Source organism: Lytechinus variegatus, chromosome 8, assembly GCF_018143015.1.
Source record: "Lytechinus variegatus isolate NC3 chromosome 8, Lvar_3.0, whole genome shotgun sequence".
Taxonomy (NCBI): domain Eukaryota; kingdom Metazoa; phylum Echinodermata; class Echinoidea; order Temnopleuroida; family Toxopneustidae; genus Lytechinus; species Lytechinus variegatus.
Window position 1 is genome coordinate 28,038,609 of NC_054747.1, and position 60,948 is coordinate 28,099,556.

At 35.9% G+C, this 60,948-nt stretch overlaps 1 protein-coding gene across 2 annotated transcripts; it reads left to right on the top strand.

Moving 5' to 3' along the window:
* Positions 1 to 23,085: 23,085 nt before the first annotated feature.
* Positions 23,086 to 60,401, top strand: LOC121420282 (short transient receptor potential channel 4-like). Of its 2 annotated transcripts, none has more exons than XM_041614859.1 (18): positions 23,086 to 23,165; positions 40,774 to 40,994; positions 42,748 to 42,866; positions 43,929 to 44,036; positions 44,517 to 44,673; positions 45,589 to 45,728; positions 45,922 to 46,029; positions 46,596 to 46,783; positions 47,510 to 47,667; positions 48,144 to 48,283; positions 50,594 to 50,801; positions 51,739 to 51,881; positions 52,371 to 52,573; positions 53,203 to 53,404; positions 53,791 to 53,961; positions 55,098 to 55,139; positions 57,222 to 57,343; positions 58,351 to 60,401. In XM_041614859.1, the coding sequence occupies exons 2-18, from the start codon at positions 40,826 to 40,828 to the stop codon at positions 58,748 to 58,750; spliced, it is 2,778 nt and encodes a 925-aa protein (XP_041470793.1). In that variant the 5' UTR covers positions 23,086 to 23,165; positions 40,774 to 40,825; the 3' UTR covers positions 58,751 to 60,401. The 2 variants fall into 2 exon arrangements, with proteins under 2 accessions (XP_041470793.1, XP_041470792.1); XM_041614858.1 differs by lacking the exon at positions 23,086 to 23,165 and adding an exon at positions 34,961 to 35,379.
* Positions 60,402 to 60,948: the final 547 nt, after the last annotated feature.

A 60,948-nucleotide genomic window follows, 5' to 3' on the forward strand; every position in this document is an offset into this window, starting at 1 on the left:
ATCATGGGGACATTGAGGAGGGCGATAAATCACCCCTATTATTACATTCCTACTGTGTTTATTTTTTAACCTCTATAAAAAGTGATTCAAGACTGTCATTCATGTCATGCATGTGGGTAAGATTTTTTAAACAAGAGTAATCTAGTCGGTTCGGTATATACATACCAACACCGCCTCCTGGTCTATTATGTCTGTTGTTTGTGAGTAAATAATAATCATCAATATTCAAAAGAGAGTTACTAGAGTGTTGGAGCCACGTTTCAGTCAGACCAATAATAGGGCTATTATGTGAATTAAAATGTTCTAGAAGTAGATCAAGCTGATCAAAATTCTTGTTCAGGCGAAATTGAATCTTTGTAGCAGGTGCATTCTGATGAAAACACCGACCAGGAACCAATCAGAATGATTCTTTGATATTTGCACGCCATGGAAAACCTGTGATTTAAGGGTCATTCTGGCGTCAGATGGAAGCGGATGGAAGGGGGGGGGGTGTTAAAGTTTCTAGACCCCCCCCCTCCTCACTATTTCGTTGCCCCTACCTCCATCTGATAAATCCTGGATCCGCCCTCTGGCATGTCTGGGATTATTTGTGGGATATGTACTGCTCTGTTGATAAATGTTTTGGAAAAGAGTGTCGAAATTAGATGTAAGGGCATGGCAAGGGAGGAGGAGATGGTATTCTCTTCCTGGGGCAGCTGCAAAAAAATCGAAATTGAATTTCGAATTTCAAGGTCGAACCTAATCTTAGATGATGCGAATCTCATTCTCGAGAAAAAGAGTCTCAGTTTGAAAAAAAGAACCCAAATTGGTGCGAATCTCTTTCTCGAAAAAAGGAGAAATTACGGTTTACATGCTGTCGACAGACTACACGCACTCTGTCTTCTGACCTTTCGGTCTTAACCCACATGGTCTAATCATTGGTTGTCCACAAGTTTTTTAATACGAATCATTTGGTCCAATTGCCATTTTGGCGCCATTTAACATCTGGGCCTATTATCCACTTGGTCTAACATTTCATGATCACCATGGTGTGATCAAACTTTTTCTAAACAGAGCTTTCACTTGAAAATTAAGTGCAAAATAAAAGGGGGAAGAAGTAAATAATAGACTATTCGGGCATTAGACCTGATATTATTCAGACCAAGTGAATATTAGACCAAATGGTAATTGGACCAAATGGTGATTAGACCAAAATGGTTGGAGATCACGTGGGTTTAGCCATGAGAGTGATAGGTGATATGGGGATTAGACCATCTGCCAATAGACCAAGTGGCTATACAAAAAAAAGAGACTGGCCTCATAATCAAACACAAACCAAATGAAAAAAAAATGGCGGTACAATCCTACCATTCATTATGCAACAATTTCGATTATGGAGTCACTTTCTTGGTATAGGACATAGTGCATGTAATTGGGAAAGAGAAAACGAAGAGTGGCCTAAAGATAACACAAAGAAATCAAAAGGAAGGTATAATCACACCTGTGATTATGCAACGATCGCGTCCATTTCATTTGTACACAGCAAAAAATGCGGTGTTTACCGGTGTACATAGAGGACCACACCAGTTATTTTACACCGGTGTTAAATTGGTAGTGTTAGTTTTACCCCTGTAGGTGTTATTACAACACCGTTTGTATATACATTTACACTCTTTGGTGTTACGTTTAATCTCTAGGGTGTAATTTTAACACCTCAGGTTGTGGTCCTCTATTAACACCACACTCTAAAAAATGGAATGTTAAATCAACATTTTGAAAGGTTGGAGGAGTGACAACATTTTCTAAATGTTGCATTTACCACTTTAAATGGTTCCACCCAACACTTAAAATGTTGGATTTAGCTTTATACACAGTTGGATGTAACATTTGGAAAAGGTTGTCACTCCTCCAACCTTTCAAATGTTGATTTAACATTCCATTTTTTAGAGTGCAACTGGTGTCAGTTTTAACACCGCAGTTTCTACAGTGTAAGAAGATTAATAGTGAGGGTGAAAACAAAAACGGACATCACATTTTATGACTGCTCAGTCGCTAAACGATCACAAATATATTTTATTTCATTGTATTTGGCAGGGGACAAGGGAGACGGGATGCTAATTACAGACACCAAAGCCTATATGCAGGGTCGCCATATAGTACTACCATGCTGCCCACGATATTTCCATTTCCATTGCATTGACATACCTAATAGTGACGGTTTTTTTCATTTTTTCATGTGCAATTTGAGCTGAAGCATGGTGGAATATTTCGATACTATCCTGACTATCACTATAGTCGCGTAAACAATGTTGCTTCATCAATTTGAATTATTAGATTTTTGTTTCGTTTTATATAATTTCATAAGAAGAATGCAACAATAATAATACATCGTAATTACAGTCAAATGAAATGTAACATGATACAATCAGTCAAGTAAAGTTTATTTACGTCAACGAAGTATGATGGGACCTGCATAAAAGCAAGCTTGTAAACTGAACCGTGGGCCCGATTATTTAAGTTGCAATAAAAGGTGGAAAAACGTTATATGGTCTTGTATAACCATTTGATCATGGTGATTATGATTGATTGATTGTATATTTCAATGTAAGAACTAAAGTAAGTACAAATACAAAAATCAGACACTGCCTCATGAAGGAGTCGTGTATAGTGAAGAAAAAACAAGTATATGTACTAGTTTTTACTACATGACTTGAATGTAGTATATATATATATATATATATATATATATATATATATATATATATATATTGATATATTGGTGTGTAGAAATTCTTCTATTAAGTTTGTGATAATTGTATAATACTGTTCACGTCAAAGATAATTACCCCGGTCATCGAATTCGATCCGACGTTCCCGCACACAATGTATGCACATTCTCCACTCCGTGGGCAATATTCCATTCAGTCGTCGGTGAGGTGTATACAGTACTAGTTAAGCTACAATGACTTTCACATCCCACAGTTTCCATTTATCACCTGGGTCGAGAGTGGCATAGTTTGGATCAATGCATTGCCAAATGACGCGAGGTCATGGTGGGATTCGAACACACGACACGACAAGAGAAATAAATCGGAATAAACCTTCTTTGCCACAATAAAAACTGTTAATTGATCTTTCTCCGAAGATAAAAGTCCAATAAGCATGAAGTTAGAATAATTGTGATTTGTTAAAGAGACAGAGAGAGAGGGGGGGGGGGGGGGGGGGGGGGGTAAAGAGAAAATAACCGATAGATTTTACTCTTCACTTTAGAGAAAAAAATAGCCATTCAAACGTCTGCGATTTTTTGTATGGGGTCACCAAGCCATGACGTTGAGCTCACGAAGTAAAATGGATGTGAGGAATTTTCCAAAATACGCCTTTTTTACACCAGTCTACTTAACACGGTAGAATGAACATGTATGCGCATGTATTCATGGCCATGATATTACTGCGATACACTGCGCCCCGTTCGCAATGGATATAGTTAGTCACCTTAATATATTGCTTTTAAATGTATTCGCTCTATCCTAGATGCGGATCGGGATGGGTTGATGAGCAGCATTCTGAGTTGGTTATAGGATTGGCAAGGAAACGTATCAATTAAATTCAGCTACTGAGGACTTATTCAACAAATTGTGAAAACAGGGACAATTTTTTCCGAGGAATATAGTTTTGCTGTTTACTACGCTGGGAGGAGGCGCCAACGCGGAAACGTTTTGTCGCACACCGGGTCCGCTTCGGGAGGACAACTTCCGTATCTCGGACCGATTTTAGCACGATTGTTTACAAAAAGGTGAGTTGATTTGCCTAATAATGAATTTATAGGAAGACTCATTTTTGTGACTTTGCTGATTGTAACGTTTGAAATAGCAGCGACATGTGAAAGTCGTGTTAATGAGCTATAAGTATATTCGATTTTGAATGATAAATCAATCACAGAGCATTGGGTACTGGATAGCACTGGATGTAAAATAAAAGAAAGAGAGAGAAAGGCACTATAGAGCACTGACTTACAGATGGGGGCTATATGAATCCCCCGAAGTTTTCACGGCCAAAAATGAAGAGGAATGGAATGGAAAGGAGAAGGAAGGAGAGGAGAGTAGTGGAAAAGAGATGAAATTAAGAGAGAGGGAGGAGAGGAGGGAGAGAAGAGGAGAAGAAGAAAAGGAAAGGAAAGGTAAAGTAGGTAAAGGAAAGTGGTCAAACATTCTCGGAATGTTATATAAAAAATCTAGCATAAAACTTGTGTTTTGCTATTTAAAAAATCAATCAATCTGTTCGCTCATTTGAATCTTATTTAACTTTCGCTTTTTGAAATATGGCGCTTACCATTCAGCTGTGAATATTTGCGCCTACATAAATTATGCGGCAATTTTGAGATATTAGTGTGAATTGTGTTTATCATATCAATTATAGTGATATACACTAAGAAATTCTTAACACTTGTACCTTTCGGGGTGTTATCTTGCACGCTAAATGCAAATTTCTTTTCATTATTACTTGTACCAAGAAATTCTCTGAAAAGTGCAAATTTGAACTCTTTAAGGTGCATAATACTTCACACTAAAAAAAATTAAAATGTGAACCTTGACTACATGGTTAATTAAGGCCCTATCTCACCAACGGAGACGTCGCCGCGACAGTCTCCAACTTATCAGTCGCTGCAGTCGCGGAGACGTCTCGGAGACAAAAATGGCTTGCGCTCTCACCAAGGAGACGTCTCGATGGAACGTTTGAAAGATCATACACCTGACTTGGAGCAGGAGGAGGGATATCAGCACGCGTTCAGTCACGTGGTTTCTGAAGTGGGTCAAACAGTGTGAAGAAGTGTCGCGGAGACGTCTCCGCAATGTATTATATATTTTTTTTGGTCTCCAGCAGGTCTTCGCGATGTCTCTGAGACATCGCGGTGACATCGCGGCGACGTCTCAGCAGTCGCGGATATCATTAGTCTCCGAGACGTCGCAGCAACTGATGGAGACTTCTCGGAGACTAGAAACAGTCTCCAAAAATATTAAACATGTTTAATCTTCTTGCGACTCCTCGGAGACTCTGTAATTTTCATGAGACGTCTCAGAGATGTCGCGGAGACGTCTCTGCAACTAGCAAAATTTGTAGTCGCGAACTAGTCGCGAACTAGTTTCAAGCCCAGTGAGATACCCCCTATAGGGCCTTAACAGCCAAACCCCACATTTTTTTCCTTTTGAAAACCCTTTACAAGAAACCCTTTTACGTAACAAGTACTTATTGGTTTATGGCGAATGCGAGCATTGCATGGAAGTTTAAATTCCAATAGATTTCACTCATATAGGACTGTATTATAGGTTCCACGGGTCGATTAACAAAGGGAAGACAATAAGTATTCATTCGAGCCAACCTATTTTAATTTTTTTTTTTGATGTGGCTGATTGACAAGCTGTATGAATATGATTGCCCATCTAACACTGATTCTATTTTGGGGTAATTTACCTAACTTCCTTTTTCCAAATTGGGAAGAAATATCACCAACTGTGGACATATTTTGACTGGCGAAAGGTTCATGAGATTCCTTTATAAATGCCTTTTTTTCAAAATGAGGCTGTCGAGTGAACTTTTTCTGGTCAGATATGGATTGTCAGATATATATCCTATCCACTGGAAGTAATTATTTGACCCCCGATTTTTTTTCCTTTTAATTTTTTTTAAGTGCCATTTTAACACACGAGTTTATGGGAAATCTTTAGGCCTGTGATACCTATACAACCATGAACATAAGAACAACCACCTGCAATACCCTTAAAAATCGCGACGTGATTTCAAGGGGGTAGGTCAAGGGATATTCTATTGTCCTAGAATTAATGTTAAAGATGGCTAAATTAGTTCTAATTCAAGTGTTTGTCCATGTTTGTTCTTACGATAAAACTGAAAGAGAAAAATTATATTCTTATTCTTCTTTATTCAAATTGATTCCGTGTAGATTCATATAGAGGAAGTCATTCTCTTCAGAAAACGATACATTATTCGTTTAAATGCAAAATATGAGACTAGATAAGAACATTATGCAGTTAAAAAATCCGAATTAAGATTCAATGTATATTGATACATGCAATGTCATCCAATATACGGGTAATTTCACATCTGGATCAATCTAATTGTCTGAGTTACACTTCGTAATTCCGAAACACGTAAATTGCCTTGGTGTAGTAGTTCTGACTCTGGCCTTATAAACAGAGGGTCGTGTGTTCGAATCCCACCGCGGTCTAGCGTCCTTTGGCAAGGCGTTAATCCACACTTTGCCACTCTCGACCCAGGTGCTAAATGGGTACCCGGTAGGATGCGAAAGATATAGTATGTTTGATTTTGCCAGCGCCATAATGAGGCTGCGATGAATGCAAGGAATGCTCCCCAGGGAGTGGAAATTGTGCACTTTCGTGCGGGATTGAAATGAATCCAATGACCGGGCCTTTGAGCCATTCTGGGAAAAGCGCTTTATAAAAATTGGGTATTATTATTATTATACCTCGATGTTCGTTAATCCGAAAACGTAAAAGGGTTCGTTAATCCGAACATTTGTGGCGTTATTCCAAAGGTTCGATATTCCGAAAACGAAATAAGGTTCGATGTTCCGAAGGCTCGTTAGACCGAAAGCGAAATAAGATTCGTTAATCATTTAGATTTCGAACTAACGAACCTTCGGAATTACGAACCTCATCTCGTTTTTGGATTAACGAACCCTTGGAATAACGAAACTTCGGAATTACGAATGTATGCGGTCTGAGTTAATGTGAGAATCACTGGTGAAAGAATCATCTACTTGTGCATCCATATCAAAGTATCATCGTTTTATTTCAGACCAGTTCAGAAAGAGGTAACTTCAAATTAGTGTAATCTTTAGGAGATTCAGGTTACAAAATAGTCAGTGACGATTTATTAGAAACAAGGCAGATATTCACAAGATCCAAATTTACATTAATCATGTGGATTAATGATTGATAACAAATTTTCCATAAGAAACAATGAAATGTTATCTCAAAATGTTGACGAATTAAAGAAAATCGGAAGTTTGTGTCTATATTAGTAATATAAATTACAAATAAGAGTGGGCCGAGAATACTCCCATGTGAAACGCCGGATGAAACTTGTTCAATTCTAAGATCAAGGGTATTGAAATGCGTTGGCAGAATAGTCTTTGAAAGCCGAGGTGTCTTTTTTTCTAATGAGCTGGCTGTCAATACGAACTTCACATGAATATCAATTTTGCATCTTCTAATTTTTTTCTTGTTGAAACCTGAATAGAAAATGAAATTTGGAGATTGAAATGATCAAATTGGGATAGAGTGCTTTCAGAATCTACAGTGTGAGTAAACAAAGAAAACATGACATTTCATAAATACCCAATTTAATGAAAAAACATGTCATGAACACAATAATTATACCGAGCTTTTATATTTCAGACAGCCCCCAAAAGATGTGTAGTATCTTTAGTTCAATAATAATCCACACCTTTTCAATAATGTACATTATATTTGTTTAATAAACACTTTATTTGTTTAATAAACACTTTTAGTATCAAAACTCAATTTAATTTCATTAAAAAGGGATTTGCAAATATGTTTACAAACGGAGTATATTTAATTGGCTTCAAGATTCATTCATTGCAGTCATGCATTACTTTGGCGCAAATCAAAATTTGCATCTTGCAAAGAATACCTCCTGGGGGTGTTTCACAAAGATTTAAGTATGACTTAGAGTCGCACTTAAATACCGAGTTGCGTACGGTATGAAAGGCTTGACCGCATTGGTCAGATCGTGTCATGAGGACGCGCACTAATGCGTATCTATCAATTAGATCGCGCGTTGCATATCATGTACTCGTCGGCATTTAAGTGCGACTTAAGTCATGCTTAAATCTTTGTGAAACACCCCCTGGGGAGCGTTTCATGAAAGGACTTGTCAGACATTTTATCTGACAAGTCCCATTTTATCCGACAGTTACCATAGTAACAGTGCTTCTCAGCCAATCAAAATCCAGAAAAGTTGTCAGATCTGACAACTTGTCGGACAAAAATATTGATGAAACGCCCCCCTGATCATACATGCGTGATTTGGGAGAAGATACTCTTTCCACTAATTTGAGACCGTGCACGGAGAAGCCAGTTAGTTTTTGTTTCTTTTGATAATTCAAACATTTCGGTCATCAATTTGTCAATGCTGTTATCATTTTATTTTTATGAAATTTTAATAAACATAAATGATTCTTATTAACGACTTTGTCTAGGGGAGCGTTCACGACAATTTTTGTCAGTGATTCTTACTACGTTGCTCTTAGCCAATCGAATGCAAGGATTTACAGTAGCGTCTTCCAAAAGTTGTTTCGTGAAACCTTCCCATGCCCTAGTCATTTCTTCTTATACAATTTTACACAAATACCTCACCATACCTCACCACAAAGGTGTCATTTCATTTCCTTTATTAAACAGGGGCTCGTTGCAGAAAGAGTTGCATTTCAACGCAAGCCAAAAAATCAATTGCAAGTCCCAAATGCGCGCTGTTGATTGGTTGAAAATCAAGTTGCGCATGATTTTTAGAGTTGCGATTGATTGCAACTCTTTCTGCAACGGGTCCCAGGTCATCCAAATATTTACCCTGCTATATTATTACAATCGTCTGCCGGAAACACATAACTTTACAAATGCATTCGCGAGTACTCCGGCACATTTGCGGCAATATCATATTTTGAATTAATGAATTGCAAAGATTGCATTGACTACTAGTTATCCCACGACTAATATGCACACCATTTACCAATCGGTCAGTGTCACACTACGATTGTGTTAATTTTCGATTTAAGGTTAATGGGCAAAGTAGCGTCACTAAATACACTCTAAAAATATTGGGTAAAAGTGCTTTATTTGGGTTATGTTGTGTCCAACCAATATTAGGCATTTCTTTTGGGCAGTTTTATTTATCCAGTGTGATTAAATTTTTGCCCATTCTAAAGTAATTGCTGCTTATCCACATTGTCATCACAATGCGATTACTAACACTGTCGTATGCACGGTGGTAAATTATCTCCGCATTGCTAAATTTGAGATTTTCTGCAGTGTGAATGCGCCATCTTCCTTACCAATGCGCAGTGAGCGCCGATCACCCCATTTGAATATTTTAAACAGCAAAGATCATAATTTCAACCAGTCCATTATGTGTACACATTGTGAACACTCAAACTTTCGATGTGTGTACAGTAAGAAATGTTGAATTTGACATTTTCTACATTGTGAATCAATGCGCTATCTTCCTCATTCATGCGCAGTAAAGACTGATCCCCCCACCCCTTCTCTCATCACAAGATTCTGCGACGTGGATGAGAACCCTAAAGTTCCATATTAAAGGAATATACAACATATAGGCCCATTCACAAAGGTGGTTTTGAAAACCAACGGTTCAGTCCATGGCTTATGCTAAATTGTTATCCACGCTATTTTATTCATGAGTCCACTCTTCAAACATTGGACTTATGAATAAAATAGCGTATCTAACCATGGTAACAGGCATCAATTTGGCACACTGTGACAAAAGCGCGCATCAGCATTGGACATTTTTGACACACGCGCCCGATACGCGCTAAATTAAGCGTAATTTATACAGGAAATCTGCATAAACAATGGATTCAACCGTGGGTTTTCGGGCCAGACTCTGAACTGTCAAATCCATCCCAGGAGGGTACAGTGAGGGTAAAGGCATGTAATTATATTACGTAATTACGTAATGATTACAAGACATTATGTTCATGATTGCATCACATGCCTGCATATTCCATATATATATTTCATAAGTACGACCTCCTTTCCATGTAATATTTTCATAAAGAGAGAGAGAAAAAAAGGATTTACATATGATCAGATACATGAATAGAAAGAGTTGACAAAAAATTGGGATACAAGGGTTTTCAAAAATGACAAATAGAGAGAGAGAGAGATGGTTACACTTCCTATTTTCGAAGGTTCGTAATTGCGAAGATTCTTTATTTCGAAGGTTCGTATATATTTCCGAAACACTTAAATTGTCTATACCTCGATGTTCGTTAATCCGAAAACGTAAAAGGGTTCGTTAATCCGAACATTTGTGGCGTTATTCCGAAGGTTCGTAAGTCCGAAAACGAAATAAGGTTCGTTGTTCCGAAGGTTCGTTAGTCCGAAAACGAAATAAGGTTCGTTAATCATTACGTATTCGGACTAACGAACCTTCGGAAAACGAACCTAATTTCGTTTTCGGATTTCCGAACCTTCAGAATAACGAAGCTTCGGAATTACGAATATATGCGGAGGGAGATGACCCTTTAGATGAGCTAGAAATACAGCGTCTTACAATTTCATATTGTGTTCGAAGTGTGTTCACATTGTATTCACAGAGTGGATAATAAAATATGAAGATGTCATTAATCTGTTAAAAAATGCTTCAATTTAAGAGTGTGAACATGATTTAGCACTGCGTCAGCTCCACAGTGTGAGTGTTTGTAGTGTGTTCACAAAGTGGGCTATGTCAAGATGTAACTCACACTGTTAAAATATTCAAGTTTAGCTGTGTGATATTTTCACACTGTAGATTCCTCTCCACTGCATCTGCTCACATCGTGCACATACAGGGGTGTGAGAGTGTAGATTTTTTTATGGTTTTCAGCTTAATTCCAGCTTATTTGTAGCTTTTCTTTGTACAAACAGTATGGGAGCTCTTTCTATTTCAGACTTTTTCAACACTCTTCAGATCTTTTCAGATCTATTTATTTGTGAGCACTCACACCCCTGGCACATAGTGAATTTTGCCAAGATTATTTTGAAAAGGTGATTTCACACTGTGTTATACACTGTGAATACGCTGTGGAATACACAATGGGACGCTATGCTCCGTCCAGCAGTAGAGACCGAATGAGAGAATTCGAAGTGACCATGGTCGCTCGGATTGTTTCGCTACGTTCTCATTATTGTCTTTTTCCAATTTTAGTTTTTCTTTGTAAAATGGCACAAGGGAACTAAAGAAAAATGTTGGCAAAACTGTATTTGTAATGATAATTGTAATGTAGACCATTCATATAACGTAGCTTCTATGTTAATATACCCTACTGTGCTTTATATTTAGTATCATAATAACTTTACGCAGGCTGTAGTCGAGCTATCATAAAGGCGCTCAAGCATTCGAGGAATTTCTTCCTACCGTGTACCCATCTACTTCACCTGGGTTGAGTGCAGCTCAATGAAGGTAAATTTCTTGCTGGAGGAAAACACACACGGGCTGGGAATTGAACCTACATCCCTCAGATTGAAAGACGAGAGTCGTAACCACTAGGGGGTGCTCAAGCATGCAAACGGAATTTATTTATGTATATTTATTTTATTGATACATTCATATTACATGTATGCATTACTTTGATGTATTTATAGTTTGTGATTGATTATTTTTTGTTTCAATGCACTTTTTATTAATATTTTTTTTTAATAATAAGAGTCTCAGGACAATTTTTGTGTTTTAATTGAACATGACAATAAAATAATTGAATTGAATTGAATAGACCACGATGCCCCAATCAATATATAAAAAAACAACCATTACGTTCAAAAAATTTATTTGATAAGAAGCGAAACCTTGACTTTTTAAATTCATTTTTATAAATCTTATTTGAATTCCTCACCCTGACCGAAAAATGTGTATACAAAAATGTATGTTTTACTAGTTTGAAGACAAATATATTTTTATTTTATGTAGCGTTGTGGCCCAGTGGATTAGTCTTCTGACTTTGAAACAGAGGCTGTAATCTTAGTAATCATGGTAATTACGGCTGCCAACCTACAGCTGGGGTAATAATATCCAAGTCCTTTGGAAGCCTGTATAGAGACATTATTCATAATGTGATATGCGCTATACAAGAACTGTATATTATTATTATTATCAATACAGTTAAGCTGTGTGATCATAGATTAGACACCTTCTTTACCTTATTTTGAGATGAAATGTGGAGGAAAACAGGTCGTGTCGTTGACCGGCCAATGGAAGAATGAGCGACCTCCATTTCACATCAAAATGTAAAAGGTGGCTTTTGTCCAAAGCTGATTTATAATGCATATCATAACACTAATTAGTTTTCTATTCGGTCCTATCCGCTGTGAACCGCATCAGGATAATATTCATCAGGGGTCCGTTGCAGAAAGAGTTGCGTTTAAACGCAAGTCAAGAAATCAATCGCAAGTCCAAAATGCGCGCTGTTGATTGGTTGAAAATCAAGTTGTGCGTGATTTTTAGAGTTGCGTTTGATTGCAACTCTTTCTGCAACGGGCCCCAGTTCGTGTTATCATACCCAGGCTATTGCAGGGGCGCCATGTGTATATAATCGTCTAAAGTATGCAATATGCAGTGCAATAATGCATTAGCAAAATGACGCATCAATTGTGGTTATACATATACGATGGGAAAACACTTTGGCCCGTATTCTGAAGTCGGGTTTAACTTAGACTCGGGTTTAAAGTTGTGGTTTAAGTATGGACAGCCAATTGTTACATAAATCACTACCGGTAGATATATCATATTTCAACTCATTTGGCTCTCGAATCATTCATAATTGTCTAGGTAGTATAACTAGATGATTGTCTTCACCATCGATAAATCAGGAAAGAGCACAAAAAACATACGAAACATACAACTTAAGAATTTTGACACTTTTGGCTTCCCATAATCTTAGCACTGAGTTAGACCATGGTCTAATTTAAACCTGACTTCAGAATACGGGCCTTTTAGGCCTATACTGGAGCATGCACATCTAAAATGGTATGCATCATTACATATTCGCCATATCCAGAATATAGAAATCCCTGGACTAGAATCCCGAAACCTAACCCACATTATATAGGCCTACATTTAACCCATTAATTTCATATTATAACCCGGCTAGAAAGAGTACATCATAGTCCGTACAGCTTATTTTTACATTGCTTATGGCACAGTCACATTTCCCCTACAGCGGACGTACGGCGAGTCCAAAACAGCCGTTTAAAAATGAACCAGCTATATAATTAGGGCCCTATGTATACATGTGGGCACTTGTGGATCCAAGGGGCGGGGGGGGGGGGCACAGCCGGCCAATACTCCCCCTTTGAGATGCATGATTACAATTTGTAATGTAAAAATGCCGCCTTTTAAAAGTGAAGATTTTTTTTCCTGGGGGGGGGGGGGCTTGTCGAACGAAATGTCCTTATTTTGTGGCTGAAAACCTTGTTATCTTCTTTTTTATTTTGCTTGTCAAATTTTTCCTCGGGAAATGCGCGCCCCCCTCCTGGAAAATCACTGATTGACCCCGTGTGGGTAGTATGAATAAAATAGATAAGCGGCTGTTTTCGACTCGCCGTACCGCCGCTGTATAGGGAAAATGTGACTGGCGCATAAAACGCTGCTATTCTGCGTAAGAAGATAATTATTACGGTGTGTTCATTTAGTTGTTCACAAGTGAACTGTGTAGATGTGACTCAGAATGTAAAAGCGTTCGTATATAACAGTGTAGCAATTATTGCAAAATTTCAATGGTCATTCCTTTTAGAAACAAGTAAATTAAACTTTACTTCGAGTTGAAGCTTCGGAAATTGACTAATGATATTCGGAATGATGTGTTTAGCACAATTGCCAGTTTGATATAACAGCACTAATTCATCTCGATAACTACGAAATAAAAGAGTATTTCGTGGAAAATTCATTTAGAAAATAACAAAGCAATACAAAAAACGAGCTAACTTTGATTCCACTAAGAAAATCATTGAAGGATAACATGGAAGAGAAGCGTTTGAATTTGATTTACTAAATAAAAACGAAATTTCGAGATACATCAAACACTGATTTTTTATCATTCAGAGCAGTGAGAACGTAAAATTGGCAAGTTAAATGAAGTAACCAAGTGGAATGTAAACAAGCAAGTTTTTATAAGAAAGGTAGGCATAGGTGGGATGAAAAAGACGAAAAAGGAAAACAAAATCAATGCTCGAGTGGTTTTCTCTTACAAAATATTTCTTCCAGTCACCCCATCCCTTAAGATTGCCTTTATTATCTCTTTACGATGCTATATCGTCACACTAGCGAAATCATTCAAGACCGATCAAAGCTATCACGTTATTTCGAATGGCTTATCCACGCTCGGTTTGGAATCGTTTGCGAAGGTGTGACTGGGTCAATGTCTTTTCTACTTTATTTGGTTCGAATCCACTTATATGATTGCGGGCTCTTCCAACAAATTTGCTCTCAATCAGAAATTCCTTATCCTACTGTACGCTCTTGATTTAAAAGGTTTAAAATGAATTCACGCATATCGGCTGTGGATAGTGACCCGTTGAATATTGGATTTATTTCTAATGTTAAAGATTGGCTTTTCAATCTAAAAAGATTAAGATTCAATTCTTTTAGCTTTATATCCAAATCCACAAGGTTTAAATCTAAATTTCATATTCGGCTGGTCACTATTTACAGCTGATCTGGATTCATTTTTAAATCCTTGGAGTTAAGAGTGTAGTATATTTCTGTCTTTTGGAGACAACCGACTATTTCCGGAGGTATACCCTTTCAATAGGCATTCCATCAGTCTATGAGCTAATGCTCTTTTGTTTGGTTTTCCAATTCATACACATGGCAAATCTAGTTATATATATTAACAATAGCCCGAAGGTCCCTTCTTACATCTTGGAAAACTGGTTCACAGTACGGGGCCTCTTGCTCCCTTTCCACGATCCATATCGGAACACCATCAGCCTGGGGGGGGGGGGGGGGTCAAATATATTGTTGTACGCACGCGTGACCAAGGAATTTTCAAACACCCCCTAAACGAGTTTTTCTCTGTGTGCAAAATAACCCTCTAAACAAGTTTTTCTCGGGCTTTATTTACACATTTTGGCCCCTAAACAAGTTGTCGCCAAAATATGACCTCGGGGGAAAAAACATACTCTAAACACGTTTGACGAGTCTTAAAAAAAGGGTTTTGGGGAAAAAAACATACCCTAAACATGCTTAATACGTTTGACCCACCCTTTTTCTTGAAAATCGGTGTTTTGATAGCCCTAACGAGTCCACACGCGGACCGCGTCCAAAACTGAAAAAACACCCGTTTAAATGCGTTTTTCTTTTTGGCCACACGTGTGTACAGCAATATATTTCACTACCCCCCCCCCCCCCCCGACCATCAGTTAACAAATTGCTGGATTCGAACGCCGTTCACCGCCGGTTGTCCCTGAAACCGGCTGCAATCAGCTGATAGTTTTCTTTGTGTTACAACAAGGCGAGTATTGCTTTGTTAGGCAAGCACATTCAAAATAAATTGAGAAACGTTGTCAGCACCTAAAAGCGAATCGACCAAAAATTTAATCTAAACTCTGGTTGCATCCATGGCGGGCGACAAACGCCACGAACCGCCATTTGAATGTGTGATCGCTCCTGTAAGATGGAGAATTCTGTCCATTCGTGCAGGGGAGGTTTCTAACTCACACCTCCCTCATCCGTGAGACTCCTTGAATCTATATGTCTGGAGAATTACTTTTACCTCAGTCCTCAGTTATAATTCAGATTTTTGGTTTATGCTTTATTAGATAAAACAGAGCATTCCATAATATGGAAAATCTCCCGACCTCTTTAATCCATTATTATGCTTGTTATTATAGACCCCCCCCTAAAATAGAGGTCAACTCAACAGAGCATCCATTTATTTAAATCGTTTTACGTCCCTGATCCAATGTTTGTATTCTTTGTCATTATCATTAATGACCGTACATTATTTCTGCACATATTTTAATTGGGATTTTTATTCTATGTGTTATGTCACACTGCAGAGTAAAACAGCCTCAATGCCGATTATTTTCATTCTATTTGAATATATTTTAAAACAAAAGAAAATGAATGAATAAATTAAATCCTTGATTCAATCATGTTTACAATCATGTCAAAGTGGCATGATCACGTGGTAATTAATATTGCTCATTGGGCCTAAACGAAAGCCCATGCTTTCAACGAATCTCGCGATTCGCGAGAATTGTAGTCTGCAATACTTGAATGAGAATACAATATTCATTGCTGTTTCATATGTGTGTATCATATGATCAACCAAGACCAATGAAAAATATATTCGATTTGTAAAAATACACTTCCAAATTTCTATTTTGCATTTGACATGTTGGGTATCAAGGTCAATGCTCGCGACAATGGCGTCGTTGATTAAACAGATTGTTTATTTTTTGTCAATGTCACAATTGCTGTAAAATTTGATGAGCAGCCTCTTGAAAACAAAAATAGATAATGCTAAAACGTGCAAACATGAGCAAAAGTAGGCCGAAACTGCTTATGATAATCATTCTACATAATGTGAATATTATATAATTTGACAGTAGACATGGTTGATAAATTTTGTTTGGCGTAGGCCCTAATATTTTCTCGACACAATAATTCTGTTCTGATATGGCAAATATATATTATGGTATATTATTGTATTGTATTATGTTTTACTTCATTGTATATTATATTATGGTAGCTCGAGCTAAAGCCGGGGTAATAATAGAGGCGCTTGTGTATACTCAGGCAAACGGCGCTTTATAAATCCAGCTATTATAATGGTATGAATGGTATAAATGCAGAGGAAAGCAAAGTCAAATCAAATATGCATCAATATTTCAAATTGATGAAATATCCTTTTTAGGTTTCAATCTAATCTCTGAAATAATCCCTTCTGGTTCGCTCCTAGGTCTGTAAAATATATCGTATTTAGTTAGTGCATGAAGTTTAAATCATTTTTAGCTAATTACATTGCATATACAAGATGCTATGAAGATATTGTCCCATGTGAGTTTGTTGGGAAAAGTCCTCCAGGGAAACATTTATGAGTCTAGAAAATTGAAATGACAATATCAATGGATACTTCTACCAACATACAGTCATGTAAAATATGACCAAATTGCCTTTTATTTTGCTTCAAGTTTCACCTTACCGCATTACACTGGGAGTTTGCAAATGAACAAACGATGATGTCGCAATCTCTACTACTACTACTACTACTACTACTACTACTACTACTACTACTACTACTACTACTACTAATTACTACTACTACTACTACTACTACTACTACTATTACTTCTACTACTACTACTACTACACCTACTTCTACTACTTACTACTACTACTAATAATAATAATAATGATAATAATAATAATGATAATAATAATTATGATAATAACAGTAATAAAAAAACCAATAATAACTCTTATTTACCCAAGGTAACCACTTCAGCCGTAAGCTGTTTTCCCCCAGCAGTTCCTACCTAAAACATTATTATGTTATCAAAGTCATAATTCATTATTAGTTTCTGAATAGGGATTTTGAAGTTTGAAGTTTCATTTATTTCTCTTTAAGAGATCAGATAAAAATATTTAAAATCGAAAAAGCATAACAATGTATAGATAACAATGTACATCAAAGAAATTATTTGAAAAATGTTGAAAGAAATGGCCAAAAAAGTAGATACCTTGTATTAGGCCAAACATAAAATACCATAAAATCAAAATCACAGGCCTCTCCCACACACACACCATAAAAATACCTAGACATAGGAATACTATCTTAAATCATAATGATTTTAGATGAAAAATGAACACACATAACCACTCCTTTATTGTTACCCGGTTAAGGCGATAAATATTGCGATTAATAACGGGTTTCGAACAATAAAAGTAATGACAATAGAAGCTTCGGTAATCCAGCGACCTGCCAGCATTTGTTGGAAATGACAGCTTTTGTTACGTCACTTATTTATTGGTGTTATGAAATAAAACCACAAGCCATCATCGGTGAAGTATGAAATTTGCAAATTCTTCTTTGAAATCCCCGTTCGTATTTTGACAGTGCATATATCGGGAATATATGCTGATAGTTTTAATCGCCCAATTTGGTTTTAATTGTCCACTTTGGTTTTAATTTAATTTTCATTCGGGATATTTTGAACCTTGTTGAAGAAAAGAGCCATTTAGGTAATGGCCCTGAAATGAGTTATACCCAGATCCCATTTTTCATCGTGACAATTAGCACTAGATCGTGTTGATTGAGTCATTAAAGGTATATATCATCTTTACTCGAGATTCTGGATTTTTGAGCTGGGTCCTAGGCTCCTAACAGCCAGGCTTCCATTTTATTTGGCCGTTTTATTATGTTTTTCGGGGGAAAAATCATACAAGGGTGACGCAGAATAGTCAAAGTATATTTCCTTTTACAGGAACAACTTGCAAAAATAGTTGATTTAAAAAGGGTCTTGAAAATTGGAAACTAATTTCGACAAAAGATGAGAAAGGATTGAGGGTACTGATTGGTGATAGCAAGTCTAAAAAAGTAACACATATGATACGCTAAACTCTCGTTTCAATAAAATCAAGCACATTGCTCCTTAAATTTTTAAAACTGTCAATTTGCTGTTCATGTTTAATCACTGATGCAATTAAAGAAGAAAAGATTTATTCTCCCTAAAGAGTTGGCCGTTGATGAGTGACCTGTCGTAGCACCAATTGGCCGCGCGAAGCGCATTCACTAGATTTTATAGCAAATAACACCGCGCAAACCTCGGACCGAGGTTTTTACATTCCGTAAATTTTCAATTGAATAATGATATTGTATTAAAATCAAGGATTTTCATCGAATGATGTTTGTTCATCTTTATGTAAATAGGGGGAGGGGTAGGACAATTGTAAGTATTACCACTTAGGTCAAAACATGAACAAAGTTGACCTCATATTAGTGGACATAGTTTTTTTTGTGTCTAAGTGAGATGTGCCAACTATTTTGAACCCTTACCACTGTTTACTGATTCAATCATTAATCATCATAACTGACTTCTAAATGGGCCATCCTATATTGCGTTAGCTGTTATGATCCATCACTTTCTATACACGCAATTCTGCTTTAAAATACATATAAACGTATGGATTTGGGGTAACTCATTTGCCTTGCAAAGCTATATTCTGTCTATATGATCATGATATGCCAAAGACAGGATTGGTCAATAATATTAGTGGATATCATTACAGCTGTTTTGTTATGATACGATGCCACCAGTTGGGTCGAGGTTGATTTAATTTGTGGATGTGACATTAGCCTTGCCGTGCGAACAGCTACACCCTCTCCCCCAAACAAACAAAAATACATTCATAATATACCATGGTCACATTTGCTCTACGGCGCACAGTGGGCCAGGATGAGTTGAACGTGCGCCAAAATTATATTCCGTGTTAGATTTTTTACTATAACGTGTTGATTATGGGTAATTTTGGGCGTAGAATCGACTAAACATAATCTAAAGCCGATATGACGTCACCTTGATACCAAATTTTGATTGGCTACTTATAACCTATCTGTGAAAAGACAAATTACGCTAAACAATGTGTAGTATATAAATTCTGTGTTATGTGCTACTTTAAGATTGACCAGAGTGAATGTTGGTTTATGCTTCTCACATGCCTAAAAAGTGTGTATGAGATGCCGTAAATAATTTTATGGCATCAAAATGATCATTAATTAGACTTATAAAAAAACACTTTAAAATCTGAAAAATATTAACCGCGGTTTATCAAGCTGTGTTGACTTGTGTAAAACGCAGATTATATAACACCACGAATGTATCACTATGAGGAGGGTTTTGAGCTGAAATTATTCTACAAGTAAGTTTTAACTCTGGAAGAGTTGTGGGTATATAACCTTCTTTGCTTTAGCAACCTTTATTTTGTTTACAGTATGCCCGGAATTCATGCCATTTTCATGGAATGGAAGGGGAATCGTCCTCGCCGTGCAAAAGCGAACGGCAATGTACACCCATACTTTTAATCATGCGCTACGATGACTGCGCGGTATATAGAAATGATCGTTTTTTTAACATTTTTGGGGATGTTGTGCCAAGTAAAATCAGCTCTCACATGACAACGGGAAAACACGGGCAGATAAATTTAGTATCGACTTAAAGCTTAGGCGTCGGGAAAACTGATGCTTATAGAATTTAGACGGAAATCTAAACGTTTCTAATGTAAATGCAAAAAACATGGATTTCAGCCTATTTCGAGGAATAATCATCTTTGAACCTCCTGAAAGGTGTTTTTTATAAATCTACGTTGAACCCTTTCACACACACACAAGAATATATCAGGATTATGTGGGAGCCATTTCAGATTCCTACATGAAAAACCTCCTGTAAAATAGCCTGTTTTTCAACTAGGTTGTCATATACGCCGTGGGGGGGGGGGGGAGCACTCAGTATATAATGAATAGTTGGTATGTGCCGCGGAGGGGACCCCCATTTTTACACTCATATTTCCGTTCTAAGGCATAGCATTTTTGTCTTATTGAGAAAAAGAACACAGAAAGCCACTCCAAAACATATCATTTCTTCTTAAAAAAGAGGAAAGAAATACGCTCCAAAGCTTCACTTTTTTCGTTACGCCTTTCTGGTCACATTGATCTGCTACAATGAGCTGCAATTTGGTGAAAAGCGGCCGCGGAGCGCTGTCCGACCATCGCCGCGAGCGCACCCGGCGGAGGCCGCACTAGCTGCATCATGCACGCATGCCCGTTCCATAGGGATGCATACGCACTCAAACGCTAGCGATCCGTTCCAAGGACCCCCGTTTTCACAAAATTTGTAATTCCGAAGCCTGTTCCGAGGACCCTCCTTTTTACATTAAGTCCGCTCCAAGGCCCCCGTTTTTTTGTCTCGCCCGCGGCACACCCTACCACTTTTTTGGTCGAGTGCCACCCACCCCCGGCATATACGCGACATTTCGCAAAATGTCACATTTTACGATTTGAGGTAGGAAATTAACAACCTTTATGCAAATTCCGGAATGAAATATTGTGCTGAAGTATTCTTCAAAGTGATGTCTTTCAGCTGGGCATAACTATTAAAAATAAATAAAAAAAAATCGAAAAATTGCCCACTTTTGTTTCGCCCCTGCCCACTATGCGGCGGCCGTATACGGAAACAGCCGATTCAACATTTTTTTTGTACGAACTACTTATAGGTGTTTGAATTGAAATTAATCAAACGGCTGTTTTCGACTTGCCAAACGGCCGCCGGAGAGCAAATGTGACCAAGGTATTACATACACAAACACGCTCATCCCCACACACCCTTTCTCTCTCTCTCTCTCTCAAATTATTAATTCATATATGTATTATGTATTAGAAAACAAGCAAAGTCAACGTCTCATGAGCTTTTGACTTTCTAAAACATAATGCATGGATAATTATCTAAATTCTATGAGAGAGATAAAAAGGTGTGTTCGTCAATGGATGTGTGTGTATGTGTGTGTATAGGTATGTGTGTATGTATGAATATTTTTGTTTGTTTGGGATTAGATAAGTTAAGGAAGAAGAAGAAGGGAAAAGTGAGAGGGAGAAGAAAAAGACAACAGAGAATATTACAGGAGAAAAGAAGAAGAAAAAAGAATAATACTGATAATAAGAAGAGGACGAAGAAATTATATACCGTTCTCAAAAACATCAATAACATGAAATATCTATCGGTAATTCGAACAAAGCAGTGCATACATGAAAAAGTAAAACGTCGAAGTAACATACACACACACGCTCACCCCCCCCCCCCCCGGAGAGAGGTTGTAGCTGTTCGCTCAGCAAGGCTTAAAGGGGTGATCCAGACTGAAAGTGTTTATAGCTTAAAGGTATTGTTTAACTTTGTGAGCAGCCGATTTAAAAAAATTCTCAAACCAAGATGAAACATGTGTACAAGTGCATGTATTAGAACTAATAAACCCTGAAAACAACCATTATTGAGAATGAAAAGCTAAAACTACAAGCCAAACCCCGATTTTGTAAATAGGCGTCTTGTAGACGCCTAAATAGTACACATAAGTGTATGGGATGAAATTAAGATGGTGTTTCCGGTCACTTTATATTTCAATTTTTGAAGCACTAAATAATTATATTCGAACGCAATTTTTTCTTGGCTTCATTTTTGTAACATATCACAGACACAGGTGACAAGTGTGACCTTCTAGCTCAGATTTTTTAAAAGTCAAACCAATGTTAACCAATCACTTTAATAAATAGAGTAGAATTCACCGAGCAAAATGCCGAAAATTTTATCACAATCGGACAACAAATGGCAGAGTTATCGAATTTTAAATTTTATCAATATTTTGTAAAAACAGTCTTTATGAATATTCATTAGGTGGACTGATGATGTCACGTCTCCACTTGTTCTTTTGTATTTTGTTATATGAGATTAAGTTTATTCAAATTTTTTCCTCCAAGAACTAGAAAAATTTGATTGACAACTGATTTAGTGCATTAGATATTTATTGCTGCAAATTATTTCATTACAAGGAAGACATATTATTCACACAATTATGAAATAATGGGAAAAAAATATGATTTTATGTAATAACATAAGAAAACGGAAAGTGGAGATGTGACATCATCAGCTCGCCTAATGAATATTCATGACGACTGTTTTCACAAAATATTGCTAAATTTTAAACTTCAATAACTTCATTATTTGTTATCCGATTTTGATGAAATTTTCGGCATTTTGCTCAGTGAATTCTACTCTGTGTATTAAGATATGAATATTTTCAGCCTGGACCACCCCTTTAAGCCATAATACAAATGAAATCAACATCAAACTAACTGGTGGCATTATATCATAACAAAACGGCCTAATCGTATACATGATTGATTTTTTTTATTGTACATCGTAGTCAATGCAATCAATCGCGGAAAATGGTATACGATGATTGCTAAGCATTGTGTTACGGGTCTCTGGAGTCTGTTTCGTCCGTGTAGGGGCAGCATTTGGTTGGTTGGTTATTTTTACCGGCCTGTAATGGGATTTGGTCAAGCCTTGATTATTCCAGGGAATTTGCTGTAACTCAACAAAAAAGAGCACTTCAGAATTGTGTGAAATCAATCAAAAAACACTTTCATTATGATGTGTCCTTCCATTCTTAACTGGACAATTCAGATATATTTAGAATTAGCATGAGACGGGTAAACACATTGAAGGTCGATATAAAGAGAACTCGGGCCTATGCATGAGATACGAACATTATTGCTTCAAGACGGATGGTGTGTATATATATGGGGGTACTGTTTATTTAAATCCATTAGGATTTTACCAGGTGTGTGTTCTTGGAATATTATAAAGGTATGTATTACATCAATCAATTTAACCTATAAATTTTTACTACTATCTAGTTTATATTTCGCTGGTATCACCGAACGATGGATTATTGTACGAGTTTAAAGGGCATCGTAGGTTGACGGGCAAAGATATTTGTTTATGTTTACATGTTTTAGAGCGATAAATACAGAAATATACATATGCCTGTGGAGATTATGCAGATATATGTTACGATCCCACTGTGCTGGTTATATGATAGACCCGCGCTGATCGTATGATATAGCAGTACATTCTACGATGAAACTGCACACCCCTCTGTTGGTCACCAGTTTTAAGGGCTGTAATCTTCTGATTTTGCAAGTGCTAAACAAATCTATGATTTTGTTTGGGCACGATGATAGCTTTTTACGAACATCTTCCATTTGTTTAACAAGTGCACACCTAGTTAACAATAATGCATATGGCATTTCCATTTATTTAAAATCAGGAGAAAAGAGCATTATAGATTAAATGCCTTGCTCACGGGCATAGGTGCCGCGGCCGTGGATCGAACCCCGGAATTTCCATGTATAGCCAGGCGCCTTAGACCACTCGGCTACGGCACCTCCACACTTACCTGCTTACGACTAGAGAGTACGATCACTCTTCAGAAACGATACAACGATCGTATGCCAAATGAATGGGGCATTCATTATTCTACGAGATAAAAAAAAGTGATATACGATACGCATTTCCATCCTAGATAGCATTGGAGGAATTAAAGACTGTCTTGTTGAACGACTTGTGAAAAATGAAATATATTGAAGTTGAGCCAATCGATGATACTGTGGTAATTTAAGTTCCGATGATCTTTTAAGACGTTTTCCCTCCTACCCATTGTAGTGCCATCCGTTAAGATTTGGCCTTTCCTGGCTAAAATCTGGGGGGGGGGGGCCGGAATGAGCTGTCCATTTTTTTAACTATCACAATTGCCATGACTGAGCCCAATTAAGATCTGACAAGATCACCACGTTAACTCTACGATTGAGTCCATGGTTATGGTGACTCGAATCTTGAGAGTGGAAACTCGGTTTAGACCTATTTTTCACTGTCACGATTTACGCCATGATGCGAATAGCGTACTTAGCGTGGTCGTAGTGATCTGTTATGGAGCGTTGTGGCCTAGTGGATCAGTCTTCTGACTTTGAAACAAAGGGTCGTGGATTCAAATACGTACCAGCCATGGCCTTATTTCCTTCAGCAAGAAATTTATCCACATTGTGCTGCACTGAACCCAGGTGAATGGGTACCCGGTAGGAAGAAATTCCTTGAACGCTTCAGCGCCTAGGCAGCCAAGCTAAAGCCGGGTAATCATATCCAAGTCCTTTGGAAGCGCATAGAGACATTATTCATAATGAATTATGCGCTATACATGAACTGACTATTATTATTATTATCGTGAATGGTTACATCACTTTCACCATGTTCACGATCAGTTACGAAAGGCCAATCTTGACTTTCTTAAAGGATCGCATGGCAGTGGAATGAGGTTTGGGGAACTTGACTTGTAGGACGCAGAGGGTTTTTTTTTGCTGTAGAACTACTACACTGTTGAAAAAAACTGATATTACAAAAAAAAGATTGTGCAGAAAGCAATAACAGAATCATTCTGTAAATTCATAAAAACAGGCATTTTTCTACAATTTAACAGAACAGATATGTTTAAAAACGGGAAAATTGTGTTTTATTTAAGGAAATTTGCAAGGTTCCATACACCAAATACCAATTTCCTGTAATTTTACATGATATAATGTAAGATTACGCAATCTGGTAAGATTACAGGTGTTCTCGAGACTCTGCTGCAGGAACTTCTTTTATTTTAGGGAAATATTTTGTCACAGTGTAGCACACCCTTTTACATCAATGATATTCCATGGAATGGTAAACCATTGTTCTTGATAAATGTTGTTGTTGTGCATCCAAGGCAATGCGTGGCAATGTCAGCACATCTTGGTAACCGAGGATGAGCCCGATCACATCATCTCTCAGTTAAGCCACCACGGGCAGTTATCACCTTGAACGAAGGGGATATGTATCATCCTATCCCCTGCGCATTCGATGATTAATTAGAGGATTGTTAGTTAGATTGATGGGGTGCATCAATGCAGCACATCCTGAATGGTTATCAGCTGGAGAGGTGTGATGGGTTTGTTGTGGGACGAATCGGCGATTTGTTTCCGATGACATTAACGTTTTCGCCTGATAATAATAACCATAAGGAAAATAGTTGTAATACTACTACTACTACTAATAATAATAATAATAATCATAATGATGATGATAATAAACGCAATAGTAAAAATTAATAATAATAATAGTAAGAATAGCAATAATGATAATAATGCACTATAATCAAGCATTAGTCAACATTATCACTATCATGGTTAATATATATATATATATATCCGACCGAAAACAATTGGTCGAAATCGATCAAATTCCTGGCAGATTGTAAACAAACAAATTGGTTGATTTTAACCATGTTTCTCGATCGGACAAATCTTATCCACTCCTTTTTCAGGGTGTAATTATACAAACTGTGAATTATGAAACGACGAATCCTATCTTAATAGTGCCCAATCCGCTTGAAGAATTTCGAAGTAAATTAATAGGTTTCTAAAAACATTTTCGAAGGACTCAACAGAGAAGCAGTTGTTGTCTTCAGGAAGTCTATTCCGCAGTTAGGTGCATGCATCAACAATTATTCTTTACATGTTTTGTATTATTATTTGAAATGAAAAGGAGACCAAATGCAGAAGAGGGCAGAAACCTTGTTCGTCTGTAATGATTCATAAAAAAAGACTGTATTTGTAGCAAGCATTGGTGATCACTCTTACTAGTGTCTAATGAAATGTATCGCGAGTTCACCATTATTTTTTTCATAAGACCAAAGAGATCACATGGCATCACCAACCTGCTTTTCTCCAACTAGTTACATAATACATAATGGGTATATAATATTCATTGGTCACTCTAAAAGGACATTTTCTGTGTGAAACATTGATATTGTCCTACAGCGCCATCTCCTGAATCAAATAGTAACACGATGTATCTTTAATGGTGGTTCGACATACTTGTAACATCCCTCAACGTACATAAATGTATCAAGTACATGCAAAATTATGAGTAGCAGTCAGGTCTCCCTGCGTGAAAGAGCATTGTCACAAAGTCTTCCCAAAGCGTGTTAGTCTGCTCACAGATTGTGCTAACACTCTACTCATAGTGTGTTCATAATATGTTCACAGTGTGTTCGCGGTATGTTCACATTGTTGTAAACATATAATAGGTACATAATATTATATTCATTGGTCACTCTGAATTTTTTTAAAAATGCTTTTTGGCCTTTATTCAGATAATATCACATTTTTCATGCATACAAGGGTGATAAATAAAAAAGTGAAGTACCTATATACAGCAATATAACAAATGAAATATTATACATTATGATAAAAATTAAAAAAGATTATCACAACCCAAAATACAAACATAGAAAACAGTTATTTTCACGTGTATTTAATATATAATACAGCGGCATTGTATGATGACAAAAATTCAAACATGAAGATTTTTTTAATTCTGAACAAATAATGAAATTGATATATAATAATACCATGTTTTTTATGCTTTTTAGCCTTTATTCAGATAACATCATATTTATGCATACAAAAGTAATAAATAAAATATACAAAGTAAAGTGAAATACATGTCGCAATATAAGAAATGAAATATACATTATGATGATTATTTTTTAACAAAGATTATCACAACCCATAATGCAAAGAAATCCATTATTTTCACATGTATTTTCTGTATAATAATGTGGTTTTGTATACTAAAAGAACAACAAACAAACATAAAGACTTTTTTAAATTCTTAGCAAATAATGAAATTGATATATATAATACTTTGTTTAATAAAGATGTAAATAAGCTGTCCCATGATTAAAAAAAGGAAAAAAAATCTATCTCTGTATTCTATAATACAATACAAAAAAGAATAGGTCTCTACGTTTATACTTAAAAAGTGTACAACAATCTGAATAAAGAAATTATATATTTAGCACACATTGGAAAAACAAAATTACTTACTCTCTTCTTTTTTTCTTTCATTTTTACTTGATAACATTTTATTCAATTTCAATTCCTTTATTTTTGTGAAACATTGCAGTTGCGCTCTAGCGCCATCTCCTGATAGTAACGCGAAGTATTTTTAATGGTTCGATATACATGTAACTTGCCTAAACATATGTGTATATTAAGGACATGCGAACAGATGAATAGCAGTAAAGTCTCCCTGCGGGAAAGAACATTGTCCCACATTGTGCTAACACTGTGCTCACAGTGTGTTCATAGTATGTTCACTGTGTGTTCATATTCTGCTCACAGTGTGTGTTGACGGGCATGCTTCCCCCTCCCCTCTTTATCTTGCCCGCGTTACATAAGCCTACATGTCAATGTTTGTTGGATGCGTTTTTTGGTAAATTCTAATTACATGTAATTGTATATACCGGAATGTGCAATACTTTCTCAATGATTTCTGTGAGGGCTCGCATGCGTCTGGGCAATAGTACTGATTTTTACTTTTGCGAGCCCTAGCCTATGGAAAAAAAAATTACTACTCTCTTTTTTTTTCATTTTTACTTGATAACATCAATTTCAATTCCTATTTTTGTCTTTACATTGTACAATTTTTTTTAAATGTTCAAATAAAAAGGTGTCTCTACTTATATGAAACACACAGATGTGTCTACTATATAGACACAATGGCCCGTATTCTGAAGTCAGGTTTAACTTAGACTGTGGTCTAACTCTGTGCTAAAATTATGGGAAGCTAAACATTTCAAAATTTTGTTTACAGTGAATGCTTCTCATGTTTACTGCACTGAAAACCGAAACTAGTCCAGCGGAGGCTCGACTAGGCTTTAACTAGTCTGGCATGTTAGTCGAGGCTGCTGCTGGACTAGGAAAAACCTGCATTTTAAACTAGACCAGCCTCTAAGACAAGCTTTCGGCCTGCTGGACTAGCTTGAAATTAGTCGAAATTGCTCGACTAATGTCCTTTTCGGTGCTGGACTAGTTTAGGGACGGACTAGCTTCTGGTTTGTCAAGCAGGACGGACTAGTTTATCGCTTGTCAATCGAGACAGACTAGCTTTAAGCTTGTCAGACAGGACGAACTAGCGTGTAACTTGTCAAGCCAGATTGACTAGCTTCTGGCTTGTCAAGCAGGACTGACTAGTTTAAGGCTTGTCATTCGAGACAGACTAGCATTTAGCTTGTCAAACAGGACGGACTAGCTTGTAGCTTGTCAAGCCAGACTGACTAGCTTCGGGCTTGTCAAGCAGGGAGGACTAGTTTATGACTTGTCAATCTAGACAGACTAGCTTTCAGCTTGTCAAGCAGTACAGTCTAGTTTGAGTTATGCAAATCGAGAACGGTTGTCAGGCAAGGTTTCCCGCTTGTCTTAACAGTGAAAAAAAAATCCAGCCTGGGTTGTCGAATTTGAGGCAAGGCAAGTCAGATGCTGAAAATAAAATAGCTTTTACATTTTTTTTAAACTAAAGTATGTTTGGCTCCACCACAAAAAAAGAAGAAAGCTCTTGGATATACCATTGTCCTCTATTGTAATTTCTGCATTATGATTAGTATGCCTAAGAAATAGTTATTAGAAAAGATTAGGTATTTAGCAATTAAAAAAAACTATCATGATTATAGTGAATAACCTGCAGCTCAGAGCTTGTTTCAAGACATCTGTTGAATAATGAAGAAAGTTCTAACAAAATTCAATGATTATCATGAAGTGCATGAAAGCAAAAAAAAAAAAGATCGGATGAAAGATGAGCAACATGCAATTAATGTTCTGATTCTTTCAAGATGTTGCCTATAGGCACATTTAACCCATGTCCCACAATCAGTGTTTACAGGTAGGCCTAACTGGAATCTGAGCCTGTGCATTGAATAACCCGAAAAGCAAACACATGCATGCACTACAAAGAAGTTGCTTATTTGGATACAAAGACCAATCCTAAGCCAGCTTTTGCTTCAGTTGGAAATTGCCCGCTCAAATTAACGCTTTCACAAACAATGCATCATTTGGGTCATCATTTCGCTGTGTGATACGATCAGGGAAGCAAGTCTGAAGTTATTCTACTGAAAGCCTGTATCTTTTGCCTGTTTTCTAGAATCAGTCGAACCATATCGAAAAATTCAAAGTAAGTACAATTTTCCTCCTTTTTAAAGATTAAAATCGATATAATGCATGATCCTAAAGAGACAAATCTGGGAGAGGACGAAGAGCATATTTCACACAGCAACGGTACAAATATGTCACTGCATGCCCGTTAAGTGTTTCCAATATAAGTGAAGTGTGTGAGAGGAGTGTGAGAATTTTCGTTTTCTTAAATAGGAGAGTATAGTGCAGATATTAAACTTCGGCTGGGGTTTCCGGTTATATTTTTTGACTCTGCACTATCAAATACGCATTAGATTTGTGGAACTTTTGAAATTAACTAAAGTATCAGAAATGCATCTTTTTTGAAGGAAATTCAAAAATATGTCATACATACTCGTAGCCCAAGTTATTTGAGATTGTTGTCTTTTCTACATGTAGGAAAGGAAATTCTTTGTGTTTCTTTCTTAATTTTGTAAGATTAGATATGGTATTGTGAGAAAATTATAATTGTTCAGTAGCTTTCACTATTTTATACTTTATTTTGATATCTGGAGCTAGTTAGGCCCTAATTATTTTTGTTTATCACATAAAAAACAACAACCCAATGTGACGCACTGATTCTGTAGTAAAACGATGATGATTTTTTTTTTCTTTTACACAGTTATCTACAGAGATGGGTCGTCTACAGAATAAAGAAATATCGTATATGCCGATCATTGAAAATGGGTTCGCAAAAATTTCTAACTCATCGATTAAATTTGGGAATGGCAAGAAGAAGCATACCAATCATCTGTGACTATAGACGATAGAGGTCAGGGAGGAAGAGAAGGTGAGGAAGCGCTTATTTATCTGCTGCTTACAAACGATTTACATTTTAAAAGAATAGGCAGAATAAAAAAAACATTATAAATGATTAATTACTGACAAGTTGACCATCATCATATACCACTGATGATACTGTATAAAACAATGTTTCACTGTTGTTCTTAATGGTGTAAAGGAGTTGTCATGAACTGTTTTTATTGTTTATTGTACCTGACATATTCTGCGTCGATTGATAAAAAGAAATAAAATGAATATAATAATTGAACATCTGTTCTTCTTTTTCAGTTAAGCATTCTAGAAGCAATGACAAAAGCAGTGGGCCCATCCTTGGCAACAACATGACTTCTTCAGGGAAATTTAACGATCTCTTTGTGTCACCAGAACTGAGGTGAGTTAAATTTCAATGTGTAATGTTTTGCTTTCCTTCACATTTCCTTAATATTGATATGATTTAACAAACATGAAACATTGTGAAATTTCTGATGAAGTTCCTTCCACATTTAACATCTAACTCCCATGTTCTCTTCCATTTTTAATAAACACATTCTTATGGAAACATTAGTTACATTAGTCTTTAGGATTCGGTATGTTTATAATGTGATAGCTAGCTATGAGGCAATTGTTTAAGGGATTTCTGCACAAGTATCAGACTGAATGAAAACTATTCATAGTCCATGTAATTATGACGTAAGATACAGGGGTCATCTCTTATAGGCAATTCTATATGACAATTACGATTTTTTATAACAAAAAAAATACATGTATATACTATTACTATGATTTTCGTAGTGGTGCCTTCCTCGCCAGCACATGCTGCTAACTTTGAATAATATCCATTTCATCCTTCTGATTTTCCAATTGTTTCTATCACTCTAATTGTCATTTCCATCGTCTGTTATATCATTTATCTGAACAGTCACAGAATCCCGTACACCTCCAGACGGACACGGAACACAATCCTCACAATCACCAAATCGCTCGACCTTCTGTCAGAGGCCACGATGTCGATCTCTTCGTTTTATATCTTCTATTTTCAATATCCCACTTGCCTAAGTAAGACTCACATATTTATGCAAAGATCTTATTAGATATTCAGGATGGAGACAACAGTCCACGGCCCATATTTACATTAACAATAAATCAAACATGCAGTGAGTTAAGATAATTAACCTTCTATATCTATCTGTGTTAATTCTTTATTGTTGAAATCTAGTATAATCAACACTCTAGTGTCCTAATAATTTTGGTTAAGGTTTGTTCCATACAATAATAATAATTTAAGATAAATCTGAAATTCCAAACAATATCAGATTTATTTTAAATCTGTATTATAAAATGTTGGTTTTCACAATTTCAAATCTAAATAGTGTTCTCTTAATCAGACGCCAAGTTTATTGTGGGATGCTCTGGGTATATGACTAAGTTTGAAAAGGTTTCCTTTTGCGTAATCAACAAATGCAAAATGTTTGTGTTATGACATTACAGAGCAAAATATTAGTTCTTTTTTATTTATTTGGACAGCAACAGTTTGTACATACCAAATTCTCTAATTTGTATTATCTACATTTTATCACCCTTTTCACCATCTGACTATTAATTTGTATTATGTATTTTTTCATAATTCTGTCACTCGAGTACAAACCCAAAATTGTTCTTCTTTACCTTGAATTTGTATAAAAATAATTTTTTTGATATTTTCATGAGGAGCATGATAACATACTGCAATGTACAAAACTCTTCATGTTTACAGAAACACATCGAACAAAAGTAAGCAAGTAAACTTCCAGAAATGATAAAGTTTTCATATGTATATTTTCATATTTGAAGTCCTTCAATTGAATATCAACCTTTGAGTCATTTTCCTACTGCCATATTTTTTTTTCAACAAAATATACATATTCCCTGTATCGAGACTGAAATCTAATTAATGATTATAATTACAACTTTAAACATTTTATTTGATTTTTTATTCGAATTAATTTTGATTTACTTTTTTTCTGCAATGATTGTATTTAATGTATATAAATATGCAATATTTTTAACGCTTTTCTAATGGTTTCAAGTTTAGGCCTGTCTAGAGTGGGGATTCCACTAATGTACATGCAAACTATGCTCAGTGTATTGATTTTTTTAGAATATTTAGTATTTAATTTTATTCATTCTTCCTCTGTTACGTTTTTACCCTTTTTTTTTTTTTACATTATGTACGATATTATCTTCTACGAATATTTGATTTTTACTTTCTTTTTTCTTTCTGCTATATATTTTGTAAAGATTTTTTCAATCTCATTATTTAAATTGGAAGAAAGAATTTGAATATGATGGTTTACATAACCTTGTTAAAAGAAAAACAAAAATCGTCAAATAATCGAAGTATGTAGTGCGCATTAAACTGCACGTCCTAATAATACATGTTTAAATCTAGAAGGAACATCTTCATTTGGAAAAGTAAATAGGTTAGATTTTGCATATATGTTTGGAAGTTTAATTTCATTGGCAGTCAGATGATATAAGGTTGATATTATGAACAAATAACAAATTCTAAAGAATTTATTGTAAAGAATGCATTGATTAATTAATACTGTCAAGGAGGTATTTTTTTTTTCTACTTTAATAGTGAGAAATAATTTGTCTAAAATATGGTTTATGCTCTAGCCCATCTGGATGCCATTATTTTGATGATGTGATATTACTTTTCATGTCTTGGAAATATATGATATTTGGATAATAAAACTGTATTGTTACTGTAAATAAATTTACAAATTTTCTTGATTTCATATTTTGTTCCTCGAAAATATTTTCATTCTTATTTTAGCGATGTCTAGCAACGTGGTGGGAACGTCTGAAGGCGCGGCTAGGTTTTCTGGATCATTCATGGCTAGTCCGTCAAGTTAGTCCGTCATGCTAGTAAAGCAACCTAGTCCAGCTTGACGCACCGAAACATGCTAGTTCAGCAACCTAGTCCAGCTTGGTGGACTAACATCATGTTAGTCCAGCAGCAAGACTAACTTGAAGTTAGTCCAAGTGGGCACCATTTGGACCAACTTAAAACTAGTCAATAACTAGTCGAGCGACTAGCTGTATGTTAGTCCAGTGCGCTGGACTAACCAATAACTAGTCGCTGGACTAGCATCAAACTAGTCAGGCTTGCATGACTAACGTTAAACTGGTCGCTTGACTAGGAACATGCTAGTCAACCGACTAATGAAAGGCTAGTCTAGCAAGATGGACTAAGCAAAACTAGTCCATCATGCTAGTCCAGCAAAGCAGACTAACTTAAAGTTAGTCCAGGTGGGCACCATCTGGACTAACTTTAAGCTAGTCTGGCGACCAATTTTGGTTTTCAGTGTGTGCTCTTTAGTAATTTAGACAATTTTAGACAATTGTCTACTTATTCTTCCCAGACGGTCGATAATGTTTTGGGAGTCAAATGAGCTGATACATTGAAACTCTAATGTTAGAGATTTACGTAAAAATTGGCTATCCATACTTAAACCACAACTTTAAACCTGAGTTAAAGTTAAACCCGACTTCAGAATACGGGCCACTGTAAACACTCACGTTGTAGAGGTGTCTACTCTCTTATTTGTTCTTTCCAGCAGATATTACCCATGTTGCTATATATTGCACAGCTTATTAAGATTAATTGTTCGAAATTTAATTAATTCACCTTATTTGACTTATTGACCAAAATAGTCTATGGTTCAAATGTGGAATGAAATAACATTTATTTTTTAACTCAGTTATTGATAAAAACCCGCCCAACACCTAATTTTAGGATAGTACTTCGACAACGAATAGATGTCAATTCAATATGATTCCTTACAAACATTTGGTCTATAATATTTCCATCATTTATTACTATTAGCATTAATAACTTCATACGCAAATAAAATCGAATCTTGGATTGGAATAATGGATTACACGATGAGCAATAATCAAGAATCAACAATCCGTCACATTATAATTCCTCAATAACTATATGTCACTCTAATATACAACTTTATATCATAGCATTCATTCCATAATCCTTTGTATCGCCTCATCGCATTTCGTGCAGATTTATTTGATAAGCCACCCATGGATTAATATCGCCCAATATGAAAATTTCATCAAACAAAAATTGAAGTACATTAGCATACAAAACGTAACTTGTATACCAAGTGGTAGGTTCAGTCGTACAATGGTGCTGAATTACTCTAAAGCATTATTATCATTTGCCCGCATGTGTAGCATGTATTTGGATTATGTTACTGCATTATCAGGGAATTGTTTACTTCAAGGCTGCACGTTGACATGGATATGGTCCGGTAGATTTTCAGAAATAGCACAGCATCCTTGTTTCAAATATCCAAATTGACACGCTTCTAGTTAAAATCTGTATTTATTGTTTTAGGGTCTAAAAATATCATAACGAGAATTCAGAAGACAGAACTAGACAACTGAAACTTTTTTCCACAAAATGGGTCCGTAATACGTCATGGCCGCAAGGTTTGACTATCGCTAAGGAATTGGATAGGTTTCTAGAAAATTCGTATTGATTACGTCAAGGTGTAAGCGGACCTTTTCATTTGGCTGCAAAGATGTTTTCCATTGGATTCGAAGGACAGGAATCACGAGGAAATGACCTGACCGACGAGATTATCAAGGAGCCGAAACGAACATAATTATCTTAACTGTATCGGACTAAAGTCTGTCGTCTGTCATAAAAGAATCTTTTCGATTCCTTAGAGTTTACAAGAAAATCATAAATACGTATCTCGCGCTGTTAATCCATTAGGTATAAGTTACTTGATCTGGAGTGCAAGCAGCGTAAAGATTCAGGATCTATTACGTGGAACCTTGCTTTTATCAGGTCCTGGGACAACTTTGTCCTGAAACGTAAAACCTACATTCTTTGTGATTATGGTCTCAAAGAAGCAATCGAACATGGTGACCATTCAGGTAACAGATGCTGACGATAGCATTGAAATTGTGGATGAAATCGAAGAGCCCCAAGAAAGACGAGGTAATGATGAAAGCATAAGCGAAGATGGAAGGGTCTGTGAAGAGCGAAATGATACCGACGGCGCTGGACGCAATGGAGGGAAGGGGACGGAAGAATCATGTCCGAACGGTAGTAACGTGGAAATGGAAGTCCAGACTGACCAAAATTGGAGAAAGAATTTCAAAGTGAGGGTGGAGGCGGGCGCCCCAATGTTCAGGTAATAAATATATGAATCACCAAGACAACGGATGAAGGTGCTAAAAAAAATTGTTAACGTGAGCATTCAAAAAGTTGCATCAGAAGAGGAGAGGTCATGTACACTGCAAAACACCGGTGTCAATGTATGTCCATACCAGAGAAGTATTATAATAACATCACTTTGGAATCAAACCGATGCTGTTTTCATACTGATTGGTGTTGTATAAACACCTATCTGGTGTTTGAACAAAACCAAACTGGTGTTGTTTAACACTTCTCTGGTGTGGACATGTAGATTCCGGGCTGGTGGTAAATCAAGACCGGAGTTTTTGCAGTATACCTGGTTTCAAACTTAGACATGATCATGATGATAGAAAAGATATATAGATCTAACAAAGTTCAACCAATATCAATACCACTATTAAGAAGATACAGACTTCTAAAAATGATAAAGGAAAATTTTAATCATAATCATGATAATGATCGATCAGACTGTCACCTCAACAATTGGGGGTGGGATGTGAGTGTGCGGGAAGGTCCGAAGATAGTAAATCTTTTCTCATAAATCCTATATTTTGATAAACTTACAGGTTTCTTTACAGAGTTTGCTTTGTGATAAATGGTGAATAATTCGATTTTAGGCTGCACTTTGTTTTTCTTCAATTAACATATGTATTATGTATATATAAAAATGTAAGAGAAAAGAATGTACATCAGACACTTACAACAAATTGAATTGATTTAGAATTTATTTATGACATTATTTAAATTCATTTTTGTTAAGAATTGTCAAATGTAACCATAATATTTGTAAGTTCAAATCAAACTTTGTAATGAATGTTATATTTTACTATGTTCAATTTTGTTTTATGAGAGAAGAGAATAAAAGATTACTAAAAAAAAAACAATCAAGCACCATAATCAGCATAATTAGATTTAACAATACGTTCACATCTTCATAAGAAATTTACGGGAAATGATATTTAAAAATGAAATACACGAAAATTGTACATAAAAGATGGTTTGGTTTTATTAACTTATTAGAATTGAAACAATATTGTATATTAGAATTGAAACAATATTCAATGTACAAAAATAAAGAATAACGGCAAATATTATCATGATTTAAAAACGTACAAGGATACGGAAGTTTTACGGAACTGGCTTTGTTCTTCCTAAAGATGAATACTGTTAGTATGATTGGATATTTTTTTTTTAAATGAAAACCAACTGGTCCACCAAAACATTACAAAAAAGACCATCAAGATTGAAATAATGTGACATATTTTTTAAATATTTTGCATGGAGGTGAACCCTTACAATAATGATACGAGTGATCTAGAAACAATTATGTTGTAAGAAATATGATGATGATGATAACGATGACGAGGAGGGCGATGGTTACAGTGGTGATGACGGGGTTTGACGATTATACCGATGACTTTGGTACATGAGAGGATGTTCAAGATATGATCACATCAATTAATATTTGAGGTGATCGTGCTTAAAAATTGAAATTGAAATTGAAAAAGTTTTATTCAAAATCATTGCACGTTGCAGCCAAAAAGCTGAATTGTGTACAATTTACAGGTATATACATGTATAAATGGATGATTTAAAACATAAAAACTTGAAATGATTAAGAGAATATAATGCAACTTAACAAAAGAACAAATAGAAGACTGAAAGGTGGTGGCGGCGGAAGAATGCTTATTGACAAACATCGCCACTTAAATTCAAACAATAAAAACATAGATTTAAGCAAGTAACAAAAGAACTAAAGACAGGAGGGTGTCCGGGGACGAGCGAGCAGTCAAGTTAGAAGGATATTCTGGGTTGAAAATGATTACATATAAATAAATAGAGTATAATTCAAAGAGCAAAATGATTAAAATTTCATCAAATCCGATAACAAATACCATAGTTATTGAATTTGAAGGTTCACCAATATTTTGTGAAAACAGTTATATGCACATTGCCATGAATATTCATTAGGTGAGCTGATGATGTCACATCTCCACTTTCCTTTTTCTTACGTTATTACATGAAATCATAATTATTTCATATTTACATATATGTGCGTATGATGCGTCTCCCTTGTGATAAAACAAGTTACAGCAATCATTATCTAATGCAGTAAATTGATTGTCAATCCATTATTATTTTAGGTATTAGAGGACAAAATTTGAATAAATATAATTTCATATGATAAAACATAAAAGAGTAAGAGGGGATATGACATCATCAGTTTGCTCGTTAAATAGTCATAAAGACATGCATAGAACTGTTTTACCGACATGATGCAAATATTAAAATGTCATTACTTCGTTTTTAGTTGTCCTGTTTTTATACAAATTTTCAGCGTTGTATTTGCTTGATTTCTTTATCTGAGCAAATCATAATATTTTCAGCCTGGAGTACCCCCTTTAAGACGAGGACAGAGAGAAATGCTGAGATGAAAACAAATTTTACAACATCTGAAATAAAAAATAAAATATCAAAGGAAGCGGTAACATCGTTAGTCCGCTATTCCGTATCACTCCTTAAAATTCAATTAATGCTTACAAATATTTTTTCGATCACATTCTGAATCTTTGTGTCTTTCCGATTAAGATGATTGTTATTCTGAATTTATCTAGAATACGGCATGTTCATAAAATGATAGACCTATCTAACCTTCGGCGCAATAATCGTAAATACTTATATAAAATGATAAAGGCCTATAAAAAAATCATATGTATCATCTACTCATATAAAATTATGTATAGAGAGGGAGAGGGAGAGAGAGAGAGAGAGGGGGGGGGGATATTATACTTAAAACCAAATTATAACGTTATTGATGTTTTTTCTGGTCGGGATGTGTGGGGAGGCGGTCCACTTCGATGTTTTTATTGATTATGACATTATGATTTATCTGTGTCTTTAAAATGTTTCTTTTGCATGTCTATGTAATAATATCAAATTTGAATATATTTGCTGTCGAATTGTTTGGTCAAGGTTTTTGCAAAGTCACTATGACTCACGGAAGTAAGATATCATAACCTACTCTCCCGACACAAAGACATTCCAAAATATACATTAGTAATTTCAAACATTAAAAAAAGTTCATCAGGAGCATTTTCATGAAAATATTTGTTAGTGATTTCCAGAAATGTTAAAAGCCACCGTAAAGCTTGCTTTCGATTGGCTAAGAGCAACTTTGTATCAATGAAATATCACTCCATGAAATGTTTCCCCCGATGATGTCATATCTATTTTTAAAACAACATAAACCTTGAATTGAATAAAGTTTAGAGGTAAATTTCTTTTCTATTCGGGTACTTGGGAATACCATCCACGGAAATATCTTTGCCCAAGAGTCTCCAATTTAAGAGTGTTTGCAAATCAGCAACTCCAATGTACATGGTGTATGTAAATATTGAAATTAGCAAAACAAATAATTTGAGTGGCTTAATTCTAAGAAGCAAAGGGTTGTGCATCGTGTCATTACTGAAAATGGCCCCTTTGTATATAATTTTTTAAATAATTATTATTAAGATCACCATTTCCTTATATTGTATATTTAATTCAGAAACATTGTTTCCATCATGTACCGTTTTCAGGTCAATAACCAATACATATCTTTGTCCAATTCACCCTTCACACTTTCATTATTTTCATCCCTCTTCATCCTCTCTTTTCGCTCCCTCGCCCCCCCCCCCCCCCTCCCGACAATGCCTCATAACATGTTCTCACATCTCACTATTTCGCATTAGAAATAGACATTAATGTGTTACTCATGTTTTGAAACGTGCTTAGGTTGCATGTTTCGTTCAAACAATCAATTTACTCTTGACTAATTCATAATGAATGAATAATGCTCTAGTGCCACCTGATCAAACATATTCCTATATATCAACCATGACTTAACATTCGAAAACCCAAAAAATGATATAACAATACATTCATCTTTGCATTTATCTCCATCAATCAAATGAGTGAATGGAGCGAGCAAAAATATTGAATTTAAAAAAAAATGCGAATCTAATTTTGTGATAGATTGTGAAAAATATAAGAACATTTTTACTTTTCTTTCTTTTTCCCCTTTGTCTTGGTCTTGATATATTTTTTTTATTTCAGGTGGAGGTGGGGGGGGGGGGCAATAGCACTGACAACCTGTATCCCAGTTAGATACGCAGTTACAGAAATTGGTAAATAATTAAACACCTAATTAATTGTGAATTCTTTAAATGCACTCTACAAAGGCTTATCCAGCATAGGGTAAAATGGGAACATTCATGTTGATTCGGTAAAAAGATTGGGTAAAATTTACGCAATGTTGCGTTAAAATAGCCAAATATAGGGTAAAAAAATACACAGCAAACATGCATGTTCCCTTTCTACCCAATATTAGGTAATATTTTACTCAGTGTTCTTAGATTATATGCATCCCATATTATACAAATGATGCATGGGTTAGAGTGGGTCAGTAGGAACTGTGTGCACAAGGTAACTTTGGCATGGTTTAACCCACGAGGCGCAGCCGAGTGGGTTTAGACCATAATGCCAAAGTTACCGCGTGCACACAGTTCCACTGACCCACGAAAGAAACCCATGCATCATCTGTTTTATAGAATGGAAAAAATTTATTGAATAAAATACAAAAATTAATGATTTACCGGATGCATGATAATTTCATGCGTCCGGTAAATTCAATTTACCGGACGCATGATTTTTTTTACCGGACGCATGATTTATTTACCGGATGCATGAAAATTCCAAAATGTAATGCAGACACTTTGATAACCCTGGACAACATAAATATGGGCTTAACTGCATAATATGTTGGCACAAAGGCATTATTATACCCAAACTGCCAAATACAGCTTTGCATTGACAAGATCTTGAGGCAGCCTCCGACCTCCAATAGCTGTGTGTGTATGCCCGGGCCGCGGCGGGGGCCAGCGCTTGCAGCTGCCTGGCCGGCCTGCAGTGCAGTGGAGAATTTGGCTGTTCACAGCTCAGGGCAGTAGATCTAACATTAGATCGTATGTCTAGACTTCTCAACTAACAAGTATGCGGGCAGTTTTAATCCCAATGACAATTACAGTACCGTATTTGTACTTACAGATCATTTTGCATCCTTTATTTGATTCATTCTGCCTTGATCGAAAATTCAAAATTTTGACGTAAACAAGCGTAACAGTACATGCGCGATGACATCACAATAACCTTTTCGGGCGATAGCTTGTTTACAGTGGATATCGTTTTGATTATCGGGATATCGTTCGTGCAGCCCAGTAAAAATTCTTGCATAGCTCTCAACCAATCAGATTGCAGGGATTTTCTCATCCATTCTATAATATCAATAAATTAAATTATTTTCATCACCTAACTCATCCCTTTTCTGTGTGTTATTATTATTTTCAAACAGGCAAGTTTCTCTCCGTTACGCACGTACGCATAAAAAGACAAAGCCCGAAGACATGTCGGCGTTCACCCATGAGGAGCGGTTTTTGGCCGCCGTGAGGGACGGCGATGTATCTTTTGTAGAAGATGCCCTAGATAGGATCGAAACCCAACCTCTCGATGTTAACTGCACGGATAGGAATGGAAGAACTGCGATTGCTGTGGCCATCACCCGAGGGAACCTTCGTAAGTTCATCTTTTTTTTCATATACCTGTTTTTAAGTTTATGTATTAAGTATATGTGTTCATTCATTTTTTGAATTTATTTATTTAAGTACTTATTCATCTATTTATTCACCTATTAATTTTTTTATTTCGGGTTTTCTTTTTTCAATTTATTAATTGAACCATCATCAGTTACAATGCAATCGCACAGATACATACCAACATTACACGTAATTATCGTCAAACAAATTACATATCAATATAAATACAAAAAGAATACACTAGCAAAAGAGCAAAATGATGTTTTGGTGACCCCGGAGAAAGCAGAACGTATGAATGGGGGTCACCGAGTTAAAATACACACTGAAAATAAACAATTAATGAATAATGATGTTCTTATGATGTTCTGAAAAATCATTTGGTCATTATTAATTTTAGGCTATAATTATTTCCTTCTTTTTAAATTTATCTAATCAACTTAATATTCATTTCATTCTGATGAATGTACTTTGTTTATCAAGTGTGGTGTTCATGAAAACGCCAATGTTGTGTTGTACTTTTTTTTCGTTTTTAAAACTTGTGCTAATACTGTTCTGTATCGTCAATGTATTCTTATATGTTATGTTGATCAGTGCTAGCTTTTGACATGGTTGTATCATATTGGTATTGAATAAATGCTATAAATTGAGATATATATATGTTCAAGAAAATTTCAAGGAAAATCTTTAAAAAATGATTATTTACATGAATTTGTTACGATTAAGAATGGTAGGCCCGAATACAGTTTAACAGAGATGCCCTGACATCTATTTTGCTTTACTAGTCTTCAAGGTATACCTAGTCTGCTATGCAGACTCTGAATGGCTCGTGAGGTGGGATCTCAGCGCGCGAAGTGCGCTGCTGCTGGTTTGCGAAGACTGAAAGGGCGAGCGAAGCGAGCCAGCCACAGTAGACTAGTCTGCTATGCAGAATCCTTGAATCAGCTGTGGTACACACACACTGCAGATGTGGGTCTACATTTGCAGACTAGGGTATACCCTTTTCATATGGAAAAGTACAGTTGATTCCTTTTCTATTCCAGGTACCCAATTTTATATGCTGTTAGAAGTAACAAGATTTTACAGAAGAAAAATTAAATCATTCGGTGACCTTTTATAAGACGAAAGGTTTTCTACAATTTTACAGAACAGGTCTGTTTTATAAAAAGGGAAGATAGTTTTAATACAATGAATTTGTAAGGTTACACACACCAAATACAAATTTTTGTAATCTTACTCCTGCAGGATTATTTGTTTTTAAGTAGAAATTTTCTAACAGTGTACCTGGGTGTAGATTGTTGAAGAACGCTAGTGCTGACATGAGATTCGAACATGCATGACCCTACGCTGTAAAATATATTGGGGTAAATTTTTACCACAACGTGGGTAATTATGTGTCCAACCAATTTAGTGCAGTATTGTACCCAATGAGGGAAGCATATTGTATAGTAAGATTTAAAAACAAAAATATAAGCAACTGTTTCTTTAGAATGGGCAAAGTTTTCATCACACTTGATAAATCAAAATGCCCAAAAGAAATGCCCAACGTCCGTTGGATGCATAATTACCATCATGGAGCACTTTTACCCAATATTTTTAGAGTGTATGAATCTAGAGTGTATGAATCTAGAGTGAGAGTCCGAACTACTACACCACGACCCTTTCTATTACACATCACATGACACAATATTAATCAAACTGACGTTATTCATGATTTTTTTTTTTATTCGTCTTAGTGATCCTGAAACTGCTTCTAAAGAGTAATGTAGCCATTGGGGATTCGCTGCTCCGCGCTGTGGATACTCAGTTCTTCGAGGCAGTGAAGCTTATTCTCAAGCACTCGGAATCTTTTGGGGTAAGCGAAACTTTTCTCAAAACAGTCATAACTATTTCTTTTTGTCTACGACTAAAATTATTTAAGACTCTTCTCTCCAACAATATGTCTATATCATTATAATTAACCAGATATAAGCCTTAACAGTGACTTCGGATCGAACTGAGGACCCAGTTGCCCACCCGAAGGATTGCATGCCCTAGCAACACACCACTGAATTTCGACACCAAAGTTCAAGGACATCTTCCAAAATTTTGATTGTAATAAATGGAGAAAGTCTGACAAGCATTCATGAAGGTCGAATGTAACATAAGAAATGTAAAATGTTTTAGGTTTCACTTTCTTACACAGAGGACGGAAATGATGAATTTAGCACGTTACCCCCCCCCCCCCCCACGTTTGGCAATATTTCGGATATATCCTTAAATAATTCACGGAACATGTAAAATCATCACGGTTCACTGTTACGTATGGAGCCCTCTTTATTATCAAATCTATGATTTTTACTTATAAAAAGGGAGAAATAAGAAATATTTGATATTGTTTCCCCCATTTTCATACCGAACAGGATGGACATATATTTGTGAAAATTAACGAACTGTGAAATGCCGTATTATTTTATTTTATAACTTATTTTATGAGATATACAGTGGTATTAATTTGCTTGTCTGTTTTCTCTCTATTTGTTCAAAATGAACTAGACCATTTATTATGAAACATCAGTGGCCCAACTTGGAATAACAATTCATGTTTTATTATTCATTGTTATAACGCATAAAATCTATTCTACCAAAAAACACATCTTTCAATCATACACAATTTCTCCTAAAAAAAAATACTAACTGACGCGAACTTCGTAAAGTGCTTTATATACAACCCAAATTATCTTCGAATTCATGAAATTTCTTGGCCTGTCTTTTTTTTTACTTGAATAATTTGTTACACTGGAAGATAATCATGATGGGATTCTTTAAGGGAACTTACTGTTGATGTTGTGTTTATCTATGAAAGCGAGAGGTTAAACGGATTTATTCAAAGGCTAGACATTAAATGGTGATTTTTTTTTCATTTTGTTTGATTTAGGATCGACAGATGGAGATAGTCAACTGTCGTTCAGAAACGGATGATTATCATCCTGAAATCACTCCCATTATTCTAGCTTGCCACCATAACAACTTTGAGATCATCGATGTAAGTATCGGATATTGGTCCCCATTCTTATTCTCGTTTTATCGCCGTTCTTTCTATTTTTCTCCTCCCTCACAGTTTCTCTTCAATGTTCATCCATCCCTTCTTCTTCAGTCTTTAATACTTAAACAATTTACAGAACATGCAATTAAAAGATTGAATGCCTGTAAAATATATAATTTGGTGGATGATTTGGTGCCTCAAAACATGCACAATTTGAAATAAATATAATTTTATTTCGTTACAACACCGAAACAAATGAGGAAAAACAATAAAATTTTAAATCAAATGAGACAGCTGATTGTATATCAGCCCTTTTTTTATTTATTTCATTTCCTTTTTTTTTCTCCCGCATTCTTTACATCCATTTTTTTTTACAGGTAAACTTCTTGAAGGGAATGGGAATCTTTGTGAGACGTTCGGGAAGCTCCCCATACATGTTGAATTTAATATAGTTTTCCGTCTTTTTTTCCTCTCGTATAGATTCTTTTGAAGTATGGTGCCTTGGTGCCCAGCCCAGATTCCGGCGACGCAGAGCGGACTGCAAAGCACACACTACAGCGGTCAGTGGGGACACTCAACATCTACAGAGCTTTATCCAGTCAGTTCTACATCTCAAAAACAAGCAAGGACCCAATGGGTATGTCTGATTTTCAGTCTTTTATGCGCAATCCCACCACTGACTCCAGACCTACAGATGTTATTCCATTATTACCAACCAACTACGGTGACAGATCTCAGTTATTGCCCCGAAGCTCTGGAATAATCTCCCTGTTAGAACTGTTTAAGTCCCTCCTTAAAACCCACTTCTTTTAATAAGTTTCACTTTCCAATATTACGCTTCTATTGTGTTCTGTATGAAATCATACCCCTCAGTTAATTTGCATTATCATAGTGTGTTAAGATTTTCAAGTCGGATTGTGTTCTTAGTTATTAGGATTATTTGAATTTACATACATGATTATCGACCCGTTACATATAAATTGTGTATTCGCCTATTATCTCTTTATTTGTACGTATAATTAATTTCACTTTCAGTTCCTTTGTTATTCTTAATTTTACTGAGATGTCTTGTATTCTTTTTTCCCCTTCTTTCTTAGTGCTTTGAAACTTATTGTATAAAGCGCTTTATAAATGTTGTATATTATTATTATGATTATTACCAATGACCGACAATCGTTCGGTTTCGTTGACCGTAGCAATCTATAAAATAATATGCTATTACTTTATATTTTACAATGTTGTGTATGTCAAAGCTGTATTATCCTGGTAATATGAACTTTGATGCGCATTCATACCATTCTGAACGGTATTCAATTATCACCATCATACATAATCATCGTCATCATCATCATCATCATTACCATCATCATCATTCTCACGTACCTCAATCAAACCTTGATTAACTTCTTTTAAACTCGATAAACAAATTCATGTTGATTAACCTCTGAAGCCGTTGCTGCTCTTATTCTTCCCGCCCTTGTCACTGTTCTTGTCGCTCCCCTTTTTCTTCTCGCTATCTTTATATTCTCTCATCTCTGATCATTTATCTAAGGTGATGCTTTCCTCCTGTGTCACCGTCTACGTCAAATGAGTGGTCTCGAGTATGAGTTCAGAGCCGAGTACCTGGAGCTTGCTGACACGATAGAAGAGTACGCTGCCGACCTTCTTGGCCAGGCCAGAGATTCCAAGGAGGTGCGTAGGACTTCTGTAACTTATAATAAGTAGGAGCTTGATAACCACAATCGAGTTACATATACAGTGCGTCCCACAAAAAACGAAACCGAGATTTATCGATGATTTATCATAACTTAATCATAAATACAATAGACAAATGACCTACCATTGTAAAGATTAGAATCCCCTCTTAATTTATGTGTTTTTCTAGCTGAACAAGATCATGACCCATGGACCGAATAAGATCAAAGCAGGAGTTACGGAGGATGGCGCCACTCTACAGAAGGTCTTCATGGCAATATCTTACACCCAGAAAAAGGTAGTATATGTTTTACCTACATTGTACACCATAAAACTGCGGTGTTAAAACAAATACCACTTGGTGTTCCTTGAATACCACACCAAGGGTGTTAACATTACACCCTACAGATTAAACACAACACCAGACTTAAAAATGTAACAACGAAAGGTGTGGTAATAACCTATGGCTGTTTAAGTAACACCACAAGTTTAACACCGGATTGAAATGGTGTGGTACTCTATGTACACCAGTTGAACACCAGTTTTAGTAGTGTAACATAGCATTGCATACAGCAACAGCCTTGCGTTCTTTTTAGCATTAATTCTGCGAGGGAGCAATTCCAAGACATAATCTTGTACTTTGTAGTCCGACCTCCGTTTTCTTCCTTTAATTTACCATAATTTCATAAAAATATGTGAAAAAGCTCGCATTTACCAGTATTTGAGAGATGCCTAGACATGCTAGAGTTCAATCTATTTAAAAGAATTGCAATACGCAATTCTTTGATATTCACCTTTTCATATTGATTCAACCTTTGTCCCTGTTATCCATGATTATGTATTTTCTCCACGCTCACTACACAGTTCGTGGCACATCCTCATTGCCAGCAACTTCTTATCAAACGTTTCTTTGGCTCATTGGCTTATACACGAGATTGGCCTCTATGGAAACAGCTTCTGATTAGTCTCCTGATAATGATTGGCTATCCGTTCATCTCGATCGTCTACATCCTTATGCCAGCGAAGAAGGTCATAACCTTTGTTGACACCCCGTAAGTTCAAACGATGCATTCTAATTTATTTTAAAGTCATTATGTATAATGTATATATTTTGTATATGGTGTAAATACATTCATGTTATAGAATTTGTTTCTGCGTAACTTTATAGAATTTTGCTGATCATTTTGGTCGGTTTTAATTGAATTTATCCTTTTGTAAAATGTCGACAGGGGGCCAACATCTTACAAGCTTTGGTTTTTCAGTAGGCCCCTCCACTTTATTCATTTTATTGGTGCATTTCAATTGAAATGATTTGCTATAACATGTACATTAATGTGGATATATGAATGAATAAATAAACACATAAATAAATACGTATAAAATTGTACCCATTGCCACAAAGTCTGAATAATGCATAAAATGAACTAAATACACAAAAATATGATTTCAATCAAATTGATATTTTTTTCTGCCAAGGAAGCTATTTACTGCATACAGAGTTTACTAGATAATTATGCATACATACGAATTCATCTCATACTTTTTTTAAATAAAGCGTCCACTCCATCGTCAGGAGTTAATTATCAACATTGTGTTTCTTACATCATTATCATCAAGACAGAAAAGATAAATTGTGCTACTTCGCAATCTGTCCCAAGTCTTTATTTTTTCTGAGTATTCCTATTAACAGACAAGGAAAAGATTATTTACAATATTCTCACTCGGTCTAGTTTGCCATCTTCAGTTGAATATTTGTTTTGGGGTCTTTTATTTTACAGGTTTGTTAAGTTTCTGATGAGTGTCGGATCCCGGTTAACCTTCCTCATATTTCTCCTCATTGCAACCTCGGCTTCCGGAACCACATCCGAAGATCCGCAAAAGCAATGGACCCGGATACCCGTACCGCTACTCTTCCTTATTTTAGCCTGGCTAGTTGGTAAGCCCTTAAATATTCTGCTGTCTCGACTCCTCATATTTGAATTAGGTCTAGAAGTTAAAAGTAGTTTAAACAATATATGGCAAAATCTTAGAGATTGAGATTTTCACTCAAAATTTGGTTTAATCCCCATTTATACTATTCTGGCTTGCATCTAGATCGTAAGATCGCCTGTTTATCCATTAAAAAAAATCAAAAGGAACGCTGGAACCAATGATTTAAACTTATTTATTTATTTTTTACATGAGGGGAAGGGGGCGAGTGCTCCTGTCCCCGCTGCATTCGATAGCGAGGACCTTTGTGGGTTTCGAAATTGAATTTTAATCTACGAAGTTGTTGCTTTTTTTAAGTTTTGCAATAAAAAGCGGGTTTATTTTGTTTGTTATTCCCCCAAGAGGAAAGGCAGGGGGTGGCCCTATTTTTGCTGTGTTCAGTCAAGTAGGATTCAATGTAATCACCATTCATTTCCCTATCAGGAATGACATGGGCGGCCCTCATCGGAATCTATCGGCAAGGGATCAAGACATTTATCACGAATGGTCAGAACATTCTTGAATTCTGCATCCTCCTTCTCTTCTGGACCGCCCTCACATTGTATCTAGTGGCTTATCTACAGGTAAGGATACAGAAGAACGACACCCTTGTGACAAGTATAAAAGCCTATATGAAAAAAGAAAAATCGAAGAATAAAATCAATGAGAGCATTTAATCGACATATAAAACATGGGTAATGCGATGGAGATCCTCTCAGTAGCAATGCGACCAAAATTGTGATGTCACCAAAGGACGGCAGATTGCCAATTCGTCTACTGCCAACTTGTCCGCTCACCACATGGTGTACTTTCATTTAGTATAATGCCATTCCGTCCATCAACATGTCGTCTAACCACCATTCGGTCCAATAATCACTTCATCTAATCACTAGTTCGTCTAAGACCATTTCGTCTCATAACCAGTTGGTCTAATATCTGTTTCATTTTTTGTTAATTTTGCCCAATTAACACTTATTCCAATTAGACCAAATGGTATGCAGACTAAATGGCTATTGGGCCAACTTGTTATTGGATGAAGTGGCAATTATTAGAAGGCACCTTCAATAATCATGATAATAAAATGAGAAATATGTATATCTTTGAATATACTAAAAATAAAAAATAAAACAATGAAAGAAATCTAAAAATGTATTTGATGTAGCATTCACCGGTCTGTGGCGTCAAATTCTTGAAATTCTACACGTGTTAATAATGTACTTTGTATATAAGTGATATATTTTCATTCTATTGTTGAAATTCCATCCGAATCCATTCAGTAATTCGGGCCCAAACGTAAGTGGTACTTATCTTTCAAGGGTGGTCACTTTGCAGCAAACTGACCTTTTCTGTATGTTTATACAAATGGCGTTACACGCATTTGAGTGTTTTGTCATTGATCTGATAACCTCACCCGAGTTCTGGGCTGTGTCATTTGATCATATTTATGTGGATCGCAATTTCTAATTGCATTGCATTAATAAGAATAAATCATGTTCGTTGTGATTTTGTTTATGCAGGGCGTTTCTAAATTTGCCAATATCTTCCCTTTCTTCTACAGTAACCCCCCTTCCATAACTATAGCACTCCATCATGTCCATAGCAATATTTGTTCTTGCACATCTTATCATATAACCGTTGTTCTTTCCTGTTATATTTATGTTATCTGAGCTTTACTTTTATTTGTCCTATTAATTGGTACTTAATATTGTAAAACTGTAGCGGTATATTCTTTTGCCTGCCACAAACATCACAATTGCAAAATTTCCTTGGAAGCATTCTTGATTTTGATGTGTGTGCGTTTTTTTTTACAAAAAATGCAATCACAATATTTACAATATACATAATCCCCCAGATCTTAGCTGAACTTCGATCAAACATTCTGATATATTTTCAGGCATTAACACATTTATATGCATACTATACACAGACTATAAATGATATATATGGGGTAAATGGGATTTACTGTTGAAGAAAGGGAAGATATTTTAGAAATTTAGAAATGCCCTGCAAAAACACAATCACAGCAACAACGATTTGTTTTTATTAATGCAATCCGACATTGTGATCCATACATGTATATATATATATATATATATATATATGTATATTATATATATACATATATGGTAAAGAAATCATCCATTTCTTTACAATATTTAAATAAAAAAAAGAGCTGCCAAAAGCTGTTGTACATGTAAAGCTTTACACATTTGTATTTCTTCTCTCATACGTGTACTGTATCAAAGCAATAGCTTTGATCCAGCTGAGGCATGGCGGCTTGTAATGTTCAAAACTCACCTTCACCCGACAAAGGAAAATATAATTGGTATAGTGTCAAAAATCTTGTCTATCTGACTGTCAATCGGGTCGGGCTCAGTCTAGCCACTAACCCGTCTCTGTGGTCTAGTGGTTAAGGCACCGGCATTCAAAGCTTGGGGCCCGGGTCCGATTCCCGGCAGAGACATTTTTTCGGCATCACCAATTTTTCCAAAGGGTATAGATAGCTCTGGGGGAACCTTGATTTAAGCTTCGCCTACCATTGTTCTGTTCATCCATTTCTTTACAATATCTAAATAGAAAAGAGTTGCCAAAAGCTGTCGTACATGTAAAGCTTTACACACACACACACACACATATATATATATATATATCACTTACAAGTAACAACGAAGAAGTATCAAAAAGGGTTTTAAAAGAATTATATTTTTTAACTTACTGTCCAGCTGTGTAATGACTGATATGTCTGTTGTGAGCTGTATCTTGTCACACCCTATCGGATGTTACGGCTTTTCTGGTTAGCTGAGAATTATTCAAATCATAAGAACGTCCCCACTTCTCCCAGTTCTCCCCTACTCATTGCAAACGAATTGAATGTGTTACTCTCTTTGCTTCAGACTCGAGAAACTGTCGTTGACAACATCGCCCGTCGTGACATCGATCTCGACCAGCTCAGGGAATTTCTGCAGAACGAGACCGTGCCCGAGCTTCGGGACTACATCGATGAGGTCGTCCGTAACGCCAGCCTCGAGATTCAAGCCAACCAGAATGCTAATCTTACTGAGTTGATACAGTCCGTAGTCAGAAAAACTTGTAATGAAACTAGTAAGTATCCTGACTCTTTTAGCGTTTTGTTATTTTTTTTATGAAAGCATATAGTATACTCAAACTGAGTTGATATGCCTATACCCGGGTGCTATATCTCCAAGAGCAGAATAATATACGATTACTAGAGTAAAATGTTAGACAAAACATCGGATTTATTGATCCTTCATAGGATCATGTCTCCAAAAAAAGATAACTATAAACTATACTGTCCTTTTATAGAGGATGGCAAATAGCTACACCCACTTTTCATTACATAAGGTATCGTCATGATCTTCTTCAACCATGTTCTGCGCCGTTTTCCTTATCCAGAAAGCAACGTTTCTTTGATATGCTAATTTATTGAATAATATTATTTCGTGACTATAGTCTTTCAGATATTCACGCCACAAGTACGTTACCATATAACCTAATTACTACAGTTTGTTTTAAGACAATATTTGGTCGCCTAAAAATAAAATGTAATTGTTAAAGTACTTTATCAGAAAGGTCATATATCGAGACGAAACTGCAGTACATAAGCCTGTAACCTGTTGGAAATGACAGTATGGCGTGATGTGTACATTGCGTTCATATTGTGGACTATAGGGAGATGAGAATCACATGGTTTAACGCTCAAATTCAACAGTTTGAAGAATATTTCGCACTGTGGACACCTCAGCTGTATGGCTGAGTGGGAGAATTGGAAATTGTTATCACACTGCTACAATACTAAAGTTAAAATCCTGACGATTTCACACTGTGTCCACACCTAGATTGTTCAATAAACATCCAAATATGTTGGTATAACTCTTATGGATGTTGAACTAACACTGTAAATTTGACACTGAAGAAAAAAATGACTGGTGTGATCATCAATGTACACCGTCTCACACAATTTTCTTTGTGTTTGGAGAAGACTGCTCAATTGCGATGTATTTTGTCTTTTTCACTGCAGCCACAGAAGTGCCACCGATGATGACTACCACACCTGTGTATTCTGGTAGAGTGTCACTGCCGCCTGACCATCCATCCGTTCTAGCTGATGCCTTCTTTGCTGTAGCTACGGTCATTGCCTTCCTTCGGCTACTAAGCTTAACGGTACGACACACTTTCCCCTTTTTAAATGAAATATCATTGCAATTGTGCAATTACAGAGACTCTAAGGTGTTTTTCCTTACCCGATAGTTTCCACTATTTACAAACTCGTTTCCTCGACTTATCTAAGTCGTTCCCTCGACCTGTAACTCGTCCCCTCAATAACTCGGTCGCTCGACTTTAACCGTCAACTCATTGTTGAAAGTCGTAGGGACGATTTAGGGAAAATTTTATGTCAGCTTGGGGCTTGTCAATGCACGAAAATAGAGGTGTTTTGGATGAGTAAATAAGTTGGCGTGGCCATGTCACCCGCAATTTCTTAAGGTTTCCATGGCGAAGTAGAAGAATTTTGGGTGGTATCCCTTTTCAGGACCAACAAATACCCACGAAAAAACATGGTGTACCGAGAAACCCTCTTTTCTCTTCAGATTAATCAGCGATTTTCCAGTGTCACTCTTATATAATGATTTCTTAATTCGTTACATCCACCAGGTTTCCTCGCAGTTGGTCGGCCCCCTTCAGATCTCGTTGGGCGGTATGCTGTTCGACATCGTCAAGTTCATCCTCGTCTTCATCATCGTCTGGTTCGCCTTCGCTCTCGGTCTCAACCAGATCTACCAGACCTACGAGGAGTACACCTACCAGCAGTGCAGTGAAGACCCCGACGCCGCCTGCGACTACGGCGCATTCGCCAGGTAACAATTAAGTCCTCGGAAGTGAGTGTAATGTGTATATTGGGAGTTCAAACGTCCTCAAAATGTCTGAAGCCATCCAACAGCAAAGTTATGTCATTGTTCAAAGTTTGAGACTTAAACTTCCAGAACCATGCCCACTTTTTTTCTTCTTTCTGTTCATCTATACCTGACATAGCAATCACTGGCATACAGAAGGGGGAGGGCTTGGGGCCAGAGACCCCCAAATTTCAAGCCCCCCAAAATAAATGAAAAAGGAAAAATGGAAAGGGTGAAATATGATATGTTCTCAATATTGTGTCAGAATCTATCACAAACTTATCGGTTTGTATTAGAAAGTTCTAAATAAATATTTTGTTGGCTTCGCTCGCTCTCAGCTTTTTAGAATTTCTGGTCCCCTCTAAATTTCTGGCTCATTACACCATTGATATAAATATGGCATTATGGCAATAATTTTCATTACATGATCTTCTGTAGTTTCTAATTCATCTTAACTTATATATTCCAGATGTATCTCCTAAAAATCGAAATAAAATAAAAATAGGCGGGTATGGTGTTTTCATAACATCCTTGCCTTGATAGGCAAAGTCTAAGGAGCTTTTACCACGCTTAAAATATTTTCCACCACTCAGTGTTGGATTGTCAATGTTAACCCTCTTCTGGGCCCTGTTCGGATTGGAGTCCCTCAGCATTATACAGCTTGAAAGCGGCATTAATCACTACTTCACCGAGGCTGTGGGAACGTTCCTCTTCGGTCTCTATCTCATGTTTGCTGTGGTCGTCATGCTCAATGCTCTCATTGCTATGATGAGCAATACCTATACGAGAGTCGAGGTAAGCCATGAAAAGTGGAACAATTTGATACTTTTTTATCAAAAGCAAAAGAAAGTGGAAATCAGGGGAGGCGAATTTCATAAATCTAGGGCTGAAGTTACCAACGATTTCATGAAAGTCGGGTGTTACAATCGTGTACATGTATGGTAAAATCTATTGAAAATCAAGATAAAAGATGACACTTTAATTCACCCTGAGCATTTCAGGGGGAGGGGGTGTTGGTCTAGAATATAACAAAAAAACAGGAGTAGATTTCATGTGATTATAACTATGCACAATATTGCTCCAAAACTGTTTTCTGTCAGAGAACGATTTTTAGATTTGAATTAGGTACTTTATACTGTATTATGTTTATTTCTTACCAATGTCCAATTTTTTTTTAACAGGAAAATTCGGATACTGAATGGAAATACGCCCGAGCACAGATGTGGGTGAGCTTCCTCCAACCTGGGAACACGACGCCCCCACCGTTCAATGTGTTTCCCGCCATTCGAGACTGGGCAGCGATGTGTAGGAAACTCGGTAGTTCGTGTTGCCGCAGGAGTAAGGATGAAAATGTACGTACACATGTTATCTGTCCCAACATTGAAAGAATATTGGAAAGTCTCGTTGATTGTCTATAGTCTGCAGGCACAGACCCTGATTGTAACTTCGATCAACAAGTGGGTCTCCACGCAGACTAGCGCATAGAAAACCTGACGAGAGCGCCTCCAGTACACAAGGCATTATAGGCTGCACATTCAGACCCTTAACTCGACTGAAGGGTTTGCACAGCAGACTAGAATGTCTACGAACAAATGAATACTGAGTAAATGGATGAATGAAAGAAGAAATTAATGATTTGCTTGATGGATGGATGGATGGATGGATATATAAGTTGATAAATGAAACTTTTTATCACTTCTCCCAAGAAAATAGTGGTGTAAATGTATATAGGCCTGAAATATATGACGAATCTCTGCGAGTTAAAGTGAGCTTACAAAATTCCGAAGTGGTTAGACAACTGAACCTCCTTACAACCAGAAAACAAGTCATAAAAGGGGGTCATCAAAATTCAGTCAAGGGGCATTTTGCCCATGCCCCTTCACGTACGCTTATATTACAATCTAACCAGTACATCATCATGATCATTAAAAATATTTAAAACGAACATATTTCATAGTATTTTTAGATGAATGTTATTCTTATATCAATAACAGTAGTTAATTTAACCATAAGGGGAAAATATTGAAATGTAATACCAAGTTAGTTCAAAATTATAGATGAAAAGGTTTATATTAAAAATTGATATTTGTTGATTAAATTTGATTGGAAGCCTTTTTGCATAAACTTTATCCCGTTAGTTCTAATCGGTTGTTGTTTTTAGGACATTTTAAGAATATACGGGAAAATGAAATTTCCAATTGGGCGATTCCATGTTCAAACATTTATGTTATCAGTTTTTCACATCGCTACCCACATTAGCTTTATCATTTAAAAAAAGAATGTTTTTCTGCTCAAGCATTCAAATAAGAGACTATAAATCGTTGTCAAAATTTATAGAGCATCCCCGTCGTAAGTTATAGGAAATTGCAGTTGTGAGTATATTTTAAGAAAACGGATGAATAATGCTTGTTTCTTCTGTCTCGTACATTGTATTTCACAGGCAGTGAAAACCTAAAATGTATTTAAACTCTGTCTTATATCTCACCAGGGCAATTCCAAGAAGCGAGACAGAAGCCAAGAGGAGTACACAGTGAGTAAACTACGAAATAAAATTATAATCATGTATCTATACACATTGGCCCGTATTCTGACGTCAACTTTAATAAAAGCTGGGGTTTATCTATGGATAGCCAATTGTGACATAATCTCTAACAATAGAGGGGTCACTTTGTCAGTTCATTGCCATTTTGTCGCACAAATTTACGAATGTTGCTGTTTTCGACATTCGTGTTGTTTTTAATTTCGTAAGATTAAAACTATCACACAATATTACAAATAGGATGTACAGTATATACAGATAAGATAAAATTGCGGCTGGTAGCCCATTTTCAGCTGCGACTATAATTGTTACCGCTGGTCTTCCATGGGGCCGATGCAATGTACGACAATTAATATGACAAATCATAAAATTAAAATATAATCTTTTGCTAATGATACAACAAATTACTAAACAAAACTAAAACAAAACGAAGTAAAAACGTACATGAAATGTTTATGTATATAGTGTGTAAAGTTCATGAAGGTAATTTCGAAAGTTGGAGTGGGAAGTCAGTGGGTAATTTATTATATTCTGAGGAAGCTCTGTACACGAATGTTCTTTTACAATAATTTGACTTTGGTTTAGTTAATGGAAGCATGTTAAAATTTCCGAGGGAATATGGAAGAGATTTAAAACCGAATCTGTCTTTCAAATATTCTGGGGTCAAGTTATTCAATACTTTATAAGTGAAGAGTATGAGATGTATTTTTTGACTGTCAAATAAGGTTTGCCATTAAAGGCGGCTGTGAATGTGGTTCGTAGAAGTATGAGAGTGTGGGTTAAAATTGGCTATTATCCGTCCAGCCCTGTTTTAGGATTTTCTGCAGTTGTGATAAACAAATTTTGCTGGCAGACTTCCAAATTACATCTCCATTATAAAAATGGGTTAATAAGATTTATTCATTTTGTTCTTCCTCTGTTGAAAATATTTCACATCTGTTTTGGGACTGCCCTGTAACTCAACAATTTATTCAAAACTTCCAAACCTCTTATTTGAACAATAACGTGTATTTGAATAAGAATTTATTTTTGTTTGGTTGCCCTGACGCTCAATACTCTACTGTAAACCGTTATATTCTTTATGCTAAATATTTCATTTTTTCGACACATTGTAAGGGTAATCGGTTGTGTTTTAGCTCTTTTAAGAGCATAATTGAAACGCTATTGTGAAATTGAAAGGGTTCTCAGTCAAAAACATAATTTTGTCATATCATTAGATTATAGTACGCATGTACAGTTGTTGTAAACATGTTCGCTTCATGATTCTTTTGTAAACTGAATTGCTTCGTGTTTGATTTCTGAATAAAATCTTTCTATGAAAGACACAAAAAAAGATTTATTTATCAAATTAAGTCTAGACATGTTTACATACTCTCTTATTCTACCTTAGTAACTGACCATTTTACTAATTTTGCTACACATCTTTCCAGTGTGAACATCTCATCGTAATTTATCATCCTCATGAATACCAAGACATTTAAAGCTATTTACTTGTGACAGCTGCTGATCTTTAAATTTTATATTCAAAACAGGTTGTTTTTAAAGCATGTTCAAATAAACATGCATACAGTTTTGTTGTAATTGATCTTTGAATTGTTATTATTCATCCACGTTACCAGACCTTTAAACTCTTTATTTAGGACATCCTTCAAAACTTCAGGATTTTGTGCGAATAACGAATGACCGTGTCATCTGCATAAAGATGAACTTATGCACTCATCGAAAGCAAAATTTATGTATTTTTATAACAATGATGAACAACAGCGATCCTAGTAAAGAACCTTGTGGTACACCTTTCGTAATTGCCTTTTCGTCAGAGGGAGTACAATATTGATACAAGTTCTAATTTTCCTGTTGGATATGAATAGATTGTAAACCATTGTAATTTTTATCCTTGACACCAATGGACTCAAGTTTAGAAAAAAGAAGTGATCGACCATGTCAAATGCTTTTTGCAAATCTACGAAAATAGTGCCAACGTAGGAACCACTATCTTTCTCTGAATATAAAACCGTTCCTGAAACCCTTGAAAACCAGACTTTATTTTATCACAATCAATTCTCTCTCTTAAAGGTGACGGTCAAACAACTTGTTGACCGGTATATCTTAGATCGTACGACGCTCGGTGCGGATTCGGAGGCTAACGTGACTCGATCTGATATCATGGCTATTAGGAACGATATTGCTGTTTTCAGGTTAGACAATATGTTCATTTCATTTGGATGGAGTCCATCATTTTTCTAAGGATGGAACATTGAAGCGCATTCTTTGACCGGGTGTCCAGCCACTACCTGTTTCTTCTTTATTACCTGTATATCTGGACAGCTTGGGATATGATTATTAGAATATGCTCTCTGGGGGTTAGGAAGAAATGTAGTCTTTTTCCCCCAAAACTGTATAATCAATCTATCTATCTATCTATCATATATATTCATCCTTTCCATCTTTCTTTTTTTTCTTTCCATCTTTCCAACTGCTTATCTGTATGTTTTTATACCAAACTATGAATTCCTTACTGCTTAATGTCCAAGAGGTTCTCCAGAGAGCTCTTGCCTTCTAGAAATGCTATTGCGCCATTTCTATTCCATATAATACTCCAATAATGGGACTGTCCTACATACAGTTGAAGCCAAAAGTTGACATACACCCATGGAATTCAGCGAAATTCATTCGCTTGCCAAGCATCGTAAAAATTACTATATCTTCAGGAATATGAATACTGGCATGACGATTTTTGTTATCAAATGAAAGAGCGTAATAAGTTCTTTCACATGATTGGGGTGATGTTGGGATTAAAGTTTATTTCCGGTATATGTGTAGAATCTTCTTTAAAGAAAAAAAAATATTCGTGCCAAATTCTATTGTTTGTCATATTTTCTAACATTGTTTCATAGAAATATATACATGTCAAAATATGACACATTTTCTATCATGATATGTCATCACTGAACCAAAAGTGTAATATGAAGATTTTTCGGCGAAAAATTGACAACTATATATTTTTCCGCTCCTGATGACAAAGCAATGTGATGAAGGGGCATGACATACCTATTTGTTTGATACAAAATTTGTCTGGATAGCACAAATATTTTAAAAGATTTGATTGATCTTATTTCTCCCTGTTTTCTCGATGAAATTTTCTGCAACTTGTAATGTTACTGTTCACGCAGACACGATAATTTATATATTTTTGCGTTGATAGATACGAGACATTCAAATCTCTGAAGGCATCGGAAGTATCCTTCACAAACCTCAAAGGCACGCTGGGCAGCATCCAAACACAACTCGACAAGGTTGACATCATGAACACTAAAACAACCGAGCTGGACCAACACGTCCGCGATGTCCGACGACGCACGACGGAGATCCACGGCACCGTGGACGACATCATGGAAAACCTCACGAACACTCTCACTAAGGTTCGCGGACGGGGCGCCCAAGGGAGAGCTGTACGACAGAAGATGGGATCAAGTGGTCTAAGGGTGACTGAAGAACATCAAGAAGACGATGCAGCCAGTGAGACGCCCTCTTCGTCGTCTCTACACGAATCAGCCAGCTCATCGCACTCGACTCGGGACGACGGTGAAGACACCGAAACATGAATCCGTTGAGCTCGTCTATCTGTACTAATTCAAGGGAATTGCAAGCTGTACTTTTTAGCTACAGTCACTGGCAATAAAGGAGAGACGCGGTCTGAATTTAGAAAGACGGAGAGAGAGAACGAAATGAAATGATGCCTCATTTTTATCTGTGGTGATTACCTAATTGAGTTCTCAAAACCAGAATAAATGAGTGACGGGATATGTTTTCCGAGCCCAAATGAGAGAAAGTGGGTACATATTGCTGTTATTCCTACATTGCATATTTGCTTAATTCATTATTTCATTTCATGTTTATTTTTAACAATAAAATATGGATTTTCATTTAGTCTAATACACAGGATATTGTGCAAATATCACCAACATGACCAACGGCTTGAAGGGGAATTTCACGCTGAAGAAAATTTGTGGTGAAAATAGCAGAAAAATTAACATTGGTGAAGGTTTGAGGAAAATCCATTAAAGATTAAGAAAGTTGATAGAGTTCTTAGTTTTTTTAATTCGTTGACATCATAAACGAGCAGCTGCCCCACATGTTATGTGATATAAAATGCATCAATTTCAATTTTTGTAATGGTTTGTGACTTTTTTTTTCGCCTTTTTGGAACGGGTGTAAAATGATTTGTCTATTGTTATACAGAAGGTACAATAAAAACCATTTTCAGTTTTCTGACAAAATGGCATTTCACTAATATCTTTCTAGAAAATGTGCAGGAGAGTAGCTCGAATATGACGTCAAAATCAAATAATTAAATTTTGATAAATTCTATATTTGATCGATTTTTCTCAAAATGTTGGTAATATATTTCATTATTTTTGTTTAAAATCAATATTTTTTCTTTTGTTACTAAATTGTTGAGAGAATTAATAAATTAAGCCTTTAGTCTTTCGTAGGTTTATATTTTTTGAAAGAGAAAATGGTTAGCAGAATGAAATATTCTTATATAGAATGGTGGGATAATATTGCATAATAAACATGTTGATACAATTTGGATCAAAGTTTTGCAGCATAGCTGATTTATCATTTCTTTGTAACTTTAATTGCAGCAAGTATCGTTTCATTTCATAAAAAAAAATTGTATCGTGTTTGTATACTTTATAATGTTATTATATAAAGGATATATCTTAACATGTTTGGCATGTCTGACATTTATAACAGCAACTCAAACTGGTGTAAATGAATAATAAAAAAAATCTAATTGATCTTATCGCGGGTCTATCTATCTAGGGTATCCGATAGGATGACAATGGGTTATGTACAACTTATCTATTTCGGTAGGTTCAAATATTCTATTTGATCATGTATAATGCATATTACTCTCTTATGAGGGACTGCATAACAAATCTGAAAGCTATTTGTTTCGGAAATTTTTCAGATAATATTTTAGTAATGTTTTCTGGTTGTACTATGCTTTACCATAATAATTATTCATTTGTTGTTCATGTTAGATTGATTTTCAATTGTATTTAACATTGATCTATATAGTTTTATATATATATAAAATAATCCCAGTATAAAACGGATTATAGTTACTTATAAATAAATGTGAGTGCATAAATTGATGATATGACTACTTCACATTGCTCTTATTTCATTTATTTTTCAATGCATTATACTTAGAGAATAAATTATAGAATACTGATAATAAATGAATTCATTTTTAAATGTATTCTTCATATTCGTTTGATTTTGTAAAAATAATATTTTTTCATTACGTCGTTTAATTTATTGGCACAACACGCAGGGACATTTTCAAATTATTTCGTCTTCATTAATTTTAATATTTATCTCGTAAAACATACACGGGTCAAATGAAAAATGAATCAATATCTTAACAAAAAGAAGGGAGGATGAAATTGTGATGATAAATTTTTATTTGAAAAAAAAAACAAGAGAGAAATTATATATCCTTCTTTCGACGGACGAGGATATAATTTTGAGAACTTAAAAAGGAGGGGGTATATTATGACGAAATAATGATTTTAAAGGAGGCGCGATAGCTCAGTCGGTAGAGCGGGCCGGGATTCGTATTCTGGTGACCCGGGTTCGATTCCCACTTGGTGCGCTAAAGCCCTTTGGTAAGGCATTAATCCTCAGTACTGAATCCTTCGGAGAGGCCCTCAAGCCATCGGTCCTCCGGTTGCTTGCTTACAAGCATTCATACTTTCTTAGCAATCAGGTAAAAAATCACCATCAATCA

Coding starts and splice junctions, on each gene's coding strand:
- LOC121420282 (XM_041614858.1), top strand. CDS start 35,081: ATGGTCTCAAAGAAGCAATCGAACATGGTGACCATTCAGGTAACAGAT. Junction 40,995..42,747: donor CATCACCCGAGGGAACCTTC/GTAAGTTCATCT, acceptor TATTCGTCTTAG/TGATCCTGAAACTGCTTCTA. Junction 47,668..48,143: donor TATTTTAGCCTGGCTAGTTG/GTAAGCCCTTAA, acceptor TTTCCCTATCAG/GAATGACATGGGCGGCCCTC.